The sequence below is a fragment of the Bubalus kerabau genome, unplaced genomic scaffold (genome assembly GCF_029407905.1).
Source record: "Bubalus kerabau isolate K-KA32 ecotype Philippines breed swamp buffalo unplaced genomic scaffold, PCC_UOA_SB_1v2 scaffold_25, whole genome shotgun sequence".
Lineage (NCBI taxonomy): Eukaryota > Metazoa > Chordata > Mammalia > Artiodactyla > Bovidae > Bubalus > Bubalus kerabau.
In genome coordinates, this window is record NW_026577879.1 from 4,544,516 (window position 1) to 4,616,604 (window position 72,089).

A 72,089-nucleotide genomic window follows, 5' to 3' on the forward strand; every position below is an offset into this window, starting at 1 on the left:
TCACCTGTCAGCAGCTTGATCAGGGCCTATTAGCCACTTGATTAGCACCTGTCAGCTAGTTGATCAGCACCTGTCAGCCAATTGATCAGCACCTGTCAGCCGCTTCATTAGCACCTGTCAGCCAGTTGAACAGCACCTGTCAGCCCCTTGATCATTGAGTATCAGCCGTGTGATTAGCACCTGTCAGCCAGTTGATCAGCACCTGTCAGCCTCTTGATCAGAACCTGTCAGCAGCTTGATCATCTCCTATCAGCTACTTGATTAGCACTTTTCAGCCAGTTGATCAGCACCTGCCTACCGATTGATCAGTGCCTGTCAGCTGCTTGATCATTGCATTCTCAGCTGCGCAATCAGCACCTATCAGCTGCTTGTTTAGCACTTGTCAGCCAGTTGATCAGCACCTGCCTACCGATTGATCAGTGCCTGTCAGCTGCTTGATCATTGCATTCTCATCTGCGCAATCAACGCCTATCAGCCGCTTGATTAGCACCTGTCAGCCAGTTGATTAGCACCTGTCAGCCGCTTAATCAGCACCTGTCAGCAGCTTGATCAGCATCTGTCAGCAGCTTTATCAGCACCTATCAGCTGCTTGATTAGCACCCGTCAGCATGTTGATCAACACCTGTCAGCCGCTTCATTAGCATCTGTCAGCCAGTTGATCAGCACCTGTCAGCTGCTTGATCAGCACCTGTAAGCCGCTTAAACAGCGCCTTCCAGCCGCTTGATCAGTGCCTTCTCAGCTGCGCGATCAATGCCTACTCAGCCGCGAAACAGCCCCTACACAGCCGCGTGATCATAGTCTGTCGGCCGCTTGATCAGAGAGTGTCAGACGCTTGACCAGCGCCTAAACACCCCCTCGATCAGCGCCTATTGAGCGGCGCGATCAGCACCTGTCAGCCGCTTGACAAGCTCCTATAATCCACTTCATCAACACCTAATTAGCTTCGCTATCAGTATTTACTGAGCCATGCGATCATCGCCTCAGCCGCTGATCTGTTCCTATTCAACCCCGCGATCAGTTCCTACTCAGCCATGCAATATGTGCCTGACAGCCGATTGAGAAGTACTGTCAGCCGCTTGATCAGCGATTATCAGCCGCCAGATCAGCATCTGTCAAAGACTTTATCAGCACCTTTCAGCCGCTTGATCAGCGCCTGTCAGCCGCTTGATCATTTCCTGCTCTGCTGGGTATTCAGCGCCTGGTCAACCACTTCATCAGTGCCTATCAGCCACTTGATCAGTGCCCACTCAGCTGATTGAAAAGCGCCTACGCAGCCGCGCAATAAGTGCCTCTCAGCCCCTTGACAAGCACCTGTCAGAAGCTTGATCAGGGCCTATCAGCCACTTGAATAGTACCTATCAGCCAGTTGATCAGCACCTGTCAGCCACTTGATCAGCACCTGTCAGCAGCATGATAAACGAGTGTCAGCCTCTTGATCAGCACCTAATCAGCCAAGTGATGATCATTTCTCAGCCGCACGATCATCGCCTCAGCCTCTTGATCTGTGCCTACTCAGCCCCACGACCAGCGCCTACACAGCCATTCGATCTGTGCCTGAGAGCCACTTGATCAACGACTACCAGCCGCTTGATCAGCACTGTCAACCACTTTATCATCACCTGTCAGCCGCTTGATCAGCGCCTATTAGCCGCTTTATCATCACATAATCAGCTGCATGATCAGCGCCTACTCAGCGGCTTGATCAGTACCAGTCAGCCAGTTGATCAGCACCTGTCAGCAGCTTGATCAGCGCCTATTAGCTGTTTGATTAGGACCTGTCAGCCAGTTGATCAGCACCTCTCAGGCAGTTGATCAGAACCTGTAAGCCACTGGATCAGCGCCTGTTAGCCGCTTGATCATCGCCTTACCAGCTGCACGATCAGTGCCTACTCAGCCGCTTGACCAGAACCTGTCAGCCAGTTGATCAGCACCTGTCAGCCGCTTGATCAGCACCTGTCAACCACTTTATCAGCACCTTTCAGCCGCTTGATCAGCGCCTTTCAGCTGCTTTATCATCGCCTAATCAGCTGCGCGATCAGTGCCTACTCAACCGCTTGATCAGTACCTGTCAGCCACTTTATCAGCACCTGTCGGCCACTATAACAGCACCTGTCAACTGCTTGATCAGCGACCAATTTGCTGCGTGATCAGATCCTTCTCAGCCACGTGATCAGTGGCCTTCAGCCAGTTGATCAGCACCTGTAAGCCACTGGATCATCGCTTGTTAGCCGCTTGATCATCGCTTTATCAGCTGCATGATCAGCGCATACTCAGCTGCTTGATCAGAACCTGTCAGCCAGTTGACCAGCACCTGTCAGCCGCTTGATCAGCACCTGTCAGCAGGTTTATCAGCACCTATCAGCTGCTTGATTAGCACCTGTCAGCATGTTGAGCAGCGCCTGTCAGCCGCTTGATCATTTCCTGCTCTGCTGGTCATTCAGCGCCTGGTCAACCACTTCATCAGTGCCTGTCAGCCACTTGACCAGTGCCCACTCAGCTGATTGAAAATCACCTATGCAGCCGCGCGATAAGTGCCTCTCAGCCGCTAGACAAGCACCTGTCAGAAGCTTGATCGGGGCCTGTCAGCCACTTGAATAGTACCTATCAGCCAGTTGATCAGCACCTGTCAGCCGCTTGATCAGCACCTGTCAGCAGATTTATCAGCACCTACCAGCTGCTTGATTAGCACCTGTCAGCATGTTGATCAACACCTGTCAGCCGCTTCATTAGCAACTCTCAGCCAGTTGATCAGCAACTGTCAGCCGCTGGATTAGCACCTGTCAGCCAGTTGATCAGCACCTGTAAGCCGCTTAAACAGCGCCTGCCAGCCGCTTCATCAATGCCTGTCAGCGCTTGATCAGTGCCTTCTCAGCTGCACGATCAATGCCTACTGAGCCTTGAATGAGCCCCTACACAGCCGCGTGATCATAGTCTGCCTGCCGCTTGATCAGAGACTGTCAGACGCTTGATCAGCGCATAATCACCTCCTCGATCAGCGCCTATTGAGCGGCACAATCAGCACCTGTCAGCTGCTTGACAAGCACCTATAAACCACTTGATCAACACCTAATTAGATTCACTATCAGTATTTACTGAGCCATGTGATCATCGCCTCAGCCGCATGATCTGTGCCTACTGAGCCCCGCGATCAGGGCCTAATCAGCCGTGCAATATGTGCCTGACAGCCGAATGCGAAGTAAGGTCAGCCGCTTGATCAGCGATCATCAGCCGCTAGATCAGCATCTGCCAACGGCTTTATCAGCACCTTTCAGCCGCTTGATCAGCGCCTGTCAGCCGCTTGACCAGCGATTATCAGCTGCTAGATCAACATCTGTCAACGACTTTATCAGCACCAGTCAGTTGATTGATCAGCGCCTGTCAGCCGCTTTATCATCACCTAATCAGCTGCGCGATCAGCGCCTACTCAACCGCTTCATCACTACCTGGGAGCCACTTTATCAGCACCTGTCAGCCACTATATCAGCACCTGTCAGCCGCTTGATCAGCGCCTGTTAGCCACTTTATCATCGCCTAATCAGCTTCATGATCAGCGCCTACTCAGCCGCTTGATCAGTACCAGTCAGCCAGTTGATCAGCACCTGTCAGCAGCTTGATCAGCGCCTATCAGCTGCTTCATTAGCACCTGTCAGCATGTTGATCAACACCTGTCAACTGCTTTTTTAGCAACTGTCAGCCCGTTGATCAGCAACTGTGAGCCGCTGGATTAGCATCTGTCAGCCAGTTGATCAGCACCTGTCAGCTGCTGGATCATCAACTCTAAGACGCTTAAACACCGCGTGCCAGCCGCTTCATCAGTGCCTGTCAGCTGCTTGATCATTGCCTTCTCAGCTGAGGGATCAGCGCCTACTCAGCCGCGAATCAGCCCCTACACAGTCGAGTGATCATAGTCTGTCAGCCTCTTTATCAGAGTAGGTTATCCGCTTGATCAGCACCTGTCAGCAGGTTGAAGAGTGCCTACGTAGCCGCGCGAATTGCATCTCTCAGCCAGTTGATCTGCGCCTACTGAGCCCCGCAATCAGCGCCTACTCAGCCAACCGATCAGTGCCTGTCAGCCGCTTGAGAAGTACCTGTCAGCCAGTTGATCAGCACCTCTCAGCCAGTTGATCTCCACCTGTTAGCCATTGGATCAGCACCTCTCAGGCGCTTGATCAGCACCTTTCAGCAGCTTGATCAGCGCCTATCAGCTGCTTAATTAACACTTCTCAGCCAGTTGATCAGCACCATTTAGCCACTTGATCAGCGCCTATCAGCCGCTTGATTAGCACCTGTCAGCCAGTTGATTAGCACCTGTCAGCCGCTTCATTAACAACTGTGAGCCAGTTGATCAGCACCTGTCAGCTGCTTTATCAGCACCTGTAAGCCGCTTAAACAACGCCTGCCAGCCGCTTGATCAGTGCCTTCTCAGCTGCGCGATCAATGCCTACTCAGCCGTGAATCAGACCCTACACAGCCGCGTGATCATACTCTGTCAGCCGCTTGGTCAGAGGCTGTCAGACGCTTGATCAGCGCCTAATCACCCCCTCCATCAGCGCCTATTGAGCGGCGCGATCAGCACCTGTCAGCCGCTTGACAGGCACCTATAAACCACTTGATCAACACCTAATTAGGTTCGCTATCAATATTTACTGAGCCATGCGATCATCGCCTCAGCCGCATGATCTGTGCCTACTCAGCCCCGCGATCAGTGACTACTCAGCTGTGCGATATGTACCTGACAGCCGATTGAGAAGTACTGTCGGCCACTTGATCAGCACCTGTCAGCAGCTTGATAAACGCGTTTCAGCCTCTTGATCAGCACCTAATCAGCCACGTGATGATCATTTACACAGCTGCGTGATCATCGCCTCAGCCTCTTGATCTCTGCCTACTCATCCCCACCACCAGCGACCTCTCAGCCATGCGATCTGCGTCTGACAGCCAATTGATCAACGACTATCAGACGCTTGATCAGCACCTGTAAACCACTTATCATCAACTGTCAGCCGATTGATCAGCCCCTGTTAGCCGCTTTATCATAGCCTAATCAGCTGCATAATCAGCGCCTATCAGCCACTTGATTAGCACCTGTCAGCCAGTTGATTAGCACCTGTCAGCCGCTTAATCAGCACCTGTCAGCAGCTTGATCAGCACCTATCAGAAGCTTTATCAGCGCCTATCAGATGCTTGATTAGCACGTGTCAGCTTGTTGATCAACACCTGTCAGCTGCTTCATTAGTAACTGTCAGACAGTTGATCAGCACCTGACAGCAGCTTGATAAACGCGTGTCAGCCTCTTGATCAGCACCTAATCAGCCAAGCGATTATCATTTAGTCAGCCCCGCGTTCATCGCCTCAGCCTCTTGATCTGTGCCTACTCAGCCCCAGGACCAGCACCTACTCAGCCACGCGATCTGCACTGGACAGCTACTTAATCAACGACTATCAGCCGCTTGATCAGCACCTGTCAACCACTATATCATCACATGTCATTCGCTTGATCAGCGCCTGTTAGCCGCTTTATCACCACATAATCAGCTGCATGATCAGCGCCTACTCAGCTGCTTGATCAGTACCAGTCACCCAGTTGATCAGCACCTGTCAGCACCTTGATAAGTGCCTATAAGCTGCTTGATTAGCACCTGTCAGCCAGTTGATCAGCAACTCTCAGCCAGTTGATCAGAACCTGTAAGCCACTGGATCAGCGCAAGTTAGCCGCTTGATCATAGCCTTATCAGCTGCAGGATCAGCCCTACTCAGCCGCTTGATCAGAACCTGTCAGCAAGTTGATTAGCACCTGTCAGCCGCTTGATCAGCACCTGTCAGCAGCTTTATCAGCACCTATCAGCCGCTTGATTAGCACCTCTCAACCAGTTGACCAACACCTCTCAGCCGCTTGATCAGCGCCTATCAGTGGCTTGATTAGCCCCTGTCAGCCAGTTGATCAGCAATTGTCAGCCGCTTGTTAAGCACCTGTCAGCAGCTTGATCAGCGCTTGACCACTTTCCACTCAGCCGATTGAAAAGCACCGACTCAGCCGCGCGAATTGCGTCTTTCAGCCAGTTGATCTGTGCCCACTGAGCCCCGCAGTCAGTGCCTACACAGCCGCCTGATCAGTGCTTGTCAGCCGCTTGACAAGTACCTGTCAGCCTCTTGATCAGCACCTAATCAGCCACACGATGATCATTTACTCAGCCGCGCGATCATCGCCTCAGCCTCTTCATCTGTGCCTACTCAGCCCCATGACCAGCGCCTACTCAGCCATGGGATCTGTGCCTGACAGCCACTTGATCAACGACTATCAGCCGCTTGATCATCGCCTTATCAGCTGCACGATCAGCGCCTACTCAGCCGCTTGATCAGAACCTGTCAGGCAGTTGATCAGCACCAGTCAGCCGCTTGATCATTTCCTGCTCTGCTGGTCATTCAGCTCCTGGTCATCCACTTGATCAGTGCCTGTCAGCCGCTTGAGAAGTACCTGGCAGCCACTTGACCAGCACCTAATCAGCCACGCGATCATCATTTACTCAGCCGCACGATCATCGCCTCAGCCGCTTGATCTGTGTCTACTCAGCCCCGCGATCAGTGCCTACTCAGCTGTGCGATGTGCGCCTGACAGACACTTGAGAAGTACTGTCAGCCACTTTATCAGCGACTATCAGTCGCTTGATCGGTACCTGTCAACGACTTTATCAGCACCTGTCAGCCGTTTGATTAGTGCCTGTCAGCTGCTTGACCACTGCCCACTCAGCCGATTGAAAAGCGCCAATGCAGCCGCGCGATAAGCACCAGTCAGCCGCCTGAAAATCACCTGTCAGCAGCTTGATCAGGGCCTATTAGCCACTTGATTAGCACCTGTCAGCTAGTTGATCAGCACCTGTCAGCCAAATGATCAGCACCTGTCAGCCAGTTGAACAGCACCTGTCAGCACCTTGATCATCTCCTATCAGCCGTATGATTAGCACCTCTCAGCCTCTTGATCAGAACCTGTCAGCAGCTTGATCATCGCCTATCAGCTACTTGATTAACACTTGTCAGCCAGTTGATCAGCACCTGCCAACCGATTGATCAGTGCCTGTCAGCTGCTTGATCATTGCATTCTCAGCTGCACAATCAGCACCTATCAGCTGCTTGTTTAGCACCTGTCAGCCAGTTGATCAGCACCTGTCAGCAGCTTGAGCAGCGAGTGTCAGCTGCTTGATCAGCACCTGTCAGCCAGTTGATCAGCACCTGTCAGCACCTTGATCATCGCCTATCAGCCGCTTGTTTAGCACCTGTCAGCCAGATGATCAGCACCTGTCAGCAGCTTGAGCAGCGTGTATCAGCTGCTTGATCAGCACCTGTCACCCGCTTGATCAGCACCTGTCAGCAGCATTATCAGCACCTATCAGCCGCTTGATTAGCACCTCTCAACCAGTTGACCAACACCTGTCAGCCGCTTGATCAGCGCCTATCAGTGGCTTGATTAGCCCCTGTCAGCCAGTTGATCAGCAATTGTCAGCCGCTTGTTAAGCACCTGTCAGCAGCTTGATCAGCGCTTGACCACTTTCCACTCAGCCGATTGAAAAGCACCGACTCAGCCGTGCGAATTGCGTCTTTCAGCCAGTTGATCTGTGCCCACTGAGCCCCGCAGTCAGTGCCTACACAGCCGCCTGATCAGTGCTTGTCAGCCGCTTGACAAGTACCTGTCAGCCTCTTGATCAGCACCTAATCAGCCACACGATGATCATTTACTCAGCCGCGCGATCATCGCCTCAGCCTCTTCATCTGTGCCTACTCAGCCCCATGACCAGCGCCTACTCAGCCATGCGATCTGTGCCTGACAGCCACTTGATCAACGACTATCAGCCGCTTAATCAGCACCTGTAAACCACTTATCATCAACTGTCAGCCGATTGATCAGCCCCTGTTAGCCGCTTTATCATAGCCTAATCAGCTGCATAATCAGCGCCTATCAGCCACTTGATTAGCACCTGTCAGCCAGTTGATTAGCACCTGTCAGCCGCTTAATCAGCACATGTCAGCAGCTTGATCAGCACCTATCAGCAGCTTTATCAGCGCCTATCAGATGCTTGATTAGCACGTGTCAGCTTGTTGATCAACACCTGTCAGCTGCTTCATTAGCAACTGTCAGCCAGTTGATCAGCGGCTGTCAGCCGCTTCATTAGTAACTGTCAGACAGTTGATCAGCACCTGTCAGCAGCTTGATAAACGCGTGTCAGCCTCTTGATCAGCACCTAATCGGCCAAGCGATTATCATTTAGTCAGCCCCGCGTTCATCGCCTCAGCCTCTTGATCTGTGCCTACTCAGCCCCAGGACCAGCACCTACTCAGCCACGCGATCTGCACTGGACAGCTACTTAATCAACGACTATCAGCCGCTTGATCAGCACCTGTCAACCACTATATCATCACATGTCATTCGCTTGATCAGCGCCTGTTAGCCGCTTTATCATCATATAATCAGCTGCATGATCAGCGCCTACTCAGCTGCTTGATCAGTACCAGTCACCCAGTTGATCAGCACCTGTCAGCACCTTGATAAGTGCCTATAAGCTGCTTGATTAGCACCAGGTGATCAGTTAGTCAGCCAGTTGATCAGCAACTCTCAGCCAGTTGATCAGAACCTGTAAGCCACTGGATCAGCGCAAGTTAGCCGCTTGATCATCGCCTTATCAGATGCACGATCAGCCCTACTCAGCCGCTTGATCAGAACCTGTCAGCCAGTTGATTAGCACCTGTCAGCCACTTGATCAGCACCTGTCAGCAGCTTTATCAGCACCTATCAGCTGCTTGATTAGCACCTCTCAACCAGTTGACCAACACCTCTCAGCCGCTTGATCAGCGCCTATCAGTGGCTTGATTAGCCCCTGTCAGCCAGTTGATCAGCAATTGTCAGCCGCTTGTTAAGCACCTGTCAGCAGCTTGATCAGCGCTTGACCACTTTCCACTCAGCCGATTGAAAAGCACTGACTCAGCCGCGCGAATAGCATCTTTCAGCCAGTTGATCTGTGCCTACTGAGCCCCGCAGTCAGTGCCTACACAGCCGCCTGATCAGTGCTTGTCAGCCGCTTGACAAGTACCTGTCAGCCTCTTGATCAGCACCTAATCAGCCACACGATGATCATTTACTCAGCCGCGCGATCATCGCCTCAGCCTCTTGATCTGTGCCTACTCAGCCCCATGACCAGCGCCTACTCGGCCATGCGATCTGTGCCTGACAGCCACTTGATCAACGACTATCAGCCGCTTGATCATCGCCTTATCAGCTTCACGATCATCGCCTACTCAGCCGCTTGGTCAGAACCTTTCAGGCAGGTGATCAGCACCAGTCAGCCGCTTGATCATTTCCTGCTCTGCTGGTCATTCAGCTCCTGGTCATCCACTTGATCAGTGCCTGTCAGCCGCTTGAGAATACCTGGCAGCCACTGGACCAGCACCTAATCAGCCACGCGATCATCATTTACTCAGCCGCACGATCATCGCCTCAGCCGCTTGATCTGTGTCTACTCAGCCCCGCGATCAGAGCCTACTCAGCCGTGCGAGGTGCGCCTGGCAGACACTTGAGAAGTACTGTCAGCCACTTTATCAGCGACTATCAGTAGCTTCATCAGCACCTGTCAATGACTTTATCAGCACCTGTCAGCCGCTTGATTAGTTCCTGTCAGCTGCTTGACCACTGCCCACTCAGGCGATTGAAAAGCGCCAATGCAGCCGCGCGATAAGCACCAGTCAGCCGCCTGAGAATCACCTGTCAGCCGCTTTACAAGCACCTGTAAACCGCTTGATCAACACTTACTGAGCTGAGCTATCAGTGCTTAATCAGACGCGAGATCAGTGTCTGTCAGCTGCTTGATCAGCACCTGTCAGCTGATTGAACAGTGCCTATTCAGCCGCACAAATAGCATCTCTCAGCCCGTTGATCTGCTCCTACTGAGCCCCAAGATGGGCGCCTACTCAGCCGCCCGATCAGTGACTGTCAGCCTCTTGAGAAGTACCTGTCAGCCACTTGATCAGCAACTGTCAGGCGCTAGGGCAGCCCCTAGAAGCAGCTTGATCATTAACTGTCAGCCACATTATCAGCACCTGTTAGCCGCTCTATCAGAAACTGTCATCCGCTTGATCAGCACCTGTCAGCAGCTTTATCAGCACCTATCAGCTGCTTGATTAGCCCCTGTCAGCCACTTGATCAGCAATTGTCAGCCGCTTGTTATGCACCTGTCAGCAGCTTGATCAGCGCTTGACCACTTTCCACTCAGCCGATTGAAAAGCAAAGACTCAACCGAGTGAATAGCATCTTTCAGCCAGTTGATCTGTGCCTATTGAGCCCCGCAGTCAGTGCCTACACAGCTGCCCGATCAGTGCTTGTCAGCCGCTTGACAAGTACCTGCCAGCCACTTGATCAGCAACTGTCAGCAGCTTGATGTGCGCCTATCAGCCGCTTGATTAGCACCTGTCAGCAGGTTGATCAGCACCCGTCAGCAGGTTGATCAGTGCGTATCAGCTGCTTGATTAACACCTGTCAGTCTATTGATCATCACCTGTCAACCGCTAGATCAGCACCCACTTTGCTGCATGAACAGAGCCTACTCAGCCACGCGGTCAGTGACGCTCAGCCGGTTGATCTTCTCCTGTCAGGCGCTTGATCATTTCCTGCTCTGCTGGTCATTCAGCGCCTGGTCAACCACTGGATCAGTGTCAGTCAGCCGCTTGACCACTGCCCACTCAGCAGATTGAAATGCGCCTAGGCAGCCGAGGGGTAAGCGCCTGTCAGCCGCTTTACAAGCACCTGTAAACCGCTTGATCAACACTTACTGAGCTGTGCTATCAGTGCTTAATCAGCCGCGAGATCATTGTCTGTCATCTGCTTGATCAGCACCTGTCAGCCGCTTGAACAGTGCCTATTCAGCCACGCAAATAGCATCTCTCAGCCAGTTGATCTGCTCCTACTGAGCCCCACGATCAGCGCCTACTCAGCCGCCCGATCAGTGACTGTCAGCCTCTTGAGAAGTACCTGTCAGCCACTTGATCAGCACCTGTCAGCCAATATATCAGCAACTCTCAACCGCTTGATCAGTGCCCGCTTAGCTGCGTAATCAGAGCCTACTCAGCCACAGGATCAGTGACCCTCAGCCGGCTGATCAGCGCCTGTCAGCGGCTTGATCATTTCCTGCTCTGATGGTCATTCAGCGCCTAGACAACCACTAGATCAGTGCCTGTCAGCCCCTTGACCAGTGCCCACTCAGCTGATTGATAAACGCATACGCATCCACGCGATAAGCGCCTGTCAGCCACTTAAGAAGCATCTGTCAGCCACTTGATCAGTACCTGTCAGCCAGTTGATCAGCACCTGTCAGCCACTTCATTTGCACCTGTCAGCCACTTTATCAGCAACTGTCAGGCGCTAGGGCAGCCCCTATAAGCAGCTTGATCATTAACTGTCAGCCACATTATCAGCAAGTGTTAGCCGCTGTATCAGAACCTGTCAACCGCTTGATCAGCACCTGTCAGCAGCTTTATCAGCGCCTATCAGCTGCTTGATTAGCACCTGTCAGCCAGTTGATCAGCACCTGTCAGCCAGTTGATCTGCGCGTGTAAGCCACTGGATCAGCGCTTGTTAACCGCTTGATCATCGCATTATCAGCTGCAGGATCAGCACCTACTCAGCCGTTTGATCAGAACCTGTCAGCCAGTTGATCAGCACCTGTCATCCGCTTGATCAGCACCTATCAGCAGCTTGATCAGCACCTATCAGCTGCTTGGTTAGCACCTGTCAGCATGTTGATCAACAACTGTCAGCCGCTTCATTAGCACCTGTTAGCTGCTTGATCAGCACCTGTAAGCCGCTTAAACTGCGCCTGCCAGCCGTTTGATCAGTGCCTAGTCAGCCGTGCGATATGTGCCTGACAGCCGATTGAGAATTACTGTCAGCTGCTTGATCAGCGATTATCAGCCGCTAGATCAACATCTTTCAACGATTTTATCAGCACCTGTAAGCCGCTTAAACAGCGCCTGCCAGCCGCCCCATCAGTGCCTGTCAGCTGCTTGATCATTGCCTTCTTAGCTGCGCGATCAGCGCCAACTCAGCCGCGAATCAGCCCCTACACAGCCACGTGATCATAGTCTGTCGGCCTCTTTATCAGAGTCGGTCATCCACCTGATCAGCACCTGTCAGCAGGATGAAGAGTGCCTCCTCAGCCGTGCGAATTGCATCTCTCAGCCAGTTGATCTGCGCCTACTGAGCCCTGCAATCAGCGCTCACTCAGCCGCCAAATCAGTGCCTGTCAGCTGCTTGAGAAGTACCTGTCAGCCAGTTGATCAGCACCTGTAAGCCACTGGATCAGCACCTGTCAGCCGCTTCATCAGCACCGTTCAGCATCTTGATCAGCACCTATCAGCTGCTTAATTAACACTTCTCAGCCAGTTGATCAGCACCTGTGAGCCGCTTGATCAGCGCCTATCAGCCGCTTATTTAGCACCTGTCTAGCCAGTTGATTAGCACCTGTCAGCCGCTTAATCAGCACCTGTCAGCAGCTTGATCAGCACCTGTCAGCAGCTTGATCAGCACATATCAGCTGCTTGATTTGCACCTGTCATCACCATGTTGATCAACACCTGTTAGACGCTTCATTAGCAACTGTCAGCCAGTTGATCAGCACCTGTCAGTTACTTGATCAGCACCTGTAAGCCACTTAAACAGCGCCTGCCAGCCGTTAGATCAGTGCCTTCTCAGCCCCGGAATCAGTGCCTACCCAGCCATGCGATATGTGCCTGACAGCCGATTGCGAAGTACTGTCAGCCTTTTGATCAGCGATTATCAGCCGCTAGATCAGCATCTGTCAGAGACTTTATCAGCACATTTCAGCCGCTTGATCAGCGCCTGTCAGCCGCATGATCAGCGATTATCAGCAGCTAGATCAACATCTGTCAACGACTTTATCAGCACCTGTCAGCCACTTGATCAGCGCCTGTCAGCCACTTGATCATTTCCTGCTCTGCTGGTCATTCAGTGCCTGGTCAACCACTTCATCAGTGCCTGTCAGCCACTTGACCAGTGGCCACTCAGCTGATTGAAAAGCGCCTACACAGCTGCGCGTTAAGTGCCTCTCAGCCGCTTGACAAGCACCTGTCAGAAGCTTGATCAGGGCCTATCAGCCACTTGAATAGTACCTATCAGCCAGTTGATCAGCACCTGTCAGCGCCTTGATCAGCGCCTATCAGACGCTTGATTAGCATCTGTCAGCTGCTTGATGAGCGCCTATCAGCCGCTTGATTAGCACCTGTCAGCAACTTGACCAGCACCTGTCAGCCGCTTGATCAGCGATTATCAGCCGCTAGATCAGCACCTGTCAACCACTTTATCATCACCTGTCAGCCGATTGATCAGGGCCTGTTAGCCGCTTTATCATCGCCTAAACAGCAGCCTGATCAGCGCCTACTCAGCCGCTTGATCAGTACCAGTCAGCCAGTTGATCAACAGCTGTCAGCAGCTTGATCAGCGCCTATCAACTGCTTGATTAGCACCTGTCAGCCAGTTGATCAGCACCTCTCAGCCAGTTGATCAGCACCTGTAAGCCACTGGATCAGCGCCTGTTAGCCGCTTGATCATCGCCTTATCAGGTGCACGATCAGCGCCTACTCAGCTGCTTGATCAGAACCTGTCAGCCAGTTGATCAGCACCTGTCAGCCGCTTAATCAGCACCTGTCAGCAGCTTGATCAGCGCCTATCAGCTGCTTAATTAACACTTCTCAGCCAGTTGATCAGCACCTGTTAGCCGCTTGATCATCGCCTATCAGCCGCTTGATTAGCACCTGTCAGCAAGATGATCAGCACCTGTCAGCAACTTGAGCAGCAAGTATCAACTCCTTGATCAGCACCTGTCAGCAGATTTATCAGGGCCTATCAGCCACTTGATTAGCACCTGTCAGCAAGATGATCAGCACCTGTCAGCAGCTTGAGCAGCGAGTATCAGCTGCTTGATCAGCACCTGTCAGCCAATTGATCAGCACCTGTCAGCAGATTGATCAGGGCCTATCATCCACTTGTTTAGCACCTGTCAGCCAGTTGATCAGCACCTGAGAGTCGCTTCATTAGCCCCTGTCAGCCAGTTGATCAGCACCTGTCATCCGGTTGATCAGCACCTGTCAGCAGGTTGATCAGTGCGTATCAGCTGCTTGATTAACACCTGTCAGTCTATTGATCATCACCTGTCAACCGCTAGATCAGCACCCACTTTGCTGCATGAACAGAGCCTACTCAGCCACGCGGTCAGTGACACTCAGCCGGTTGATCTTCTCCTGTCAGGCGCTTGATCATTTCCTGCTCTGCTGGTCATTCAGCGCCTGGTCAACCACTGGATCAGTGTCAGTCAGCCGCTTGACCACTGCCCACTCAGCAGATTGAAAAGCGCCTACGCAGCCGAGTGATAAGTGCCTGTCAGCCGCTTTACAAGCACCTGTAAACCGCTTGATCAACACTTACTGAGCTGGGCTATCAGTGCTTAATCAGACGCGAGATCAGTGTCTGTCAGCTGCTTGATCAGCACCTGTCAGCCGGTTGAACAGTGCCTATTCAGCCGCGCAAATAGCATCTCTCAGCCAGTTGATCTGCTGCTACTGAGCCCCATGATCAGCGCCTACTCAGCCGCCCTATCAGTGACTGTCAGCCTCTTGAGAAGTACCTGACAGCCACTTGATCAGCACCTGTCAGGCGCTTTATCAGCACCTGTCAGCCAATATATCAGCAACTCTCAACAGCTTGATCAGTGCCCGCTTAGCTGTGTAATCAGAGCCTACTCCGCCACAGGATCAGTGACCCTCAGCGGGCTGATCAGCGCCTGTCAGCGGCTTGATCATTTCCTGCTCTGATGGTCATTCAGCGCCTGGTCCACCACTAGATCAGTGCCTGTCAGCCCCTTGACCAGTGCCCACTCAGCTGTTTGATAAACGCATACGCATCCACGCGATAAGCACCTGTCAGCGACTAGAGAAGCATCTGTCAGCAACTTGATCAGTACCTGTCAGCAGTTGATCAGCACCTGTCAGCCACTTCATTTGCACCTGTCAGCCACTTTATCAGCAACTGTCAGGCGCTAGGGCAGCCCCTATAAGCAGCTTGATCATTAACTGTCAGCCACATTATCAGCACGTGTTAGCCGCTGTATCAGAACCTGTCAACCGCTTGATCAGCACCTGTCAGCAGCTTTATCAGCACCTATCAGCTGCTTGATTAGCCCCTGTCAGCCACTTGATCAGCAATAGTCAGCCGCTTGTTATGCACCTGTCAGCAGCTTGATCAGCGCTTGACCACTTTCCACTCAGCCGATTGAAAATCAAAGACTCAACCGCGTGAATATCATCTTTCAGCCAGTTGATCTGTGCCTACTGAGCCCCGCAGTCAGTGCCTACACAGCTGCCCGATCAGTGCTTGTCAGCCGCTTGACAAGTACCTGTCAGCCACTTGATCAGCACCTGTCAGCAGCTTGATGTGCACCTATCAGCCGCTTGATTAGCACCTGTCAGCCGCTTGGTCCGCGCCTATCAGTGGCTTGATTAGCCCCTGTCAGCCAGTTGATCAGCAATTGTCAGCCGCTTGTTAAGCACCTGTCAGCAGCTTGATCAGCGCTTGACCACTTTCCACTCAGCCAATTGAAAAGCACCGATTCAGCCGCGCGAATAGCATCTTTCAGCCAGTTGATCTGTGCCTACTGAGCCCCGCAGTCAGTGCCTACACAGCCGCCTGATCAGTGCTTGTCAGCCGCTTGACAAGTACCTGTCAGCCTCTTGATCAGCACCTAATCAGCCACACGATGATCATTTACTCAGCCGCGCGATCATCGCCTCAGCCTCTTGATCTGTGCCTACTCAGCCCCATGACCAGCGCCTACTCAGCCATGCGATCTGTGCCTGACAGCCACTTGATCAACGACTATCAGCCGCTTGATCATCGCCTTATCAGCTTCACGATCAGCGCCTACTCAGCCGCTTGGTCAGAACCTTTCAGGCAGTTGATCAGCACCAGTCAGCCGCTTGATCATTTCCTGCTCTGCTGGTCATTCAGCTCCTGGTCATCCACTTGATCAGTGCCTGTCAGCCGCTTGAGAAGTACCTGGCAGCCACTTGACCAGCACCTAATCAGCCACGCGATCATCATTTACTCAGCCGCACGATCATCGCCTCAGCCGCTTGATCTGTGTCTACTCAGCCCCGCGATCAGCGCCTACTCAGCCGTGCGAGGTGCGCCTGACAGACACTTGAGAAGTACTGTCATCCACTATATCAGTGACTATCAGTCGCTTGATCAGCACCTGTCAACGACTTTATCAGCACCTGTCAGCCGCTTGATTAGTTCCTGTCAGCTGCTTGACCACTGCCCACTCAGCCGATTGAAAAGCGCCAATGCAGCCGCGCGATAAGCACCAGTCAGCCGCCTGAAAATCACCTGTCAGCAGCTTGATCAGGGCCTATTAGCCACTTGATTAGCACCTGTCAGCTAGTTGATCAGCACCTGTCAGTCAATTGATCAGCACCTGTCAGCCGCATCATTAGCACCTGTCAGCCAGTTGAACAGCACCTGTCAGCCCCTTGATCATCGCCTATCAGCCGTGTGATTAGCACCTGTCAGCCAGTTGATCAGCAACTGTCAGCAGCTTGATCATCTCCTATCAGCTACTTGATTAGCACTTTTCAGCCAGATGATCAGCACCTACCTACCGATTGATCAGTGCCTGTCAGCTGCTTGATCATTGCATTCTCAGCTGCGCAATCAGCACCTATCAGCTGCTTGTTTAGCACATGTGAGCCAGTTGATCAGGACCAGTCAGCACCTTGATCATCGCTTATCAGCCTCTTGATTAGCACCTGTCAGCAAGATGATCAGCACCTGTCAGCAACTTGAGCAGCAAGTATCAACTCCTTGATCAGCACCTGTCAGCAGATTGATCAGGGCCTATCAGCCACTTGATTAGCACCTGTCAGCCAGATGATCAGCACCTGTCAGCAGCTTGAGCAGCGAGTATCAGCTGCTTGATCAGCACCTGTCAGCCAATTGATCAGCACCTGTCAGCAGATTGATCAGGGCCTATCAGCCACTTGTTTAGCACCTGTCAGCCAGTTGATCAGCACCTGAGAGTCGCTTCATTAGCACCTGTCAGCCAGTTGATCAGCACCTGTCAGCAGGTTGATCAGCACCCGTCAGCAGGTTGATCAGTGCGTATCAGCTGCTTGATTAACACCTGTCAGTCTATTGATCATCACCTGTCAACCGCTAGATCAGCACCCACTTTGCTGCATGAACAGAGCCTACTCAGCCACGCGGTCAGTGACGCTCAGCCGGTTGATCTTCTCCTGTCAGGCGCTTGATCATTTCCTGCTCTGCTGGTCATTCAGCGCCTGGTCAACCACTGGATCAGTGTCAGTCAGCCGCTTGACCACTGCCCACTCAGCAGATTGAAAAGCGCCTACGCAGCCGAGCGATAAGCGCCTGTCAGCAGCTTTACAAGCACCTGTAAACCGCTTGATCAACACTTACTGAGCTGCGCTATCAGTGCTTAATCAGACGCGAGATCAGTGTCTGTCAGCTGCTTGATCAGCACCTGTCAGCCGGTTGAACAGTGCCTATTCAGCCGCGCAAATAGCATCTCTCAGCCAGTTGATCTGCTGCTACTGAGCCCCATGATCAGCGCCTACTCAGCCGCCCTATCAGTGACTGTCAGCCTCTTGAGAAGTACCTGACAGCCACTTGATCAGCACCTGTCAGGCGCTTTATCAGCACCTGTCAGCCAATATATCAGCAACTCTCAACAGCTTGATCAGTGCCCGCTTAGCTGTGTAATCAGAGCCTACTCCGCCACAGGATCAGTGACCCTCAGCGGGCTGATCAGCGCCTGTCAGCGGCTTGATCATTTCCTGCTCTGATGGTCATTCAGCGCCTGGTCCACCACTAGATCAGTGCCTGTCAGCCCCTTGACCAGTGCCCACTCAGCTGTTTGATAAACGCATACGCATCCACGCGATAAGCACCTGTCAGCGACTAGAGAAGCATCTGTCAGCAACTTGATCAGTACCTGTCAGCAGTTGATCAGCACCTGTCAGCCACTTCATTTGCACCTGTCAGCCACTTTATCAGCAACTGTCAGGCGCTAGGGCAGCCCCTATAAGCAGCTTGATCATTAACTGTCAGCCACATTATCAGCACGTGTTAGCCGCTGTATCAGAACCTGTCAACCGCTTGATCAGCACCTGTCAGCAGCTTTATCAGCACCTATCAGCTGCTTGATTAGCCCCTGTCAGCCACTTGATAAGCAATAGTCAGCCGCTTGTTATGCACCTGTCAGCAGCTTGATCAGCGCTTGACCACTTTCCACTCAGCCGATTGAAAAGCAGACTCAACCGCGTGAAGAGCATCTTTCACCAGTTGATCTGTGCCTACTGAGCCCCGCAGTCAGTGCCTACACAGCTGCCCGATCAGTGCTTGTCAGCCGCTTGACAAGTACCTGTCAGCCACTTGATCAGCACCTGTCAGCAGCTTGATGTGCACCTATCAGCCGCTTGATTAGCACCTGTCAGCCGCTTGGTCAGCGCCTATCAGTGGCTTGATTAGCCCCTGTCAGCCAGTTGATCAGCAATTGTCAGCCGCTTGTTAAGCACCTGTCAGCAGCTTGATCAGCGCTTGACCACTTTCCACTCAGCCAATTGAAAAGCACCGATTCAGCCGCGCGAATAGCATCTTTCAGCCAGTTGATCTGTGCCTACTGAGCCCCGCAGTCAGTGCCTACACAGCCGCCTGATCAGTGCTTGTCAGCCGCTTGACAAGTACCTGTCAGCCTCTTGATCAGCACCTAATCAGCCACACGATGATCATTTACTCAGCCGCGCGATCATCGCCTCAGCCTCTTGATCTGTGCCTACTCAGCCCCATGACCAGCGCCTACTCAGCCATGCGATCTGTGCCTGACAGCCACTTGATCAACGACTATCAGCCGCTTGATCATCGCCTTATCAGCTTCACGATCAGCGCCTACTCAGCCGCTTGGTCAGAACCTTTCAGGCAGTTGATCAGCACCAGTCAGCCGCTTGATCATTTCCTGCTCTGCTGGTCATTCAGCTCCTGGTCATCCACTTGATCAGTGCCTGTCAGCCGCTTGAGAAGTACCTGGCAGCCACTTGACCAGCACCTAATCAGCCACGCGATCATCATTTACTCAGCCGCACGATCATCGCCTCAGCCGCTTGATCTGTGTCTACTCAGCCCCGCGATCAGCGCCTACTCAGCCGTGCGAGGTGCGCCTGACAGACACTTGAGAAGTACTGTCATCCACTTTATCAGTGACTATCAGCGCTTGATCAGCACCTGTCAACGACTTTATCAGCACCTGTCAGCCGCTTGATTAGTTCCTGTCAGCTGCTTGACCACTGCCCACTCAGCCGATTGAAAAGCGCCAATGCAGCCGCGTGATAAGCACCAGTCAGCCGCCTGAAAATCACCTGTCAGCAGCTTGATCAGGGCCTATTAGCCACTTGATTAGCACCTGTCAGCTAGTTGATCAGCACCTGTCAGTCAATTGATCAGCACCTGTCAGCCGCATCATTAGCACCTGTCAGCCAGTTGAACAGCACCTGTCAGCCCCTTGATCATCGCCTATCAGCCGTGTGATTAGCACCTGTCAGCCAGTTGATCAGCAACTGTCAGCAGCTTGATCATCTCCTATCAGCTACTTGATTAGCACTTTTCAGCCAGATGATCAGCACCTACCTACCGATTGATCAGTGCCTGTCAGCTGCTTGATCATTGCATTCTCAGCTGCGCAATCAGCACCTATCAGCTGCTTGTTTAGCACATGTCAGCCAGTTGATCAAGACCTGTCAGCACCTTGATCATCGCTTATCAGCCTCTTGATTAGCACCTGTCAGCAAGATGATCAGCACCTGTCAGCAACTTGAGCAGCAAATATCAACTCCTTGATCAGCACCTGTCAGCAGATTGATCAGGGCCTATCAGCCACTTGATTAGCACCTGTCAGCCAGATGATCAGCACCTGTCAGCAGCTTGAGCAGCGAGTATCAGCTGCTTGATCAGCACCTGTCAGCCAATTGATCAGCACCTGTCAGCAGATTGATCAGGGCCTATCAGCCACTTGTTTAGCACCTGTCAGCCAGTTGATCAGCACCTGAGAGTCGCTTCATTAGCACCTGTCAGCCAGTTGATCAGCACCTGTCAGCAGGTTGATCAGCACCCGTCAGCAGGTTGATCAGTGCGTATCAGCTGCTTGATTAACACCTGTCAGTCTATTGATCATCACCTGTCAACCGCTAGATCAGCACCCACTTTGCTGCATGAACAGAGCCTACTCAGCCACGCGGTCAGTGACGCTCAGCCGGTTGATCTTCTCCTGTCAGGCGCTTGATCATTTCCTGCTCTGCTGGTCATTCAGCGCCTGGTCAACCACTGGATCAGTGTCAGTCAGCCGCTTGACCACTGCCCACTCAGCAGATTGAAAAGCGCCTACGCAGCCGAGCGATAAGCGCCTGTCAGCAGCTTTACAAGCACCTGTAAACCGCTTGATCAACACTTACTGAGCTGCGCTATCAGTGCTTAATCAGACGCGAGATCAGTGTCTGTCAGCTGCTTGATCAGCACCTGTCAGCCGGTTGAACAGTGCCTATTCAGCTGCGCAAATAGCATCTCTCAGCCAGTTGATCTGCTCCTACTGAGCCCCATGTTCAGCGACTACTCAGACGCCCTATCAGTGACTGTCAGCCTCTTGAGAAGTACCTGACAGCCACTTGATCAGCACCTGTCAGGCGCTTTATCAGCACCTGTCAGCCAATATATCAGCAACTCTCAACAGCTTGATCAGTGCCCGCTTAGCTGTGTAATCAGAGCCTACTCCGCCACAGGATCAGTGACCCTCAGCGGGCTGATCAGCGCCTGTCAGCGGCTTGATCATTTCCTGCTCTGATGGTCATTCAGCGCCTGGTCCACCACTAGATCAGTGCCTGTCAGCCCCTTGACCAGTGCCCACTCAGCTGTTTGATAAACGCATACGCATCCACGCGATAAGCACCTGTCAGCGACTAGAGAAGCATCTGTCAGCAACTTGATCAGTACCTGTCACCAGTTGATCAGCACCTGTCAGCCACTTCATTTGCACCTGTCAGCCACTTTATCAGCAACTGTCAGGCGCTAGGGCAGCACCTATAAGAAGCTTGATCATTAACTGTCAGCCACATTATCAGCACGTGTTAGCCGCTGTATCAGAACCTGTCAACCGCTTGATCAGCACCTGTCAGCAGCTTTATCAGCACCTATCAGCTGCTTGATTAGCCCCTGTCAGCCACTTGATCAGCAATTGTCAGCCGCTTGTTATGCACCTGTCAGCAGCTTGATCAGCGCTTGACCACTTTCCACTCAGCCGATTGAAAAGCAGACTCAACCGCGTGAAGAGCATCTTTCACCAGTTGATCTGTGCCTACTGAGCCCCGCAGTCAGTGCCTACACAGCTGCCCGATCAGTGCTTGTCAGCCGCTTGACAAGTACCTGTCAGCCACTTGATCAGCACCTGTCAGCAACTTGATGTGCACCTATCAGCCGCTTGATTAGCACCTGTCAGCCGCTTGGTCAGCGCCTATCAGTGGCTTGATTAGCCCCTGTCAGCCAGTTGATCAGCAATTGTCAGCCGCTTGTTAAGCACCTGTCAGCAGCTTGATCAGCGCTTGACCACTTTCCACTCAGCCAATTGAAAAGAACCGATTCAGCCGCGCGAATAGCATCTTTCAGCCACTTGATCTGTGCCTACTGAGCCCCGCAGTCAGTGCCTACACAGCCGCCTGATCAGTGCTTGTCAGCCGCTTGACAAGTACCTGTCAGCCTCTTGATCAGCACCTAATCAGCCACACGATGATCATTTACTCAGCCGCGCGATCATCGCCTCAGCCTCTTGATCTGTGCCTACTCAGCCCCATGACCAGCGCCTACTCAGCCATGCGATCTGTGCCTGACAGCCACTTGATCAACGACTATCAGCCGCTTGATCATCGCCTTATCAGCTTCACGATCAGCGCCTACTCAGCCGCTTGGTCAGAACCTTTCAGGCAGTTGATCAGCACCAGTCAGCCGCTTGATCATTTCCTGCTCTGCTGGTCATTCAGCTCCTGGTCATCCACTTGATCAGTGCCTGTCAGCCGCTTGAGAAGTACCTGGCAGCCACTTGACCAGCACCTAATCAGCCACGCGATCATCATTTACTCAGCCGCACGATCATCGCCTCAGCCGCTTGATCTGTGTCTACTCAGCCCCGCGATCAGCGCCTACTCAGCCGTGCGAGGTGCGCCTGACAGACACTTGAGAAGTACTGTCAGCCACTTTATCAGCGACTATCAGTCGCTTGATCAGCACCTGTCAACGACTTTATCAACACCTGTCAGCCGCTTGATTAGTGCCTGTCAGCTGCTTGACCACTGCCCACTCAGCCGATTGAAAAGCGCCAATGCAGCCGCGCGCGATAAGCACCAGTCAGCCGCCTGAAAATCACCTGTCAGCAGCTTGATCAGGGCCTATTAGCCACTTGATTAGCACCTGTCAGCTAGTTGATCAGCACCTGTCAGCCAATTGATCAGCACCTGTCAGCCGCTTCATTAGCACCTGTCAGCCAGTTGAACAGCACCTGTCAGCCCCTTGATCATTGCCTATCAGCCATGTGATTAGCACCTGTCAGCCAGTTGATCAGCACCTGTCAGCCTCTTGATCAGAACCTGTCAGCAGCTTGATCATCGCCTATCAGCTACTTGATTAGCACTTGTCAGCCAGTTGATCAGCACCTGCCTACCGATTGATCAGTGCCTGTCAGCTGCTTGATCATTGTATTCTCAGCTGCGCAATCAGCACCTATCAGCTGCTTGTTTAGCAACTGTCATCCAGTTGATCAGCACCTGTCAGCACCTTGATCATCGCCTATAAGCCGCTTGATTAGCAGCTGTCAGCCAGATGATCAGCACCTGTCAGCAGCTTGATCATCGCCTATCAGCCGCTTGATTAGCACCTGTCAGCCAGTTGATCAGCACCTGTCATCCGGTTGATCAGCACCTGTCAGCAGGTTGATCAGTGCGTATCAGCTGCTTGATTAACACCTGTCAGTCTATTGATCATCACCTGTCAACCGCTAGATCAGCACCCACTTTGCTGCATGAACAGAGCCTACTCAGCCACGCGGTCAGTGACGCTCAGCCGGTTGATCTTCTCCTGTCAGGCACTTGATCATTTCCTGCTCTGATAGTCATTCAGCGCCTTGTCAACCACTGGATCAGTGTCAGTCAGCCGCTTGACCACTGCCCACTCAGCAGATTGAAAAGCGCCTACGCAGCCGAGCGATAAGCGCCTGTCAGCCGCTTTACAAGCACCTGTAAACCGCTTGATCAACACTTACTGAGCTGCGCTATCAGTGCTTAATCAGCTGCGAGATCAGTGTCTGTCAGCTGCTTGATCAGCACCTGTCAGCCGGTTGAAGAGTGCCTATTCAGCCGCGCAAATTGCATCTCTCAGCCACTTGATCTGCTCCTACTGAGCCCCATGATCAGCGCCTACTCAGCCGCCCGATCAGTGACTGTCAGCCTCTTGAGAAGTACCTGTCAGCCACTTGATCAGCACTTGTCAGCCGCTTGATAAACGCATGTCAGCAGCTTGATCAGTACCTGTCAGCCACTTGATCAGCACCTGTCAGCCAATATATCAGCAACTCTCAACAGCTTGATCAGTGCCCGCTTAGCTGCGTAATCAGAGCTTACTCCGCCACAGGATCAATGACCCTCAGCGGGCTGATCAGCGCCTGTCAGCGGCTTGATCATTTCCTGCTCTGATGGTCATTCAGCGCCTGGTCCACCACTAGATCAGTGCCTGTCAGCCCCTTGACCAGTGCCCACTCAGCTGATTGATAAACGCATACGCATCCACGCGATAAGCGCCTGCCAGCTACTTGAGAAGCATCTCTCAGCAACTTGATCAGTACCTGTCAGCCAGTTGATCAGCACCTGTCAGCCACTTCATTTGCACCTGTCAGCCACTTTATCAGCAACTGTCAGGCGCTAGGGCAGCCCCTATAAGCAGCTTGATCATTAACTGTCAGCCACATTATCAGCACGTGTTAGCCGCTGTATCAGAACCTGTCAACCGCTTGATCAGCACCTGTCAGCAGCTTTATCAGCACCTATCAGCTGCTTGATTAGCCCCTGTCAGCCACTTGATCAGCAATTCTCAGCCGCTTGTTATGCACCTGTCAGCAGCTTGATCAGCGCTTGACCACTTTCCACTCAGCCGATTGAAAAGCAAAGACTCAACCGCGTGAATATCATCTTTCAGCCAGTTGATCTGTGCCTACTGAGCCCCGCAGTCAGTGCCTACGCAGCTGCCCGATCAGTGCTTGTCAGCCGCTTGACAAATACCTGTCAGCCACTTGATCAGCACCTGTAAGCAGCTTGATGTGCGCCTATCAGCCGCTTGGTTAGCACCTGTCAGCCAGTTGACCAGCACCTGTCAGCCGCTTGGTCAGCGCCTATCAGTGGCTCGATTAGCCCCTGTCAGCCAGTTGATCAGCAATTGTCAGCCGCTTGTTAAGCACCTGTCAGCAGCTTGATCAGCGCTTGACCACTTTCCACTCAGCCGATTGAAAAGCACCGACTCAGCCGCGCGAATAGCATCTTTCAGCCAGTTGATCTGTGCCTACTGAGCCCCGCAGTCAGTGCCTACACAGCCGCCTGATCAGTGCTTGTCAGCCGCTTGACAAGTACCTGTCAGCCTCTTGATCAGAACCTAATCAGCCACACGATGATCATTTACTCAGCCGCGCGATCATCGCCTCAGCCTCTTGATCTGTGCCTACTCAGCCCCATGACCAGCGCCTACTCAGCCATGCGATCTGTGCCTGACAGCCACTTGATCAACGACTATCAGCCGCTTGATCATCGCCTTATCAGCTTCACGATCAGCACCTACTCAGCCGCTTGGTCAGAACCTGTCAGGCAGTTGATCAGCACCAGTCAGCCGCTTGATCATTTCTTGCTCTGCTGGTCATTCAGCTCCTGGTCATCCACTTGATCAGTGCCTGTCAGCCGCTTGAGAAGTACCTGGCAGCCACTTGACCAGCTCCTAATCAGCCACGCGATCATCATTTACTCAGCCACACGATCATCGCCTCAGCCGCTTGATCTGTGTCTACTCAGCCCCGCGATCAGTGCCTACTCAGCTGTGCGAGGTGCGCCTGACAGACACTTGAGAAGTACTGTCAGCCACTTTATCAGCGACTATCAGTCGCTTGATCAGCACCTGTCAACGACTTTATCATCACCTGTCAGCCGCTTGATTAGTGCCTGTCAGCTGCTTGACCACTGCCCACTCAGCCGATTGAAAAGCGCCAATGCAGCCGCGTGATAAGCACCAGTCAGCCGCCTGAAAATCACCTGTCAGCAGCTTGATCAGGGCCTATTAGCCACTTGATTAGCACCTGTCAGCTAGTTGATCAGCACCTGTCAGCCAATTGATCAGCACCTGTCAGCCGCTTCATTAGCACCTGTCAGCCAGTTGAACAGCACCTGTCAGCCCCTTGATCATCGCCTATCAGCCGTGTGATTAGCACCTGTCAGCCAGTTGATCAGCACCTGTCAGCCTCTTGATCAGAACCTGTCAGCAGCTTGATCATCGCCTATCAGCTACTTGATTAGCACTTGTCAGCCAGTTGATCAGCACCTGCCTACCGATTGATCAGTGCCTGTCAGCTGCTTGATCAATGCATTCTCAGCTGCGCCATTAGCACCTATCAGCTGCTTGTTTAGCACCTGTCAGCCAGTTGATCAGCACCTGTCAGCACCTTGATCATCGCCTATCAGCCGCTTGATTAGCACCTGTCAGCCAGATGATCAGCACGTGTCAGCAGCTTGAGCAGCGAGTATCAGCTGCTTGATCAGCACCTGTCAGCCAGTTGATCAGCACCTGTCAGCCAATTGATCAGCACCTGTCAGCCGCTTCATTAGCACCTGTCAGCCAGTTGAACAGCACCTGTCAGCCCCTTGATCATCGCCTATCAGCCGTGTGATTAGCACCTGTCAGCCAGTTGATCAGCACCTGTCAGCCTCTTGATCAGAACCTGTGAGCAGCTTGATCATCGCCTATCAGCTACTTGATTAGCACTTGTCAGCCAGTTTATCAGCACCTGCCTACCGATTGATCAGTGCCTGTCAGCTGCTTGATCATTGCATTCTCAGCTGCGCAATCAGCACCTATCAGCTGCTTGTTTAGCACCTGTCAGCATGTTGATCAACACCTGTCAGCCGCTTCATTAGCAACTGTCAGCCAGTTGATCAGCAACTGTCAGCCGCTTGATTACCACCTGTCAGCTAGTTGATCAGCACCTGTCAGCTGCTTGATCAGCACCTGTAAGCCGCTTAAACAGCGCCTGCCAGCCACTTCATCAGTGCCTGTCAGCTGCTTGATCATTGCCTTCTCAGCTGCGGGATCAGCGCCTACTCAGCCGCGAATCAGCCCCCACACAGCCGCGTGATCATAATCTGTCAGCCTCTTTATCAGAGTCGTTCATCCGCTTGATCAGCACCTGTCAGCAGGTTGAAGAGTGCCTACTCAGCCGCGTGAATTGCATCTCTCAGCCAGTTGATCTGCTCCTACTGAGCACCGCAATCAGCGCCTACTCAGCCGCCCAATAAGTGCCTGTCAGCCGCTTGAGAATTACCTGTCAGCCAGTTGATCAGCACCTCTCAGCCAGCTGATCACCACCTGTAAGCCACTGGATCAGCACCTTTCAGCCGCTTGATCAGCACCTATCAGAAGCTTGATTAGCGCCTATCAGCTGCTTAATTAACACTTCTCAGGCAATTGATCAGCTCCTGTTAGCCGCTTGATCAGCACCTATCAGCCAGTAAATCATCACCTGTAAGCCACTGAATCAGCACTTGTCAGCGGCTTGATCAGAACCTTTCAGCAGCTTGATCAGCGCCTATCAGCTGCTTAATTAACACTTCTCAGCCAGTTGATCAGCACCTGTTAGCCGCTTGATCAGCGCCTATCAGCCGCTTGATTAGCACCTGTCAGCCAGTTGATTAGCACCTGTCAGCCGCTTAATCAGCTCCTGTCAGCAGCTTGATCAGCACCTGTCAGCGGCTTGATCAGCACCTATCAGCTGCTTGATTAACACCTGTCAGCATGTTAATCAACACCTGTCAGCCGCTTAATTAGCAACTGTCAGCCAGTTGATCAGCACCTGTCAGCTGCTTGATCAGCACCTCTAAGCCGCTTAAACAAGGCTTGCCAGCCGCTTGATCAGTGCCTTCTCAGCTGCGCGTTCAATGCCTACTCAGCCGCGAAACAGCCCCTACACAGCCGCGTGATCATAGTCTATCGGTCGCTTGATCAGAGAGTGTCAGACGCTTGACAAGCGCCTAATCACCCCCTCGATCAGCGCCTATTGAGCGGCGCGATCAGCACCTGTCAGCCGCTTGACAAGCTCCTATAATCCACTTGATCAACACCAAATTATCTTCGCTATCAGTATTTACTGAGCCATGCGTTCATCGCCTCAGCCGCATGATGTGTGCCTACTCAACCCCTCGATCAGTGCCTAGTCAGCCGTGCGATATGTGCCTGACAGCCGATTGAGTTTTACTGTCAGCTGCTTGATCAGCGATTATCAGCCGCTAGATCAACATCTGTCAACGACTTCTTCAGCACATGTCAGCCGCGTGATCAGCACCTGTGAGCCGCTTTATCATCACCTAAGCAGCTGCGTGATCAGCGCCTGCTCAACCGCTTGATCAGTACCTGTCAGCCACTTTATCAGCACCTGTCAGCCACTCTATCAGCACCTGTCAACTGCTTGATCAGCGACCACTTTGCTGCGTGATCAGGTCCTACTCAGCCACATGATCAGTGACCCTCAGCCTGTTGTTCAGCGCCTGTCAGCTGCTTGATCATTTCCTGCTCTGCTGGTCATTCTCCGCCTGGTCAACCACTTCATCAGTGCCTGTCAGCCACTTGACCAGTGCCCACTCAGCTGATGGAAAAGCGCCTACGCAGCCGCGCGATAAGTGCCTCTCAGCCGCTTGACAAGCACCTGTCCGAAGCTTGATCAGGGCCTATCAGCCACTTGAATAGTACCTATCAGCCAGTTGATCAGCACATGTCAGCCCCTACATCAGAGCCTATCATCCGCTTGATCAGCACCTGTCAGGCGCTTGATGAGCGCCTATCAGCCACTTGATTATCCCCTGTCAGCCAGTTGACCAGCACCTGGCAGCCTCTTGATCCGCGCCTATCAGTGGCTTGATTAGCCCCTATCAGCCAGTTGATCAGCAATTGTCAGCCGCTTGTTAAGCACCTGTCAGCAGCTTGATCAGCGCTTGACCACTTTCCGCTCAGCCGATTGAAAAGCACCGACTCAGCCACGCGAATAGCATCTTTCAGCCACTTGATCTGTGCCTACTGAGCCCCGCAGTCAGTGCCTACACAGCCGCCCGATCAGTGCTTGTCAGCCGCTTGACAACTACCTGTCAGCCACTTGATCAGCACCTGTCAGCAGCTTGATAAACGCATGTCAGCCTATTGATCAACACCTAATCAGCCACAGGATGATCATTTACTCAGCCGCGCGATCATCGCCTTAGCCTCTTGATCTGTGCCTACTCAGCCCCACGACAAGCGCGTACTCAGCCATGCTATCTGCACCTGACAGCCACGTGATCAACGACTATCAGCCCCTTGATCGGCACCTGTCAACCACTTTATCATCACCTTTCAGCCGCTTGATCAGCGCCTGTTAGCCGCTTTATCATCGCCTAATCAGCTGCATGATCAGCACCTACTCAGCCGCTTGATCAGTACCAGTCAGCCAGTTGATCAGCACCTGTCAGCAGCTTGATCAGCGCCTATCAGCTGATTGATTAGCACCTGTCAGCATGTTGATCAACACCTGTCAACCGCTTTTTTAGCAACTGTCAGCCAGTTGATCAGCCAATGTCAGCCGCTGGATAAGCACCTGTCAGCCAGTTGATCAGCACCTGTCAGCTGCTTGATCAGCACCTGTAAGCCGCTTAAACTCCGCCAGCCAGCCGCTTCATCAGTGCCCGTCAGCTGCTTGATCATTGCCTTCTCAGCTGCACGATCAGCGCCTACTCAGCCGCTCGATCAGTGCCTGTCAGCCGCTTGAGAAGTACCTGTCAGCCAGTTGATCAGCACCTCTCAGCTTTTTGATCACCACCTGTAAGCCACTGGATCACCACCTGTCAGCCGTTTGATCAGCATCTTTCAGCAGCTTGATCAGCGCCTATCAGCTGCTTAATTAACACTTCTCAGCCAGTTGATCAGCAGTTGTTAGCCGCTTAATCAGCGCCTATCAGCAGCTTGAGTAGCACCTGTCAGCCAGTTGATTAGCACCTGTCAGCCGCTTAATCAGCACTTGTCAGCAGCTTGATCAGCACCTGTCAGCAGCTTTATCACTACCTATCAGCTGCTTGATTAGCGACTGGAAACATGTTGATCAACACCTGTCAGCCGCTTCATTAGCAACTGTCAGCCAGTTGATCAGCACCTGTCAGCTTCTTGAACAGCACCTGTAAGCCCCTTAAACAGCGCCTGCCAGCCGCTTGATCACTGCCTTCTCAGCTGCGCAATCAATGCCTACTCAGCCGCGTGATCATAGTCTGTCAGCCGCTTGATCAGAGACTGTCAGACCCTTGATCAGCGCCTAATCACCCCCTCCATCAGCGCCTATTGAACGACGTGATCAGCACCTGTCAGCCGCTTGACAAGCACCTATAAACCACTTGATCAACACCTAATTAGATTCACTATCAGTATTTACTGAGCCATGCGATCAACGCCTCAGCCGCATGAACTGTGCCTACTCAGCCCTGCGATCAGTGCCTACTCAGCCGTGCGATATGTGCCTGACAGCCAATTGAGAAGTACTGTCAGCCGCTTGATCAGCGATTATCAGCCGCTAGATCAGCATCTGTCAACGACTTTATCAGCACCTTTCAGCCGCTAGATCAGCGCCTATCAGCCGCTTGATCAGCGATTATCAGCCGCTAGATCAACATCTGTCAACGACTTTATCAGCACCTGTCAGCCGCTTGATCAGCGCCTGTCAGCCGCTTTATCATCGCCTAATCAGCTGCGTGATCAGCGCCTTCTAAACCGCTTGACCAGTACCTGTCAGCCCCTTTATCAGCACCTGTCAGCCACTCTATCAGCACCTGTCAACTGCTTGATCAGCGACCACATTGCTGCCTGATCAGATCCTACTCAGCCATGTGATCCGTGACCCTCAGCCTGTTGATCAGAACCTGTCAGCCGCTTGATCATTTCCTGCTCTGCTGGTCATTCAGCGCCTGGTCAACCACTTCATCAGTGCCGGTCAGCCACTTGACCAGTGCCCACTCAGCTGATTGAAAAGCACCTACGCGGCGCGATAGGTGCCTCTCAGCCGCTTGACAAGCACCTGTCTGAAGATTGATCAGGGCCTATCAGCCACTTGAATAGTACCTATCAGCCAGTTGATCAGCATCTGTCAGCCCCTTAATCAGCGCCTATCAGCCGCTTGATCAGCACCTGTCAGCCGCTTGATGAGCGCCTATCAGCCACTTGATTAGCACCTGTCAGCCAGTTGACCAGCACCTGTCAGCCGCTTGATCAGCTCCTATCAGTGGCTTAATTAGCCCCTGTCAGCCAGTTGATCAGCAATTGTCAGCCGCTTGTTAAACGCCTGTCAGCAGCTTCATCAGCGCTTGACCACTTTCCTCTCAGCCGATTGAAAATCACCGACTCAGCCACGCGAATAGCATCTTTCAGCCAGTTGATCTGTGCCTTCTGAGCCCTGCAGTCAGTGCCTACACAGCCTCCCGATCAGTGCTTGTCAGCCGCTTGACAAATACCTGTCAGCCTCTTGATCAGCACCTGTCAGCAGCTTGATAAACGCGTGTCAGCCTCTTGATCAGCACATAATCAGCCACGAGATGATCATTTACTCAACTGCGCAATCATCGCCTCAGCCTCTTGATCTGTGCCTACTGAGCCCCACGAGCAGCGCCTACTCCGCCATGCGATCTGCGCCTTACAGCCATTTGATCAACGACTATCAGCCTCTTGATCAGCACCTGTCAAACACTTTATCATCACCTGTCAGCCGCTTGATCAGTACCAGTCAGCCAGTTGATCAGCACCTGTCATCAGCTTGATCAGCGCCTATAAGCTGCTTGATTAGCTCCTGACAGCCAGTTGAACAGCACCTCTCAGCCAGTTGATCAGCACCTGTAAGCCACTGGATCATCGCCTGTTAGCTGTTTGATCATCGCCTTATCAGCTGCACAATCAGCGCCTACTCAACCACTTGATCATAACCTGTCAGCCAGTTGATCAGCACCTGCCAGCCGCTTGATCAGCACCTGTCAGCAGCTTTATCAGCACCTAACAGCTGCTTGATTAGCACCTGTCACCATGTTGATCAACACCTGTCAGCCGGTTCATTAGCAACTGTCAGCCAGTTGATCAGCGGCTGTCAGCTGCTTCATTAGCAACTGTCAGCCAGTTGATCAGCACCTGTCAGTTGCTTGATTAGCACCTGTAAGCCGCTTAAACAGCGCCTGCCAGCCGCTTGATAAGTGCCTTCTCAGCTGCGCGATCAATGCCTACTCAGCCTCGAATCAGTCCCTACACAGCCGCGTGATCATAGTCTGTCAGCCGCTTGATCAGAGGCTGTCAGACGCTTGATCAGCGCCTAATCACCCCCTCAATCAGCGCCTATTGAGCAGCGCGATCAGCACCTGTCAGCCACTTGACAAGCACCTATAAACCACTTGATCAACATGTAATTAGCTTGGCTATCAGTATTTACTGAGCCATGTGATCATCGCCTCAGCCCCATGATCTGTGCCTACTCAGCCCCGCGATCAGCGCCTACTCAGGCGCCCGATCAGCACCTTTCAGCCGCTTGATCAGCACCTATCAGCAGCTTGATCAGCGCCTATTAGCTGCTTAATTAACACTTCTAAGCCAGTTTATCAGCACCTGTTTGCCGCTTGATCAGCACCTATCAGACAGTTGATCATCACCTCTTAGCCAATGAATCAGCACCTTTCAGCAGCTTGATCAGCGCCTATCAGCTGCTTAATTAACACTTCTCAGCCAGTTGATCAGCACCTGTTAGCCGCTTGATTAGCAGCTATCGGCCGCTTGATTAGAGCCTGTCATCCAGTTGATGAGCACCTGTCAGCTGCTTAATCAGACCTGTCAGCCGCTTGATCAGCGCCTGTTAGCCGCTTTATCATTACCTAATCAGCTGCATGACTAGCGCCTACTCAGCCGCTTGATCAGAACCTGTCAGCCAGTTCATCGGCACCTGTCAGCCACTTGATCAGCACCTGTCAGCAGCTTGATAAACGCGTGTCAGCCTCTTGATCAGCACCTAATCAGCCACGCGATGATCATTTACTTAGATCTGTGATCATTGCTTCAGCCTCTTGATCTGTGCCTACTCAGCCCCACGACCAGCGCCTACTCAGCAATGCGATCTGCGCCTGACAGCCACTTGATCAATGACTCTCAGCCGCTTGATCAGCACCTGTCAACCAGTTTATCATCACCTGTCAGCCGCTTGATCAGCGCTGTTAGCCGCTTTATCATCGCCTAATCAGCTGCATGATTAGTGCCTACTCAGCCGCTTGATCAATACCAGTCAGCCAGTTGATCAGCACCTGTCAGCAGCTTGTTCAGCGCCTATCAGTTGCTTGATTAGCACCTGTCAGCCAGTTAATCAGCACCTGACAGCCAGTTGATCAGCACCTATAAGCCACTGGATCATCGCCTGTTAGCCGCTTGATCACCACCTTATCAGCTGCCCGATCAGCGCCTACTCAGCCGCTTGATCAGAACCTGTCAGCCAGTTGATCGGCACCTGTCAGCCACTTGATCAGCACCTGTCAGCATGTTGATCAACACCTGTCAGCCGCTTCATTAGCAACTGTCAGCCTGTTGATCAGCACCTGTCAGCAACTTGATAAACGCGTGTCAGCCTCTTGATCAGCACTTAATCAGCCACGCGATGATCATTTACTCAGCCGCGTGATCATCCCCTCAGCCTCTTGATCTCTGCCTACTCAGCCATGCGATCTGCGCCTGACAGCTATTTGATCCACGACTATCAGCCGTTGATCAACACCTGTCAACCACTTTATCATCACCTGTAAGCCGCTTGATCAGCGCCTGTTAGCCGCTTTGTCATCGCCTAATCAGCTGCCTGATCAGCGCCTACTCAGCCGCTTGATCAGGACCAGTCAGCCAGTTGATCAGCACCTGTCAGCAGCTTGATCAGCGCCTATCAGCTGCTTCATTAGCACCTGTCAGCATGATGATCAACACCTGTCAACCGCTTTTTTAGCAACTGTCAGCCCGTTGATAAGCACCTGTGAGCCGCTGGATTAGCATCTGTCAGCCAGTTGATCAGCACCTGTCAACAGCTTAATCAGTGCCTATCAGCTGCTTGGTTAGCACCTGCCAGCCAGTTGATCAGCACGTCTCAGCCAGTTAATCATCACCTGTAAGCCACTGGATCAGCGCCTGTTAGCCGCTTGATCATCGCCTTATCAGCTGCACAATCAGCGCCTACTCAGCTGCTTGATTAGAACCTGTCAGCCGCTTGATCAGCACCTGTCAGCAGCTTTATCAGCACCTATCAGCTGCTTGATTAGCACCTGTCAGCATGTTGATCAACACCTGTCAGCCGCTTGATTAGCACCTGTCAGCCAGTTGATCAGCACCTGTCAGCTGCTTGATCAGCACCTGAAAGCCACTTAAACAGCGCCTGTCAGCCACTTCATCAGTGCCTGTCAGCTGCTTGATCATTGCCTTCTCAGCTGCGCGATCAGCGCCTACTCAGCCACGAATAAGCCCATACACAGCCGCGTGATCATAGTCTGTCAGCCTCTTTATCAGAGTAGATGATCCGATTGATCAGCACCTGTCAGCAGGTTGAAGAATGCCTACTCAGCTGCGCGAAATGCATCTCTCAGCCAGATGATCTGCGCCTACTGAGGCCCGCAATCAGCACCTACTCTGCCGCCCGATCAGTGCCTGTCAACCGCTTGAGAAGTACCTTTCAGCCAGTTGATCAGCACCTGTTATCCACTGGATCAGCACCTGTAAGCTGCTTGATTAGCACCTGTCAGCCAGGTGATCAGCAACTCTCAGCCAGTTGATCAGAACCTGTAAGACACTGGATCAGCGCAAGTTAGCTGCTTGATCATCGCCTTATCAGCTGCACGATCAGCACCTACTCAGCCGCTTGATCAGAACCTGTCAGCCAGTTGATCAGCACCTGTCAGCCCCTTATTCAGCACCTGTCAGCAGCTTTATCAGCACCTATCAGCTGCTTGATTAGCACCTGTCAGCCTGTTGATCAACACCTGTCAGCCGCTTCATTAGCAACTCTCAGCCAGTTCATCAGCCACTGTCAGCCGCTGGATTAGCACCTGTCAGCCAGTTGATCAACACCTGTCAGCTGCTTGATCAGCACCTGTAAGCCGCTTAAACAGCGCCTGCCAGCCGCTTAATCAATGCCTGTCAGCGCTTGATCAGTGCCTTCTCAGCTGTGCGATCAATGCCTACTGAGCCTCGAATCAGCCCCTACACAGCCACGTGATCATAGTCTGTCTGCCGCTTGATCAGAGACTGTCAGACGCTTGTTCAGCGCATAATCACCCCTCGATCAGCGCCTATTGAGCGGCGCAATCAGCACCTGTCAGCTGCTTGACAAGCACCTATAAACCACTTGATCAACACCTAATTAGCTTCGCTATCAGTACTTACTGAGCCATGCGATCATCGTCTCAGCCGCATGATCTGTGCCTACTGAGCCCCGCGATCAGTGCCTACTCAGCCGTGCGATATGTGCCTGACAGCCGAATGGGAAGTACTGTCAGCCGCTTGATCAGCGATCATCAGACGCTAGATCAGCATCTGCCAACGACTTTATCAGCACCTTTCAGCCGCTTGATTAATGCCTGTTAGCCGCTTGATCAGCGATTATCAGCCGCTAGATCAACATCTGTCAACGACATTATCAGCACCTGTCAGCCGCATGATCAGCGCCTGTCAGCCTCTTTATCATCGCCTAATCAGCTGCGTGATCAACGCCTACTCAACCGCATGATCAGTACCTGTCATCCACATTATCAGCACCTGTCAGCCACTCTATCAGCACCTGTCAACTGCTTGATAGCGACCAATTTTCTGCGTGATCAGATCCTACTCAGCCACGTGATGTGCGACCCTCAGCTGGCTGATCAGCGCCTGTCAGCTGCTTGATCAGTTCCTGCTCTGATAGTCATTCAGCACCTGGTCGACCACTAGATCAGTGCCTGTCAGCCCCTTGACCAGTGCCCACTCAGCTGATTGAAAAGTGCCTGCGCAGCCGCGCGATAAGTGCCTCTCAGCCGCTTGACAAGCACCTGTCAGGAGTTTGATCAGGGCCTATCAGCCACTTGATCAGCACCTGCCAGCTGCTTGATGATTGCCTATCAGCCAATTGATCAGGACCTGCCAGCCGCTTCATTAGCACCTGTCAGCCAGTTGATCAGCACCTGTCAGCCTCTTGATCAGAACCTGTCAGCAGCTTGATCATCGCCTATCAGCTACTTGATTAGCACTTGTCAGCCAGTTGATCAGCACCTGCCTAAAGATTGATCAGTGCCTGTCAGCTGCTTGATCATTGCATTCTCAGCTGCGCAATCAGCACCTATCAGCTGCCTGATTAGCACCTGTCAGCATGTTGATCAACACCTGGAAGCCGCTTCATTAGCAATTGTCAGCCAGTTGATCAGCAACTGTCAGCCGCTTGATCAGCACCTGTAAGCCGATTAAACAGCACCTGCCAGCCGCTTCATCAGTGCCTGTCAGCTGCTGGATCATTGCCTTCTCAGCTGCGCGATCAGCGCCTACTCAGCCGCGAATCAGCCCCTCCACAGCCACGTGATCATAGTCTGTCAGCCTCTTTATCAGAGTCAGTCATCCGCTTGATCAGCAACTGTCTGCAGGTTGAAGAGTGCCTACTCAGCCGCGCGAATTGCATCTCTCACCCAGTTGATCTGCGCCTACTGAGCCCCGCAATGAATGCCTACTCAGCCGCCCGGTCCGTGCCTGTCAGCCGCTTGAGAAGTACCTGTCAGCCAGTTGATCAGCACCTCTAAGCCAGTTGATCAGCACCTGTAAGCCACTGGATCAGCACCTGTCAGCCGCTTGATCAGCGACTTTCAGCAGCTTGATGAGCACCTATCAGCTGCTTAATTAACACTTCTCAGCCAGTTGATCAGCACCTGTTAGCCGCTTGATCAGCGCCTATCAGCCGCTTGATTAGCACCTGTCAGCCAGTTGATTAGCCCCTGTCAGCCGCTTAATCAGCACCTGTCAGCAGCTTGATCAGGGCCTATCAGCCACTTGATCAGTACCTGTCAGCCAGTTGATCAGCACCTGTCAGCCACTTCATTTGCACCTGTCAGCCACTTTATCAGCAACTGTCAGGCGCTAGGGCAGCCCCTATAAGCAGCTTGATCATGAACTGTCAGCCACATTATCAGCACCTGTTAGCCGCTGTATCAGAACCTGTCAACCGCTTGAGCAGCACCTGTCAGCAGCTTTATCAGCACCTATCAGCTTCTTGATTAGCCCCTGTCAGCCACTTAATCAGCAATTGTCAGCCGCTTGTTATGCACCTGTCAGCAGCTTGATCAGCGCTTGACCACTTTCCACTCAGCCGATTGAAAAGCAAAGACTCAACCGCGTGAATAGCATCTTTCAGCCAGTTGATCTGTGCCTACTGAGCCCTGCAGTCAGTGCCTACACAGCCGCCCGATCAGTGCTTGTCAGCCGCTTGACAAGTACCTGTCAGCCACTTGATCAGCACCTGTCAGCAGCTTGATGTGCGCCTATCAGCAGCTTGATTAGCACCTGTCAGCCAGTTGACCAGCACCTGTGGGCCGCTTGACCAACGCATATCAGTGGCTTGATTAGCCCCTGTCAGCCAGTTGATCAGCAATTGTCAGCCGCTTGTTAAGCACCTGTCAGCAGCTTGATCTGCGCTTGACCACTTTCCACTCAGCCGATTGAAAAGCACCGACTCAGCCGCACGAATAGCATCTTTCGGCCAGTTGATCTCTGCCTACTGAGCCCCGCAGTCAGCGCCTACTCAGCTGCCCGATCAGTGTCTGTCAGCCGCTTGAGAAGTACTCTCAGCCAGTTGATCAGCACCTGTCAGCCCCTTAATCAGCGCCTATCAGCCGCTTGATCAGCACCTGTCAGCCACTTGATCAGCACCTGTCAGCAGCTTGATTAACGCGTGTCAGCCTCTTGATCAGCACCTAATCTGCCAAGCGATGATCATTTACTCAGCCCCGCGTTCATCGCCTCAACCTCTTGATCTGTGCCTACTCAGCCCCACGACCAGCGCCTACTTAGCCACGTGATCTACGCCTGACAGCTACTTAATCAACGACTATCAGTCGCTTGATCAGCACCTGTCAACCACTTTATCATCACCTGTCAGCCGCTTGATCAGCGCCTGTTAGCCGCTTTATCATCACATAATCAGCTGCATGATCAGCGCCCAATCAGCTGCTTGATCAATTCCAGTCAGCCAGTTGATCAGCACCTGTCTGCACCATGATCAGCGCCTGTAAGCTGCTTGATTAGCACCTGTCAGCCAGTTGATCAGCAACTCTCAGCCAGTTGATCAGAACCTGTAAGACACTGGATCAGCGCAAGTTAGCTGCTTGATCATCGCCTTATCAGCTGCACGATCAGCACCTACTCAGCCGCTTGATCAGAACCTGTCAGCCAGTTGATCAGCACCTGTCAGCCCCTTATTCAGCACCTGTCAGCAGCTTTATCAGCACCTATCAGCTGCTTGATTAGCACCTGTCAGCATGTTGATCAACACCTGTCAGCCGCTTCATTAGCAATTCTCAGCCAGTTCATCAGCCACTGTCAGCCGCTGGATTAGCACCTGTCAGCCAGTTGATCAACACCTGTCAGCTGCTTGATCAGCACCTGTAAGCCGCTTAAACAGCGCCTGCCAGCCGCTTAATCAATGCCTGTCATCGCTTGATCAGTGCCTTCTCAGCTGTGCGATCAATGCCTACTGAGCCTCAAATCAGCCCCTACACAGCCACGTGATCATAGTCTGTCTGCCGCTTGATCAGAGACTGTCAGATGCTTGTTCAGCGCATAATCACCCCCTCGATCAGCGCCTACTGAGCGGCGCAATCAGCACCTGTCAGCTGCTTGACAAGCACCTATAAACCACTTGATCAACACCTAATTAGCTTCGCTATCAGTATTTACTGAGCCATGCGATCATCGTCTCAGCCGCATGATCTGTGACTACTGAGCCCCACGATCAGTGCCTACTCAGCCGTGCGATATGTGCCTGACAGCCGAATGGGAAGTACTGTCAGCCGCTTGATCAGCGATCATCAGACGCTAGATCAGCATCTGCCAACGACTTTATCAGCACCTTTCAGCCGCTTGATTAATGCCTGTTAGCCGCTTGATCAGCGATTATCAGCCGCTAGATCAACATCTGTCAACGACATTATCAGCACCTGTCAGCCGCATGATCAGCGCCTGTCAGCCTCTTTATCATCGCCTAATCAGCTGCGTGATCAGCGCCTACTCAACCGCATGATCAGTACCTGTCAGCCACATTATCAGCACCTGTCAGCCACTCTATCAGCACCTGTCAACTGCTTGATAGCGACCAATTTTCTGCGTGATCAGATCCTACTCAGCCACGTGATGCGCAACCCTCAGCTGGCTGCTCAGCGCCTGTCAGCTGCTTGATCAGTTCCTGCTCTGATAGTCATTCAGAGCCTGGTCGACCACTAGATCAGTGCCTGTCAGCCCCTTGACCAGTGCCCACTCAGCTGATTGAAAAGCGCCAATGCAGCCGCACGATAAGCACCAGTCAGCCGCCTGAAAATCGCCTGTCAGCAGCTTGATCATGGCCTATAGGCCACTTGATTAGCACCTGTCAGCTAGTTGATCAGGACCTGTCAGCCAATTGATCAGCACCTGCCAGCCGCTTCATTAGCACCTGTCAGCCAGTTGATCAGCACCTGTCAGCCTCTTGATCAGAACCTGTCAGCATCTTGATCATCGCCTATCAGCTACTTGATTAGCACTTGTCAGCCAGTTGATCAGCACCTGCCTACCGATTGATCAGTGCCTGTCAGCTGCTTGATCATTCCATTCTCAGCTGCGCAATCAGCACCTATCAGCTGCTTGTTTAGCACCTGTCAGCCAGTTGATCAGCACCTGTCAGCAGCTTGAGCAGCGAGTATCAGCTGCTTCATCAGCACCTGTCACCCAGTTGATCAGCACCTGTCAGCAGATTGATCAGGGCCTACCAGCCACTTGATTAGCACCTGTCAGTCAATTGATCAGCACCTGAGAGTCGCTTCATTAGCACCTGTCAGCCAGTTGATCAGCACCTGTCATCCGCTTGATCAGCACCTGTCAGCAGGTTGATCAGTGCGTATCAGCTGCTTGATTAACACCTGTCAGTCTATTGATCATCACCTGCCAAACGCTAGATCAGCGCCCACTTTGCTGCATGAACAGAGCCTACTCAGCCACGCGGTCAGTGACGCTCAGCCGGTTGATCTTCTCCTGTCAGGCGCTTGATCATTTCCTGCTCTGCTGGTCATTCAGCGCCTGGTCAACCACTTGATCAGTGTCAGTCAGCCGCTTGACCACTGCCCACTCAGCAGATTGAAAAGCGCCTACGCGGCCGAGCGATAAGCGCCTGTCAGCCGCTTTACAAGCACCTGTAAACCGCTTGATCAACACTTACTGAGCTGCGCTATCAGTGCTTAATCAGCTGCGAGATCAGTGTCTGTCAGCTGCTTGATCAGCACCTGTCAGCCTTTTGTACAGTGCCTATTCAGCTGCACAAATAGCATCTCTCAGCCAGTTGATCTGCTCTAACTGAGCCCCATGATCAGCGCCTACTCAGCCGCCCGATCAGTGACTGTCAGCCTCTTGAGAATTACTTGTCAGCCACTTGATCAGCACCTGTCAGCCGCTTGATAAACGCGTGTCAGCAGCTTGATCAGTACCTGTCAGCCACATTATCAGCACCTGTCAGCCAATATATCAGCAACTCTCAACAGCTTGATCAGTGCCCGCTTAGCTGCGTAATCATAGCCTACTCAGCCACAGGATCAGACACCCTCAGGCGGCTGATCAGCGCCTGTCAGCGGCTTGATCATTTCCTGCTCTGATGGTCATTCAGCGCCTGGACAACCACTAGATCAGTGCCTGTCAGCCCCTTGACCAGTGCCCACTCAGCTGATTGATAAACGCATACGCATCCACGCGATAAGCGCCTGTCAGCCACTTGAGAAGCATCTGTCAGCAACTTGATCAGGGCCTATCAGCCACTTGATCAGTACCTGTCAGCCAGTTGATCAGCACCTGTCAGCCACTTCATTTGCACCTTTCAGCCACTTTATCAGCAACTGTCAGGCGCTAGGGCAGCCCCTATAACAGCTTGATCATTAACTGTCAGCCACATTATCAGCACTTGTTAGCCGCTGTATCAGAACCTGCCAACCGCTTGATCAGCACCTGTCAGCCGCTTAATCAGCACCTGTCAGCAGCTTGATCAGGGCCTATCAGCCACTTGAACAGTACCTGTCAGCCAGTTGATCAGCACCTGTCAGCCACTTCATTTGCACCTGTCAGCCACTTTATCAGCAACTGTCAGGCGCTAGGGCAGCCCCTATAAGCAGCTTGATCATGAACTGTCAGCCACATTATCAGCACCTGTTAGCCGCTGTATCAGAACCTGTCAACCGCTTGATCAGCACCTGTCAGCAGCTTTATCAGCACCTATCAGCTGCCTGATTAGCACCTGTCAGCATGTTGATCAACACCTGGAAGCCGCTTCATTAGCAATTGTCAGCCAGTTGATCAGCAACTGTCAGCCGCTTGATCAGCACCTGTCAGCAGTTTTATCAGCACCTATCAGCTGCCTGATTAGCACCTGTCAGCATGTTGATCAACACCTGGAAGCCGCTTCATTAGCAATTGTCAGCCAGTTGATCAGCACCTGTCAGCAGCTTTATCAGCACCTATCAGCTGCCTGATTAGCACCTGTCAGCATGTTGATCAACACCTGGAAGCCGCTTCATTAGCAATTGTCAGCCAGTTGATCAGCAACTGTCAGCCGCTTGATCAGCACCTGTAAGCCGCTTCATCAGTGCCTGTCAGCTGCTGGATCATTGCCTTCTCAGCTGCGCGATCAGCGCCTACTCAGCCGCGAATCAGGCCCTCCACAGCCACGTGATCATAGTCTGTCAGCCTCTTTATCAGAGTCAGTCATCCGCTTGATCGGCAACTGTCTGCAGGTTGAAGAGTGCCTACTCAGCCACGCGAATTGCATCTCTCACCCAGTTGATCTGCGCCTACTGAGCCCCACAATGAATGCCTACTCAGCCGCCCGGTCCGTGCCTGTCAGCCGCTTGAGAAGTACCTGTCAGCCAGTTGATCAGCACCTCTAAGCCAGTTGATCAGCACCTGTCAACCGCTTGATCAGCACCTGTCAGCAGCTTTATCAGCACCTATCAGCTGCTTGATTAGCACCTGTCAGCATGTTGATCAACACCTGTCAGCCGCTTCATTAGCAACAGTCAGCCAGTTGTTCAGCACCTGTAAGCCGCTTAAACAGTGCTGCCAGCCGCTTGATCAGTGCCTTCTCAGCTGCGCCATCAATGCCTACTTAGCCGAGAAACAGCCCCTGCACTGCCGGGTGATCATAGTCTGTCGGCCGCTTGATCAGAGACTGTCAGACGCTTGATCAGCGCCTAATCACCCCCTCGATCAGCGCCTATTCAGCAGCGTGATCAGCACCTGTCAGCCGCTTGACAAGCTCCTATACACCACTTGATCAACACCTAATTAGCTTCGCTATCAGTATTTACTGAGCCATGCGATGCTCGTCTCAGCCGCATGATCTGTGCCTACTCAACCCCGCGATCACTGCCTACTCAGCCGTGCGATATGTGCCTGACAGCCGATTGAGAATTACTGTCAGCCGCTTGATCAGCGATGATCAGCCGCCAGATCAGCATCTGTCAAAGATTTAACAGCACCTGTCAGCCCCTTGATCAGCGATTATTAGCCGCTAGATCAACATCTGTCAACGACTTTATCAGCACCTGTCAGCCACTTCATCAGCGCCTGTCAGCCGCTTTATCATCGCCTAATCAGCTGCGCGATCAGCGCCTACTCAACGGCTTGATCAGTACCTGTCAGCCACTTTATCAGCACCTGTCAGCCACTCTATCAGCACCTGTCAACTGCTTGATCAGCGACCACTTTGCTGAGTGATCAGTTCGTACTCAGCCACGTGATCCGTGACCCTCAGCCGGTTGATCAGCGCCTGTCAGCCGCTTGATCATTTCCTGCTCTGCTGGTCATTCAGCGCCTGGTCAACCACTTCATCAGTGCCTGTCAGCCACTTGACCAGTGCCCAATCAGCTGATTGAAAAGCGCCTACACAGCCGCGCGATAAGTGCCTCTCAGCCGCTTGACCAGCACCTGTCAGAAGTTTGATCAGGGCCTATCAGCCACTTGATCAGCACCTGCCAGCTGCTTGATGAGTGCCTATCAGCCGCTTGATTAGCACCTGTCAGCCAGTTGATCAGCACCTGTCAGCCCCTTGATCAGCGCCTATCAGCCGCTTGATCAGCACCTGTCAGCCGCTTGATGAGTGCCTATCAGCCGCTTGATTAGCACCTGTCAGCCAGTTGACCAGCACCTGTCAGCCGCTTGATAAGCGCCTATCAGTGGCTTGATTAGCCCCTGTCAGCCAGTTGATCAGCAATTGTTAGATGCTTGTTAAACACCTGTCAGCAGCTTGATCTGCGCCTGTCAGCAGCTTTATCAGCACCTGTCAGCCGCTTAATCAGCACCTGTCAGCATGTTGATCAAAACCTTTCAGCCGCTTCATTAGCCACTGTCAGCCAGTTGATCAGCGGCTGTCAGCCGCTTCATTAGCCACTGTCAGCCAGTTGATCAGCACCTGTCAGCTGCTTGATCAGCACCTGAAAGCCGCTTAAACTGCACCTGACAGCCTCTTGATCATTGCCTTCTCAGCTGCGGGATCAATGCCTACTCATCTGCGAATCAGCCCCTAAACAGCCGCGTGATCATAGTCTGTAAGCCGCTTGATCAGAGACTGTCAGACACTTGATCAGCGCCTAATCACCCCCTCGATCAGCACATATTCAGCGGCGTGATCAGCACCTGTCAGCCGCTTGACAAGCTCCTATACACCACTTGATCAACACCTAATTAGCTTCGCTATCAGTATTTACTGAGCCATGCGATCATCACCTCAGCCGCATGATCTGTGCCTACTCAGCCCCGCGATCAATGTCTACTCAGCCATGCGATATGTGCCTGAAAGCCGATTGAGAAGTACTGTCAGTCGCTTGATCAGCGATTATCAGCCGCTAGATCAGCATCTATTAACGACTTTATCAGCACCTTTCAGCCGCTTGATCAGCGCCTGTCAGCTGCTTGATCAGCGATTATCAGCCGCTAGATCAAGATCTGTCAACGACTTGATCAGCACCTGTCAGCCACTTGATCAGCGCCTGTCAGCCACTTTATCATTGCCTAATCAGCTGCGCGATCAGCGCCTACTCAGCCGCTTGATCAGAATCTGTCAGCCAGTTGATCAGCACCTGTCAGCCGCTTGATCAGCACCTGTCAGCAGCTTTATCAGCACCTATCAGCTGCTTGATTAGCACCTGTCAGCATGTTGATCAACACCTGTCAGCCGCTTCATTAGCACCTCTCAGCCAGTTGATCAGCACCTGTCAGCTGCTTGATCAGCACATATAACCGGCTTCATCAGTGCCCGTCAGCTGCTTGATCATTGCCTTCTCAGCTGGGCTATCAGCGCCTACTCAGCCGCGAATCAGCCCCTACACAGACGCGTGATCATAGTCTGCCAGCCGCTTGAGCAGAGACTGTCAGGCGCTTGATCAGCGCCTAATCACCCCCTCCATCAGCGCCTACTGAGCAGGGCGATCAGCACCTGTCAGGCGCTTGACAAGAACTTATACACCACTTGATCAACACCTTATTAGCTTCACTCTCAGTATTTCCTGAGCCATGCGATCATGGCCTCAGCTGCATGATCTGTGCCTACTCAGCCCCGCGATCAGTGCCTACTCAGCCGTGCGATATGTGCCTGACATCCGATTGAGAAGTACTGTCACTCGCTTGATCAGTGATAATCAGCCGCTAGATCAGCGATCATCAACCGCTAGATCAGCATCTGTCAACTACTTTATCAGCACCTTTCAGACGCTTGATCAGCGCCTATCAGCTGCTTAATTAACACTTCTCAGCCAGTTGATCAGCACCTGAGAGGCGCTTGATCAGCGCCTATCAGCTGCTTGATTAGCACCTGTCAGCCAGTTGATTAGCACCTGTCAGCCGCTTAATCAGCACCTGTCAGCAGCTTGATCAGCATCTGTCAGCAGCTTTATCAGCACCTATCAGCTGCTTGATTAGCACCTGTCAGCATGTTGATCAACACCTGTCAGCCGCTTCATCAGCAACTGTCAGCCAGTTGATCAGCACCTGTCAGCTGCTTGATCAGCACCTGTAAGCCGCTTAAACAGTGCTGCCAGCCGCTTGATCAGTGCCTTCTCAGCTGCGCCATCAATGCCTACTTAGCCGAGAAACAGCCCCTACACTGCCGGGTGATCATAGTCTGTCGGCCGCTTGATCAGAGACTGTCAGACGCTTGATCAGCGCCTAATCACCCCCTCGATCAGCGCCTATTCAGCAGCGTGATCAGCACCTGTCAGCCGCTTGACAAGCTCCTATACACCACTTGATCAACACCTAATTAGCTTTGCTATCAGTATTTACTGAGCCATGCGATGCTCGCCTCAGCCGCATGATCTGTGCCTACTCAACCCCGCGATCACTGCCTACTCAGCCGTGCGATATGTGCCTGACAGCCGATTGAGAATTACTGTCAGCCGCTTGATCAGCGATTATCAGCCGCCAGATCAGCATCTGTCAAAGATTTAACAGCACCTGTCAGCCCCTTGATCAGCGATTATTAGCCGCTAGATCAACATCTGTCAACGACTTTATCAGCACCTGTCAGCCACTTCATCAGCACCTGTCAGCCGCTTTATCATCGCCTAATCAGCTGCGCGATCAGCGCCTACTCAAAGGCTTGATCAGTACCTGTCAGCCACTTTATCAGCACCTGTCAGCCACTCTATCAGCACCTGTCAACTGCTTGATCAGCGACCACTTTGCTGCGTGATCAGTTCCTACTCAGCCACGTGATCCGTGACCCTCAGCCGGTTGATCAGCGCCTGTCAGCCGCTTGATCATTTCCTGCTCTGCTGGTCATTCAGCGCCTGGTCAACCACTTCATCAGTGCCTGTCAGCCACTTGACCAGTGCCCAATCAGCTGATTGAAAAGCGCCTACACAGCCGCGCGATAAGTGCCTCTCAGCCGCTTGACCAGCACCTGTCAGAAGTTTGATCAGGGCCTATCAGCCACTTGATCAGCACCTGCCAGCTGCTTGATGAGTGCCTATCAGCCGCTTGATTAGCACCTGTCAGCCAGTTGATCAGCATCTCTCAGCCCCTTGATCAGCGACTATCAGCCGCTTGATCAGCACCTGTCAGCCGCTTGATGAGTGCCTATCAGCCGCTTGATTAGCACCTGTCATCCAGTTGACCAGCACCTGTCAGCCGCTTGATAAGCGCCTATCAGTGGCTTGATTAGCCCCTGTCAGCCAGTTGATCAGCAATTGTTAGATGCTTGTTAAACACCTGTCAGCAGCTTGATCAGCACCTGTCAGCAGCTTTATCAGCACCTGTCAGCCGCTTAATCAGCACCTGTCAGCATGTTGATCAAAACCTTTCAGCCGCTTCATTAGCCACTGTCAGCCAGTTGATCAGCGGCTGTCAGCCGCTTCATTAGCCACTGTCAGCCAGTTGATCAGCACCTGTCAGCTGCTTGATCAGCACCTGAAAGCCGCTTAAACTGCACCTGACAGCCTCTTGATCATTGCCTTCTCAGCTGCGGGATCAATGCCTACTCATCTGCGAATCAGCCCCTAAACAGCCGCGTGATCATAGTCTGTAAGCCGCTTGATCAGAGACTGTCAGACACTTGATCAGCGCCTAATCACCCCCTCGATCAGCGCATATTCAGCGGCGTGATCAGCACCTGTCAGCCGCTTGACAAGCTCCTATACACCACTTGATCAACACCTAATTAGCTTTGCTATCAGTATTTACTGAGCCATGCGATCATCGCCTCAGCCGCATGATCTGTGCCTACTCAGCCCCGCGATCAATGTCTACTCAGCCATGCGATATGTGCCTGAAAGCCGATTGAGAAGTACTGTCAGTCGCTTGATCAGCGATTATCAGCCGCTAGATCAGCATCTATTAACGACTTTATCAGCACCTTTCAGCCGCTTGATCAGCGCCTGTCAGCTGCTTGATCAGCGATTATCAGCCGCTAGATCAAGATCTGTCAACGACTTGATCAGCACCTGTCAGCCACTTGATCAGCGCCTGTCAGCCACTTTATCATTGCCTAATCAGCAGCGCGATCAGCGCCTACTCAGCCGCTTGATCAGAATCTGTCAGCCAGTTGATCAGCACCTGTCAGCCGCTTGATCAGCACCTGTCAGCAGCTTTATCAGCACCTATCAGCTGCTTGATTAGCACCTGTCAGCATGTTGATCAACACCTGTCAGCCGCTTCATTAGCACCTCTCAGCCAGTTGATCAGCACCTGTCAGCTGCTTGATCAGCACATATAACCGGCTTCATCAGTGCCCGTCAGCTGCTTGATCATTGCCTTCTCAGCTGGGCTATCAGCGCCTACTCAGCCGCGAATCAGCCCCTACACAGACGCATGATCATAGACTGCCAGCCGCTTGAGCAGAGACTGTCAGGCGCTTGATCAGCGCCTAATCACCCCCTCCATCAGCGCCTATTGAGCAGGGCGATCAGCACCTGTCAGGCGCTTGACAAGAACTTATACACCACTTGATCAACACCTTATTAGCTTCACTCTCAGTATTTCCTGAGCCATGCGATCATGGCCTCAGCTGCATGATCTGTGCCTACTCAGCCCCGCGATCAGTGCCTACTCAGCCGTGCGATATGTGCCTGACATCCGATTGAGAAGTACTGTCACTCGCTTGATCAGTGATAATCAGCCGCTAGATCAGCGATCATCAACCGCTAGATCAGCATCTGTCAACTACTTTATCAGCACCTTTCAGACGCTTGATCAGCGCCTATCAGCTGCTTAATTAACACTTCTCAGCCAGTTGATCAGCAGCTGAGTGCCGCTTGATCAGCGCCTATCAGCTGCTTGATTAGCACCTGTCAGCCAGTTGATTAGCACCTGTCAGCCGCTTAATCAGCACCTGTCAGCAGCTTGATCAGCATCTGTCAGCAGCTTTATCAGCACCTATCAGCTGCTTGATTAGCACCTGTCAGCATGTTGATCAACACCTGTCAGCCGCTTCATTAGCAACTGTCAGCCAGTTGATCAGCACCTGTCAGCTGCTTGATCAGTGCCTTCTCAGCTGCGCCATCAATGCCTACTTAGCCGAGAAACAGCCCCTACACTGCCGGGTGATCATAGTCTGTCGGCCGCTTGATCAGAGACTGTCAGACGCTTGATCAGGGCCTAATCACCCCCTCGATCAGCGCCTATTCAGCAGCGTGATCAGCACCTGTCAGCCGCTTGACAAGCTCCTATACACCACTTGATCAACACCTAATTAGCTTCGCTATCAGTATTTACTGAGCCATGCGATGCTCGCCTCAGCCGCATGATCTGTGCCTACTCAACCCCGCGATCACTGCCTACTCAGCCGTGCGATATGTGCCTGACAGCCGATTGAGAATTACTGTCAGCCGCTTGATCAGCGATTATCATCCGCCAGATGAGCATCTGTCAAAGATTTAACAGCACCTGTCAGCCCCTTGATCAGCGATTATTAGCCGCTAGATCAACATCTGTCAACGACTTTATCAGCACCTGTCAGCCACTTCATCAGCGCCTGTCAGCCGCTTTATCATCGCCTAATCAGCTGCGCGATCAGCGCCTACTCAAAGGCTTGATCAGTACCTGTCAGCCACTTTATCAGCACCTGTCAGCCACTCTATCAGCACCTGTCAACTGCTTGATCAGCGACCACTTTGCTGCGTGATCAGTTCCTACTCAGCCACGTGATCCGTGACCCTCAGCCGGTTGATCAGCGCCTGTCAGCTGCTTGATCATTTCCTGCTCTGCTGGTCATTCAGCGCCTGGTCAACCACTTCATCAGTGCCTGTCAGCCACTTGACCAGTGCCCAATCAGCTGATTGAAAAGCGCCTACACAGCCGCGCGATAAGTGCCTCTCAGCCGCTTGACAAGCACCTGTCAGAAGTTTGATCAGGGCCTATCAGCCACTTGATCAGCACCTGCCAGCTGCTTGATGAGTGCCTATCAGCCGCTTGATTAGCACCTGTCAGCCAGTTGATCAGCACCTGTCAGCCCCTTGATCAGCGCCTATCAGCCGCTTGATCAGCACCTGTCAGCCGCTTGATGAGTGCCTATCAGCCGCTTGATTAGAACCTGTCAGCCAGTTGACCAGCACCTGTCAGCCGCTGGATAAGCGCCTATCAGTGGCTTGATTAGCCCCTGTCAGCCAGTTGATCAGCAATTGTTAGATGCTTGTTAAACACCTGTCAGCAGCTTGATCAGCACCTGTCAGCAGCTTTATCAGCACCTGTCAGCCGCTTAATCAGCACCTGTCAGCATGTTGATCAAAACCTTTCAGCCGCTTCATTAGCAACTGTCAGCCAGTTGATCAGCGGCTGTCAGCCGCTTCATTAGCAACTGTCAGCCAGTTGATCAGCACCTGTCAGCTGCTTGATCAGCACCTGAAAGCCGCTTAAACAGCACCTGACAGCCTCTTGATCATTGCCTTCTCAGCTGCGGGATCAATGCCTACTCATCTGCGAATCAGCCCCTAAACAGCCGCGTGATCATAGTCTGTAAGCCGCTTGATCAGAGACTGTCAGACACTTGATCAGCGCCTAATCACCCCCTCGATCAGCGCATATTCAGCGGCGTGATCAGCACCTGTCAGCCGCTTGACAAGCTCCTATACACCACTTGATCAACACCTAATTAGCTTCGCTATCAGTATTTACTGAGCCATGCGATCATCGCCTCAGCCGCATGATCTGTGCCTACTCAGCCCCGCGATCAATGTCTACTCAGCCATGCGATATGTGCCTGAAAGCCGATTGAGAAGTACTGTCAGTCGCTTGATCAGCGATTATCAGCCGCTAGATCAGCATCTATTAACGACTTTATCAGCACCTTTCAGCCGCTTGATCAGCGCCTGTCAGCTGCTTGATCAGCGATTATCAGCCGCTAGATCAAGATCTGTCAACGACTTGATCAGCACCTGTCAGCCACTTGATCAGCGCCTGTCAGCCACTTTATCATTGCCTAATCAGCAGCGCGATCAGCGCCTACTCAGCCGCTTGATCAGAATCTGTCAGCCAGTTGATCAGCACCTGTCAGCCGCTTGATCAGCACCTGTCAGCAGCTTTATCAGCACCTATCAGCTGCTTGATTAGCACCTGTCAGCATGTTGATCAACACCTGTCAGCCGCTTCATTAGCACCTCTCAGCCAGTTGATCAGCACCTGTCAGCTGCTTGATAAGCACATATAACCGGCTTCATCAGTGCCCGTCAGCTGCTTGATCATTGCCTTCTCAGCTGGGCTATCAGCGCCTACTCAGCCGCGAATCAGCCCCTACACAGACGCGTGATCATAGTCTGCCAGCCGCTTGAGCAGAGACTGTCAGGCGCTTGATCAGCGCCTAATCACCCCCTCCATCAGCGCCTATTGAGCAGGGCGATCAGCACCTGTCAGGCGCTTGACAAGAACTTATACACCACTTGATCAACACCTTATTAGCTTCACTCTCAGTATTTCGTGAGCCATGCGATCATGGCCTCAGCTGCATGATCAGTGCCTACTCAGCCCCGCGATCAGTGCCTACTCAGCCGTGCGATATGTGCCTGACATCCGATTGAGAAGTACTGTCACTCGCTTGATCAGTGATAATCAACCGCTAGATCAGCGATCATCAACCGCTAGATCAGCATCTGTCAACTACTTTATCAGCACCTTTCAGACGCTTGATCAGCGCCTATCAGCTGCTTAATTAACACTTCTCAGCCAGTTGATCAGCACCTGAGAGCCGCTTGATCAGCGCCTATCAGCTGCTTGATTAGCACCTGTCAGCCAGTTGATTAGCACCTGTCAGCCGCTTAATCAGCACCTGTCAGCAGCTTGATCAGCATCTGTCAGCAGCTTTATCAGCACCTATCAGCTGCTTGATTAGCACCTGTCAGCATGTTGATCAACACCTGTCAGCCGCTTCATTAGCAACTGTCAGCCAGTTGATCAGCACCTGTCAGCTGCTTGATCAGCACCTGTAAGCCGCTTAAACAGTGCTGCCAGCCGCTTGGTCAGTGCCTTCTCAGCTGCGCCATCAATGCCTACTTAGCCGAGAAACAGCCCCTACACTGCCGGGTGATCATAGTCTGTCGGCCGCTTGATCAGAGACTGTCAGACGCTTGATCAGCGCCTAATCACCCCCTCGATCAGCGCCTATTCAGCAGCGTGATCAGCACCTGTCAGCCGCTTGACAAGCTCCTATACACCACTTGATCAACACCTAATTAGCTTCGCTATCAGTATTTACTGAGCCATGCGATGCTCGCCTCAGCCGCATGATCTGTGCCTACTCAACCCCGCGATCACTGCCTACTCAGCCGTGCGATATGTGCCTGACAGCCAATTGAGAATTACTGTCAGCCGCTTGGTCAGCGATTATCAGCCGCCAGATCAGCATCTGTCAAAGATTTAACAGCACCTGTCAGCCCCTTGATCAGCGATTATTAGCCGCTAGATCAACATCTGTCAACGACTTTATCAGCACCTGTCAGCCACTTCATCAGCGCCTTATCATCGCCTAATCAGCTGCGCGATCAGCGCCTACTCAACGGCTTGATCAGTACCTGTCAGCCACTTTATCAGCACCTGTCAGCCACTCTATCAGCACCTGTCAACTGCTTGATCAGCGACCACTTTGCTGCGTGATCAGTTCCTACTCAGCCACAGCACCTGTCAGCAGCTTGATCAGCATCTGTCAGCAGCTTTATCAGCACCTATCAGCTGCTTGATTAGCACCAGTCAGCATGTTGATCAACACCTGTCAGCCGCTTCATTAGCAACTGTCAGCCAGTTGTTCAGCACCTGTAAGCCGCTTAAACAGTGCTGCCAGCCGCTTGATCAGTGCCTTCTCAGCTGCGCCATCAATGCCTACTTAGCCGAGAAACAGCCCCTGCACTGCCGGTGATCATAGTCTGTCGGCCGCTTGATCAGAGACTGTCAGACGCTTGATCAGCGCCTAATCACCCCCTCGATCAGCGCCTATTCAGCAGCGTGATCAGCACCTGTCAGCCGCTTGACAAGCTCCTATACACCACTTGATCAACACCTAATTAGCTTCGCTATCAGTATTTACTGAGCCATGCGATGCTCGTCTCAGCCGCATGATCTGTGCCTACTCAACCCCGCGATCACTGCCTACTCAGCCGTGCGATATGTGCCTGACAGCCGATTGAGAATTACTGTCAGCCGCTTGATCAGCGATTATCAGCCGCCAGATCAGCATCTGTCAAAGATTTAACAGCACCTGTCAGCCCCTTGATCAGCGATTATTAGCCGCTAGATCAACATCTGTCAACGACTTTATCAGCACCTGTCAGCCACTTCATCAGCACCTGTCAGCCGCTTTATCATCGCCTAATCAGCTGCGCGATCAGCGCCTACTCAACGGCTTGATCAGTACCTGTCAGCCACTTTATCAGCACCTGTCAGCCACTCTATCAGCACCTGTCAACTGCTTGATCAGCGACCACTTTGCTGAGTGATCAGTTCGTACTCAGCCACGTGATCCGTGACCCTCAGCCGGTTGATCAGCGCCTGTCAGCCGCTTGATCATTTCCTGCTCTGCTGGTCATTCAGCGCCTGGTCAACCACTTCATCAGTGCCTGTCAGCCACTTGACCAGTGCCCAATCAGCTGATTGAAAAGTGCCTACACAGCCGCGCGATAAGTGCCTCTCAGCCGCTTGACCAGCACCTGTCAGAAGTTTGATCAGGGCCTATCAGCCACTTGATCAGCACCTGCCAGCTGCTTGATGAGTGCCTATCAGCCGCTTGATTAGCACCTGTCAGCCAGTTGATCAGCACCTGTCAGCCCCTTGATCAGCGCCTATCAGCCGCTTGATCAGCACCTGTCAGCCGCTTGATGAGTGCCTATCAGCCGCTTGATTAGCACCTGTCAGCCAGTTGACCAGCACCTGTCAGCCGCTTGATAAGCGCCTATCAGTGGCTTGATTAGCCCCTGTCAGCCAGTTGATCAGCAATTGTTAGATGCTTGTTAAACACCTGTCAGCAGCTTGATCTGCGCCTGTCAGCAGCTTTATCAGCACCTGTCAGCCGCTTAATCAGCACCTGTCAGCATGTTGATCAAAACCTTTCAGCCGCTTCATTAGCCACTGTCAGCCAGTTGATCAGCGGCTGTCAGCCGCTTCATTAGCCACTGTCAGCCAGTTGATCAGCACCTGTCAGCTGCTTGATCAGCACCTGAAAGCCGCTTAAACTGCACCTGACAGCCTCTTGATCATTGCCTTCTCAGCTGCGGGATCAATGCCTACTCATCTGCGAATCAGCCCCTAAACAGCCGCGTGATCATAGTCTGTAAGCCGCTTGATCAGAGACTGTCAGACACTTGATCAGCGCCTAATCACCCCCTCGATCAGCACATATTCAGCGGCGTGATCAGCACCTATCAGCCGCTTGACAAGCTCCTATACACCACTTGATCAACACCTAATTAGCTTCGCTATCAGTATTTACTGAGCCATGCGATCATCGCCTCAGCCGCATGATCTGTGCCTACTCAGCCCCGCGATCAATGTCTACTCAGCCATGCGATATGTGCCTGAAAGCCGATTGAGAAGTACTGTCAGTCGCTTGATCAGCGATTATCAGCCGCTAGATCAGCATCTATTAACGACTTTATCAGCACCTTTCAGCCGCTTGATCAGCGCCTGTCAGCTGCTTGATCAGCGATTATCAGCCGCTAGATCAAGATCTGTCAACGACTTGATCAGCACCTGTCAGCCACTTGATCAGCGCCTGTCAGCCACTTTATCATTGCCTAATCAGCTGCGCGATCAGCGCCTACTCAGCCGCTTGATCAGAATCTGTCAGCCAGTTGATCAGCACCTGTCAGCCGCTTGAGCAGCACCTGTCAGCAGCTTTATCAGCACCTATCAGCTGCTTGATTAGCACCTGTCAGCATGTTGATCAACACCTGTCAGCCGCTTCATTAGCACCTCTCAGCCAGTTGATCAGCACCTGTCAGCTGCTTGATCAGCACATATAACCGGCTTCATCAGTGCCCGTCAGCTGCTTGATCATTGCCTTCTCAGCTGGGCTATCAGCGCCTACTCAGCCGCGAATCAGCCCCTACACAGACGCGTGATCATAGTCTGCCAGCCGCTTGAGCAGAGACTGTCAGGCGCTTGATCAGCGCCTAATCACCCCCTCCATCAGCGCCTACTGAGCAGGGCGATCAGCACCTGTCAGGCGCTTGACAAGAACTTATACACCACTTGATCAACACCTTATTAGCTTCACTCTCAGTATTTCCTGAGCCATGCGATCATGGCCTCAGCTGCATGATCTGTGCCTACTCAGCCCCGCGATCAGTGCCTACTCAGCCGTGCGATATGTGCCTGACAGCCGATTGAGAAGTACTGTCACTCGCTTGATCAGTGATAATCAGCCGCTAGATCAGCGATCATCAACCGCTAGATCAGCATCTGTCAACTACTTTATCAGCACCTTTCAGACGCTTGATCAGCGCCTATCAGCTGCTTAATTAACACTTCTCAGCCAGTTGATCAGCACCTGAGAGGCGCTTGATCAGCGCCTATCAGCTGCTTGATTAGCACCTGTCAGCCAGTTGATTAGCACCTGTCAGCCGCTTAATCAGCACCTGTCAGCAGCTTGATCAGCATCTGTCAGCAGCTTTATCAGCACCTATCAGCTGCTTGATTAGCACCTGTCAGCATGTTGATCAACACCTGTCAGCCGCTTCATCAGCAACTGTCAGCCAGTTGATCAGCACCTGTCAGCTGCTTGATCAGCACCTGTAAGCCGCTTAAACAGTGCTGCCAGCCGCTTGATCAGTGCCTTCTCAGCTGCGCCATCAATGCCTACTTAGCCGAGAAACAGCCCCTACACTGCCGGGTGATCATAGTCTGTCGGCCGCTTGATCAGAGACTGTCAGACGCTTGATCAGCGCCTAATCACCCCCTCGATCAGCGCCTATTCAGCAGCGTGATCAGCACCTGTCAGCCGCTTGACAAGCTCCTATACACCACTTGATCAACACCTAATTAGCTTTGCTATCAGTATTTACTGAGCCATGCGATGCTCGCCTCAGCCGCATGATCTGTGCCTACTCAACCCCGCGATCACTGCCTACTCAGCCGTGCGATATGTGCCTGACAGCCGATTGAGAATTACTGTCAGCCGCTTGATCAGCGATTATCAGCCGCCAGATCAGCATCTGTCAAAGATTTAACAGCACCTGTCAGCCCCTTGATCAGCGATTATTAGCCGCTAGATCAACATCTGTCAACGACTTTATCAGCACCTGTCAGCCACTTCATCAGCACCTGTCAGCCGCTTTATCATCGCCTAATCAGCTGCGCGATCAGCGCCTACTCAAAGGCTTGATCAGTACCTGTCAGCCACTTTATCAGCACCTGTCAGCCACTCTATCAGCACCTGTCAACTGCTTGATCAGCGACCACTTTGCTGCGTGATCAGTTCCTACTCAGCCACGTGATCCATGACCCTCAGCCGGTTGATCAGCGCCTGTCAGCCGCTTGATCATTTCCTGCTCTGCTGGTCATTCAGCGCCTGGTCAACCACTTCATCAGTGCCTGTCAGCCACTTGACCAGTGCCCAATCAGCTGATTGAAAAGCGCCTACACAGCCGCGCGATAAGTGCCTCTCAGCCGCTTGACCAGCACCTGTCAGAAGTTTGATCAGGGCCTATCAGCCACTTGATCAGCACCTGCCAGCTGCTTGATGAGTGCCTATCAGCCGCTTGATTAGCACCTGTCAGCCAGTTGATCAGCACCTGTCAGCCCCTTGATCAGCGCCTATCAGCCGCTTGATCAGCACCTGTCAGCCGCTTGATGAGTGCCTAACAGCCGCTTGATTAGCACCTGTCATCCAGTTGACCAGCACCTGTCAGCCGCTTGATAAGCGCCTATCAGTGGCTTGATTAGCCCCTGTCAGCCAGTTGATCAGCAATTGTTAGATGCTTGTTAAACACCTGTCAGCAGCTTGATCAGCACCTGTCAGCAGCTTTATCAGCACCTGTCAGCCGCTTAATCAGCACCTGTCAGCATGTTGATCAAAACCTTTCAGCCGCTTCATTAGCCACTGTCAGCCAGTTGATCAGCGGCTGTCAGCCGCTTCATTAGCCACTGTCAGCCAGTTGATCAGCACCTGTCAGCTGCTTGATCAGCACCTGAAAGCCGCTTAAACTGCACCTGACAGCCTCTTGATCATTGCCTTCTCAGCTGCGGGATCAATGCCTACTCATCTGCGAATCAGCCCCTAAACAGCCGCGTGATCATAGTCTGTAAGCCGCTTGATCAGAGACTGTCAGACACTTGATCAGCGCCTAATCACCCCCTCGATCAGCACATATTCAGCGGCGTGATCAGCACCTGTCAGCCGCTTGACAAGCTCCTATACACCACTTGATCAACACCTAATTAGCTTCGCTATCAGTATTTACTGAGCCATGCGATCATCGCCTCAGCCGCATGATCTGTGCCTACTCAGCCCCGCGATCAATGTCTACTCAGCCGTGCGATATGTGCCTGAAAGCCGATTGAGAAGTACTGTCAGTCGCTTGATCAGCGATTATCAGCCGCTAGATCAGCATCTATTAACGACTTTATCAGCACCTTTCAGCCGCTTGATCAGCGCCTGTCAGCTGCTTGATCAGCGATTATCAGCCGCTAGATCAAGATCTGTCAACGACTTGATCAGCACCTGTCAGCCACTTGATCAGCGCCTGTCAGCCACTTTATCATTGCCTAATCAGCTGCGCGATCAGCGCCTACTCAGCCGCTTGATCAGAATCTGTCAGCCAGTTGATCAGCACCTGTCAGCCGCTTGAGCAGCACCTGTCAGCAGCTTTATCAGCACCTATCAGCTGCTTGATTAGCACCTGTCAGCATGTTGATCAACACCTGTCAGCCGCTTCATTAGCACCTCTCAGCCAGTTGATCAGCACCTGTCAGCTGCTTGATCAGCACATATAACCGGCTTCATCAGTGCCCGTCAGCTGCTTGATCATTGCCTTCTCAGCTGGGCTATCAGCGCCTACTCAGCCGCGAATCAGCCCCTACACAGACGCGTGATCATAGTCTGCCAGCCGCTTGAGCAGAGACTGTCAGGCGCTTGATCAGCGCCTAATCACCCCCTCCATCAGCGCCTACTGAGCAGGGCGATCAGCACCTGTCAGGCGCTTGACAAGAACTTATACACCACTTGATCAACACCTTATTAGCTTCACTCTCAGTATTTCCTGAGCCATGCGATCATGGCCTCAGCTGCATGATCTGTGCCTACTCAGCCCCGCGATCAGTGCCTACTCAGCCGTGCGATATGTGCCTGACAGCCGATTGAGAAGTACTGTCACTCGCTTGATCAGTGATAATCAGCCGCTAGATCAGCGATCATCAACCGCTAGATCAGCATCTGTCAACTACTTTATCAGCACCTTTCAGACGCTTGATCAGCGCCTATCAGCTGCTTAATTAACACTTCTCAGCCAGTTGATCAGCACCTGAGAGGCGCTTGATCAGCGCCTATCAGCTGCTTGATTAGCACCTGTCAGCCAGTTGATTAGCACCTGTCAGCCGCTTAATCAGCACCTGTCAGCAGCTTGATCAGCATCTGTCAGCAGCTTTATCAGCACCTATCAGCTGCTTGATTAGCACCTGTCAGCATGTTGATCAACACCTGTCAGCCGCTTCATCAGCAACTGTCAGCCAGTTGATCAGCACCTGTCAGCTGCTTGATCAGCACCTGTAAGCCGCTTAAACAGTGCTGCAAGCCGCTTGATCAGTGCCTTCTCAGCTGCGCCATCAATGCCTACTTAGCCGAGAAACAGCCCCTACACTGCCGGGTGATCATAGTCTGTCGGCCGCTTGATCAGAGACTGTCAGACGCTTGATCAGCGCCTAATCACCCCCTCGATCAGCGCCTATTCAGCAGCGTGATCAGCACCTGTCAGCCGCTTGACAAGCTCCTATACACCACTTGATCAACACCTAATTAGCTTTGCTATCAGTATTTACTGAGCCATGCGATGCTCGCCTCAGCCGCATGATCTGTGCCTACTCAACCCCGCGATCACTGCCTACTCAGCCGTGCGATATGTGCCTGACAGCCGATTGAGAATTACTGTCAGCCGCTTGATCAGCGATTATCAGCCGCCAGATCAGCATCTGTCAAAGATTTAACAGCACCTGTCAGCCCCTTGATCAGCGATTATTAGCCGCTAGATCAACATCTGTCAACGACTTTATCAGCACCTGTCAGCCACTTCATCAGCACCTGTCAGCCGCTTTATCATCGCCTAATCAGCTGCGCGATCAGCGCCTACTCAAAGGCTTGATCAGTACCTGTCAGCCACTTTATCAGCACCTGTCAGCCACTCTATCAGCACCTGTCAACTGCTTGATCAGCGACCACTTTGCTGCGTGATCAGTTCCTACTCAGCCACGTGATCCATGACCCTCAGCCGGTTGATCAGCGCCTGTCAGCCGCTTGATCATTTCCTGCTCTGCTGGTCATTCAGCGCCTGGTCAACCACTTCATCAGTGCCTGTCAGCCACTTGACCAGTGCCCAATCAGCTGATTGAAAAGCGCCTACACAGCCGCGCGATAAGTGCCTCTCAGCCGCTTGACCAGCACCTGTCAGAAGTTTGATCAGGGCCTATCAGCCACTTGATCAGCACCTGCCAGCTGCTTGATGAGTGCCTATCAGCCGCTTGATTAGCACCTGTCAGCCAGTTGATCAGCACCTGTCAGCCCCTTGATCAGCGCCTATCAGCCGCTTGATCAGCACCTGTCAGCCGCTTGATGAGTGCCTAACAGCCGCTTGATTAGCACCTGTCATCCAGTTGACCAGCACCTGTCAGCCGCTTGATAAGCGCCTATCAGTGGCTTGATTAGCCCCTGTCAGCCAGTTGATCAGCAATTGTTAGATGCTTGTTAAACACCTGTCAGCAGCTTGATCAGCACCTGTCAGCAGCTTTATCAGCACCTGTCAGCCGCTTAATCAGCACCTGTCAGCATGTTGATCAAAACCTTTCAGCCGCTTCATTAGCCACTGTCAGCCAGTTGATCAGCGGCTGTCAGCCGCTTCATTAGCCACTGTCAGCCAGTTGATCAGCACCTGTCAGCTGCTTGATCAGCACCTGAAAGCCGCTTAAACTGCACCTGACAGCCTCTTGATCATTGCCTTCTCAGCTGCGGGATCAATGCCTACTCATCTGCGAATCAGCCCCTAAACAGCCGCGTGATCATAGTCTGTAAGCCGCTTGATCAGAGACTGTCAGACACTTGATCAGCGCCTAATCACCCCCTCGATCAGCACATATTCAGCGGCGTGATCAGCACCTGTCAGCCGCTTGACAAGCTCCTATACACCACTTGATCAACACCTAATTAGCTTCGCTATCAGTATTTACTGAGCCATGCGATCATCGCCTCAGCCGCATGATCTGTGCCTACTCAGCCCCGCGATCAATGTCTACTCAGCCGTGCGATATGTGCCTGAAAGCCGATTGAGAAGTACTGTCAGTCGCTTGATCAGCGATTATCAGCCGCTAGATCAGCATCTATTAACGACTTTATCAGCACCTTTCAGCCGCTTGATCAGCGCCTGTCAGCTGCTTGATCAGCGATTATCAGCCGCTAGATCAAGATCTGTCAACGACTTGATCAGCACCTGTCAGCCACTTGATCAGCGCCTGTCAGCCACTTTATCATTGCCTAATCAGCTGCGCGATCAGCGCCTACTCAGCCGCTTGATCAGAATCTGTCAGCCAGTTGATCAGCACCTGTCAGCCGCTTGAGCAGCACCTGTCAGCAGCTTTATCAGCACCTATCAGCTGCTTGATTAGCACCTGTCAGCATGTTGATCAACACCTGTCAGCCGCTTCATTAGCACCTCTCAGCCAGTTGATCAGCACCTGTCAGCTGCTTGATCAGCACATATAACCGGCTTCATCAGTGCCCGTCAGCTGCTTGATCATTGCCTTCTCAGCTGGGCTATCAGCGCCTACTCAGCCGCGAATCAGCCCCTACACAGACGCGTGATCATAGTCTGCCAGCCGCTTGAGCAGAGACTGTCAGGCGCTTGATCAGCGCCTAATCACCCCCTCCATCAGCGCCTACTGAGCAGGGCGATCAGCACCTGTCAGGCGCTTGACAAGAACTTATACACCACTTGATCAACACCTTATTAGCTTCACTCTCAGTATTTCCTGAGCCATGCGATCATGGCCTCAGCTGCATGATCTGTGCCTACTCAGCCCCGCGATCAGTGCCTACTCAGCCGTGCGATATGTGCCTGACAGCCGATTGAGAAGTACTGTCACTCGCTTGATCAGTGATAATCAGCCGCTAGATCAGCGATCATCAACCGCTAGATCAGCATCTGTCAACTACTTTATCAGCACCTTTCAGACGCTTGATCAGCGCCTATCAGCTGCTTAATTAACACTTCTCAGCCAGTTGATCAGCACCTGAGAGGCGCTTGATCAGCGCCTATCAGCTGCTTGATTAGCACCTGTCAGCCAGTTGATTAGCACCTGTCAGCCGCTTAATCAGCACCTGTCAGCAGCTTGATCAGCATCTGTCAGCAGCTTTATCAGCACCTATCAGCTGCTTGATTAGCACCTGTCAGCATGTTGATCAACACCTGTCAGCCGCTTCATCAGCAACTGTCAGCCAGTTGATCAGCACCTGTCAGCTGCTTGATCAGCACCTGTAAGCCGCTTAAACAGTGCTGCCAGCCGCTTGATCAGTGCCTTCTCAGCTGCGCCATCAATGCCTACTTAGCCGAGAAACAGCCCCTACACTGCCGGGTGATCATAGTCTGTCGGCCGCTTGATCAGAGACTGTCAGACGCTTGATCAGCGCCTAATCACCCCCTCGATCAGCGCCTATTCAGCAGCGTGATCAGCACCTGTCAGCCGCTTGACAAGCTCCTATACACCACTTGATCAACACCTAATTAGCTTTGCTATCAGTATTTACTGAGCCATGCGATGCTCGCCTCAGCCGCATGATCTGTGCCTACTCAACCCCGCGATCACTGCCTACTCAGCCGTGCGATATGTGCCTGACAGCCGATTGAGAATTACTGTCAGCCGCTTGATCAGCGATTATCAGCCGCCAGATCAGCATCTGTCAAAGATTTAACAGCACCTGTCAGCCCCTTGATCAGCGATTATTAGCCGCTAGATCAACATCTGTCAACGACTTTATCAGCACCTGTCAGCCACTTCATCAGCACCTGTCAGCCGCTTTATCATCGCCTAATCAGCTGCGCGATCAGCGCCTACTCAAAGGCTTGATCAGTACCTGTCAGCCACTTTATCAGCACCTGTCAGCCACTCTATCAGCACCTGTCAACTGCTTGATCAGCGACCACTTTGCTGCGTGATCAGTTCCTACTCAGCCACGTGATCCATGACCCTCAGCCGGTTGATCAGCGCCTGTCAGCCGCTTGATCATTTCCTGCTCTGCTGGTCATTCAGCGCCTGGTCAACCACTTCATCAGTGCCTGTCAGCCACTTGACCAGTGCCCAATCAGCTGATTGAAAAGCGCCTACACAGCCGCGCGATAAGTGCCTCTCAGCCGCTTGACCAGCACCTGTCAGAAGTTTGATCAGGGCCTATCAGCCACTTGATCAGCACCTGCCAGCTGCTTGATGAGTGCCTATCAGCCGCTTGATTAGCACCTGTCAGCCAGTTGATCAGCACCTGTCAGCCCCTTGATCAGCGCCTATCAGCCGCTTGATCAGCACCTGTCAGCCGCTTGATGAGTGCCTAACAGCCGCTTGATTAGCACCTGTCATCCAGTTGACCAGCACCTGTCAGCCGCTTGATAAGCGCCTATCAGTGGCTTGATTAGCCCCTGTCAGCCAGTTGATCAGCAATTGTTAGATGCTTGTTAAACACCTGTCAGCAGCTTGATCAGCACCTGTCAGCAGCTTTATCAGCACCTGTCAGCCGCTTAATCAGCACCTGTCAGCATGTTGATCAAAACCTTTCAGCCGCTTCATTAGCCACTGTCAGCCAGTTGATCAGCGGCTGTCAGCCGCTTCATTAGCCACTGTCAGCCAGTTGATCAGCACCTGTCAGCTGCTTGATCAGCACCTGAAAGCCGCTTAAACTGCACCTGACAGCCTCTTGATCATTGCCTTCTCAGCTGCGGGATCAATGCCTACTCATCTGCGAATCAGCCCCTAAACAGCCGCGTGATCATAGTCTGTAAGCCGCTTGATCAGAGACTGTCAGACACTTGATCAGCGCCTAATCACCCCCTCGATCAGCACATATTCAGCGGCGTGATCAGCACCTGTCAGCCGCTTGACAAGCTCCTATACACCACTTGATCAACACCTAATTAGCTTCGCTATCAGTATTTACTGAGCCATGCGATCATCGCCTCAGCCGCATGATCTGTGCCTACTCAGCCCCGCGATCAATGTCTACTCAGCCATGCGATATGTGCCTGAAAGCCGATTGAGAAGTACTGTCAGTCGCTTGATCAGCGATTATCAGCCGCTAGATCAGCATCTATTAACGACTTTATCAGCACCTTTCAGCCGCTTGATCAGCGCCTGTCAGCTGCTTGATCAGCGATTATCAGCCGCTAGATCAAGATCTGTCAACGACTTGATCAGCACCTGTCAGCCACTTGATCAGCGCCTGTCAGCCACTTTATCATTGCCTAATCAGCTGCGCGATCAGCGCCTACTCAGCCGCTTGATCAGAATCTGTCAGCCAGTTGATCAGCACCTGTCAGCCGCTTGAGCAGCACCTGTCAGCAGCTTTATCAGCACCTATCAGCTGCTTGATTAGCACCTGTCAGCATGTTGATCAACACCTGTCAGCCGCTTCATTAGCACCTCTCAGCCAGTTGATCAGCACCTGTCAGCTGCTTGATCAGCACATATAACCGGCTTCATCAGTGCCCGTCAGCTGCTTGATCATTGCCTTCTCAGCTGGGCTATCAGCGCCTACTCAGCCGCAAATCAGCCCCTACACAGACGCGTGATCATAGTCTGCCAGCCGCTTGAGCAGAGACTGTCAGGCGCTTGATCAGCGCCTAATCACCCCCTCCATCAGCGCCTATTGAGCAGGGCGATCAGCACCTGTCAGGCGCTTGACAAGAACTTATACACCACTAGATCAACACCTTATTAGCTTCACTCTCAGTATTTCCTGAGCCATGCGATCATGGCCTCAGCTGCATGATCTGTGCCTACTCAGCCCCGCGATCAGTGCCTACTCAGCCGTGCGATATGTGCCTGACAGCCGATTGAGAAGTACTGTCACTCGCTTGATCAGTGATAATCAGCCGCTAGATCAGCGATCATCAACCGCTAGATCAGCATCTGTCAACTACTTTATCAGCACCTTTCAGACGCTTGATCAGCGCCTATCAGCTTCTTAATTAACACTTCTCAGCCAGTTGATCAGCACCTGAGAGCCGCTTGATCAGCGCCTATCAGTTGCTTGATTAGCACCTGTCAGCCAGTTGATTAGCACCTGTCAGCCGCTTAATCAGCACCTGTCAGCAGCTTGATCAGCATCTGTCAGCAGCTTTATCAGCACCTATCAGCTGCTTGATTAGCACCTGTCAGCATGTTGATCAACACCTGTCAGCCGCTTCATTAGCAACTGTCAGCCAGTTGATCAGCACCTGTCAGCTGCTTGATCAGCACCTGTAAGCCGCTTAAACAGTGCTGCAAGCCGCTTGATCAGTGCCTTCTCAGCTGCGCCATCAATGCCTACTTAGCCGAGAAACAGCCCCTACACTGCCGGGTGATCATAGTCTGTCGGCCGCTTGATCAGAGACTGTCAGACGCTTGATCAGCGCCTAATCACCCCCTCGATCAGCGCCTATTCAGCAGCGTGATCAGCACCTGTCAGCCACTTGACAAGCTCCTATACACCACTTGATCAACACCTAATTAGCTTCGCTATCAGTATTTACTGAGCCATGCGATGCTCGCCTCAGCCGCATGATCTGTGCCTACTCAACCCCGCGATCACTGCCTACTCAGCCGTGCGATATGTGCCTGACAGCCGACTGAGAATTACTGTCAGCCGCTTGATCAGCGATTATCAGCCGCCAGATCAGCATCTGTCAAAGATTTAACAGCACCTGTCAGCCCCTTGATCAGCGATTATTAGCCGCTAGATCAACATCTGTCAACGACTTTATCAGCACCTGTCAGCCACTTCATCAGCACCTGTAAGCCGCTTAAACAGCGCCTGCCAGCTGCTTCATCAGTGCCTGTCAGGTGCTTGATCATTGCCTTCTCAGCTGCGCGATCAGAACCTACTCAGCCGCGAATCAGCCCCTACAGAGCCGCGTGATCATAGTCTGTCAGCCTCTTTATCAGAGTCGGTCATCCGCTTGATCAGCACCTGTCAGCAAGTTGAAGAGTGCCTACTCAGCTGCGCAAATTGCATCTCCCAGCCAGTTCATCTGCACCTACTGAGCCCAGCAATCAACGCCTACTCAGCCGCCCGATCCGTGCCTGTCAGCCGCTTGAGAAGTACCTGTCATTCAGTTGATCAGCACCTCTCAGCCAGTTGATCACCACCTGTAAGCCACTGGATCAGGACCTGTCAGCCGCTTGATCAGCGCGTATCAGCTACTTAATTAACACTTCTCAGCCAGTTGATCAGCACCTGTTAGCCGCTTGATCATCACCTATCAGCCAGTTGATCATCACTTGTAAACCATTGAATCAGCACCTGTCAGCGTCTTGATCTACACCTTTCAGCAGCTTGATCAGCGCCTATCAGCTGCTTAATTAACACTTCTCAGCCAGTTGTTCAGCACCTGTTAGCCTCTTGATCAGGGCCTATCAGCCGCTTGATTAGCACCTGTCAGCCAGTTGATGAGCACCTGTCAGCCGCTAATCAGCACCTGTCAGCAGCTTGATCAGCACCTGTCAGCATCTTTATCAGCACCTATCAGCTGCTTGATTAGCACCTGTCAGCATGTTGATTAACACCTGTCAGCCGCTTCATTAGCAACTGTCAGCCAGTTGATCAGCACCTGTCAGCTGCTTGATCAGCACCTGTAAGCCGCTTAAACAGCGCCTTCCAGCCGTTTGATCAGTGCCTTCTCAGCTGCGCGATCAATGCCTACTCAGCCGCGAAACAGCCCCTACACAGCCGCGTGATCATAGTCTGTCGGCCGCTTGATCAGAGAGTGTCAGACGCTTGACCAGCGCCTAAACACCCCCTCGATCAGCGCCTATTGAGCAGCGCGATCAGCACCTGTCAGCCGCTTGACAAGCTCCTATAATCCACTTGATCAACACCTAATTAGCTTCGCTATCAGTATTTACTGAGCCATGCGATCATCGCCTCAGCCGGTGATCTGTTCCTATTCAACCCCGCGCTCAGTGCCTACTCAGCCATGCAATATGTGCCTGACAGCCGATTGAGAATTACTGTCAGCCGCTTGATCAGCGATTATCAGCCGCTAGATAAACATCTGTCAACGACTTTATCAGCACCTGTCAGCCGCTTGATCAGCGCATATCAGCTGCTTTATCATCGCCTAATCAGCAACGCGATCAGCGCCTATTCAACGGCTTGATCAGTACCTGTCAGCCACTCTATCAGCACCTGTCAGCCACTCTATCAGCAACTGTCAACTGCTTGATCAGCGACCACTTTGCTACGTGATCAGATCCTACTCGGCCACGTGATACGTGACCCTCAGCCGGTTGATCAGCACCTGTAAGCCGCTTGATCATTTCCTGCTCTGCTGGTCATTCAGCGCCTGGTCAACCACTTCATCAGTGCCTGTCAGCCACTTGACCAGTGCCCACTCAGCTGATTGAAAATCGCCTACGCAGCCACGGGATAAGTGCCTCTCAGCCACTTGACAAGCACCTCTCAGAAGCTTGATCAGGGCCTATCAGCCACTTGAATAGTACCTATCAGCCAGTTGATCAGCACCTGTCAGCCGCTTGATAAACGCGTGTCAGCAGCTTGATCAGTACCTGTCAGCCACTTTATCAGCACCTGTCAGCCAATATATCAGCAACTCTTAACAGCTTGATCAGTGCCCGCTTAGCTGCGTAATCAGAGCCTACTCAGCCACAGGATCAGTGACCCTCAGGCGACTGATCTGCGCCTCTCAGCGGCTTGATCATTTCCTGCTCTGATGGTCATTCAGCGCCTGGTCAAACACTAGATCAGTGCCTGTCAGCCCCTTGACCAGTGCCCACTCAGATGATTGATAAACGCATACGCATCCACGCGTAAGCGCCTGTCAGCCACTTGAGAAGCATCTGTCAGCAACATGATCAGGGCCTATCAGCCACTTGATCAGTACCTGTCAGCCAGTTGACCAGCACCTGTCAGCCACTTCATTTGCACCTGTCAGCCACTTTATCAGCAACTGTCAGGTGCCAGGGCAGCGCCTATAAGCAGCTTGATCATTAAATGTCAGCCACATTATCAGCACCTTTTAGCCGCTGTATCAGAACCTGCCAACCGCTTGATCAGCACCTGTCAGCAGATTTATCAGCACCTATCAGCTGCTTGATTAGCACCTGTCAGCATGTTGATCAACACCTGTCAGCCGCTTCATTAGGAACTGTCAGCCAGTTGATCAGCAACTGTCAGCCACTTGATTAGCACCTGTCAGCCAGTTGATCAGCACCTGTCAGCCTCTTGATCAGCACCTGTAAGCCGATTAAACAGCACCTGCCAGCCGCTTCATCAGCGCCTGTCAGCTGCTGGATCATTGCCTTCTCAGCTGCGCGATCAGCGCCTACTCAGCCGCGAATCAGCCCCTCCACAGCCACGTGATCATAGTCTGTCAGCCTCTTTATCAGAGTCAGTCATCCGCTTGATCAGCAACTGTCTGGAGGTTGAAGAGTGCCTACTCAGCCGCGCGAATTGCATCTCTCACCCAGTTGATCTGCGCCTACTGAGCCCCGCAATGAACGCCTACTCAGCCGCCCGGTCCGTGCCTGTCAGCCGCTTGAGAAGTACCTGTCAGCCAGTTGATCAGCACCTCTAAGCCAGTTGATCAGCACCTGTAAGCCACTGGATCAGCACCTGTCAGCCGCTTGATCAGCAACTTTCAGCAGCTTGATCAGCACCTATCAGCTGCTTAATTAACACTTCTAAGCCAGTTGATCAGCACCTGTTAGCCGCTTGATCAGCGCCTATCAGCCGCTTGATTAGCCCCTGTCAGCCAGTTGATTAGCACCTGTCAGCCGCTTAATCAGCACCTGTCAGCAGCTTGATCAGGGCCTATCAGCCACTTGATCAGTACCTGTCAGCCAGTTGATCAGCACCTGTCAGCCACTTCATTTGCACCTGTCAGGCACTTTATCAGCAACTGTCAGGCGCTAGGGCAGCCCCTATAAGCAGCTTGATCATTAACTGTCAGCCACATTATCAGCACCTGTTAGCCGCTGTTTCAGAACCTGTCAACCGCTTGATCAGCACCTGTCAGCAGCTTTATCAGCACCTATCAGCTGCTTGATTAGCCCCTGTCAGCCACTGGATCAGCAATTGTCAGCCGCTTGTTATGCACCTGTCAGCAGCTTGATCAGCGCTTGACCACTTTCCACTCAGCCGATTGAAAAGCAAAGACTCAACCGCGTGAAGACCATCTTTCAGCCAGTTTATCTGGGCCTACTGAGCCCCGCAGTCAGTGCCTACACAGCTGCCCGATCAGTGCTTGTCAGCCGCTTGACAAGTAACTGTCAGCCACTTGATCAGCACCTGTCAGCAGCTTGATGTGCGCCTATCAGCCGCTTGATTAGCACCTGTCAGCCAGTTAACAAGCACCTGTCAGCCGCTTGATCAGCACCTATCAGTGGCTTGATTAGTCCCTGTCAGGCAGTTGATCAGCACCAGTCAGCCGCTTGATCATTTCCTGCTCTGCTGGTCATTCAGCTCCTGGTCATCCACTTGATCAGTGCCTGTCAGCCGCTTGAGAAGTACCTGGCAGCCACTTGACCAGCACCTAATCAGCCACGCGATCATCATTTACTCAGCCGCACGATCATCAACTCAGCCGCTTGATCTGTGTCTACTCAGCCCCGCGATCAGCGCCTACTCAGCCGTGCGATGTGCGCCTGACAGACACTTGAGAAGTACTGTCAGCCACTTTATCAGCGACTATCAGTCGCTTGATCAGCACCTGTCAACGACTTTATCAGCACCTGTCAGCCGCTTGATTAGTGCCTGTCAGGTGCTTGACCACTGCCCACTCAGCCCATTGAAAAGCGCCAATGCAGCCGCGCGATAAGCACCAGTCAGCCGCCTGAAAATCACCTGTCAGCAGCTTGATCAGGGCTTATTAGCCACTTGATTAGCACCTGTCAGCTAGTTGATCAGCACCTGTCAGCCAATTGATCAGCACCTGTCAGCCGCTTCATTAGCACCTGTCAGCCAGTTGAACAGCACCTCTCAGCCTCTTGATCAGAAACTGTCAGCAGCTTGACAATCGCCTATCAGCTACTTGATTAGCACTTGTCTGCCAGTTGATCAGCACCTGCCTACCGATTGATCAGTGCCTGTCAGCTTCTTGATCATTGCATTCTCAGCTGTGCAATCAGCACCTATCAGCTGCTTGTTTAGCACCTGTCAGCCAGTTGATCAGCACCTGTCAGCACCTTGATCATCGCCTATCAGCCGCTTGATTAGCACCTGATAGCCAGATGATCAGCACCTGTCATCAGCTTGAGCAGCGAGTATCAGCTGCTTGATCAGCACCGTCAGCCAGTTGATCAGCACCTGTCAGCAGATTGATCAGGGCCTATCAGCCACTTGATTAGCACCTGTCAGCCAGTGATCAGCACCTGAGAGTCGCTTCATTAGCACCTGTGAGCCAGTTGATCAGCACCTGTCAGCAGGTTGATCAGTGCGTTATCAGCTGCTTGATTAACACCTGTCAGTCTATTGATCATCACCTGCCACCCGCTAGATCAGCACACACTTTGTTGCATGAACAGAGCCTACTCAGGCACACGGTCAGTGACGCTCAGCCGGTTGATCTTCTCCTGTCAGGCGCTTGATCATTTCCTGCTATGCTGGTCATTCAGCGCCTGGTCAACCACTTGATCAGTGTCAGTCAGCCGCTTGACCACTGCCCACTCAGCAGACTTAAAAGCGCCTACGCAGCCGAACGATAAGCGCCTGTCAGCCACTTGAGAAGCATCTGTCAGCAACCTGATCAGGGCCTATCAGCCACTTGATCAGTACCTGTCAGCCAGTTGATCAGCACCTGTCAGCCACTTCAATTGCACCTCTCAGCCAATTTATCAGCAACTGTCAGGCGCTAGGGCAGCCCCTATAAGCAGCTTGATCATTACCTCTCAGCCACTTTATCAGCACCTGTTAGCCGCTAAATCAGGACCTGTCAACCGCTTGATCAGCACCTGTCAGCAGCTTTATCAGCACCTATCAGCTGCTTGATTAGCACCTGTCAGCATGTTGATCAGCACCTGTCAGCAGCTTTATCAGCACCTATCAGCTGCTTGATTAGCACCTGTCAGCCAGTTGATCAGCACCTGTCAGCTGCTTGATCAGCACCTGTAAGCCACTTAAACAGCGCCTGCCAGCCTCTTCATCAGTGCCTGTCAGCTGCTTGATCATTGCTTTCTCAGCTGCGCGATCAGCGCCTACTCGGCAGTGAATGAGCCCCTACACAAACGCGTGATCATATTCTGTCAGGCTCTTTATCAGAGTCGGTCATTCGCTTGATCAGCACCTTTCAGCAGGTTGAAGAGTGCCTACTCATCCACGCGAATTGCATCTCTCAGAGAGTTGATCTGCTCCTACTGAGCCCCGCAATCAGCGCCTACTCAGCCGCTCGATCAGTGCCTGTCAGCAGCTTGAGAAGTACCTGTCAGCCAGTTGATCAGCACCTGTCAGCAGCTTGGTAAACGCGTGTCAGCCTCTTGACCAGCAGCTAATCAGACACGCGATGATCATTTACTCAGCCGCGCGATCATCCCCTCAGACTCTTGATCTGTGCCTACTCAGCCATGTGATCTGCGCCTGACAGCCACTTGATCAATGACTCTCAGCCGCTTGATCAGCAACTGTCAACCATTTATCATAACCTGTAAGCCGCTTGATCAGCGCCGGTTAGCCGCTTTGTCATCGCCTAATCTGCTGCCTGATCAGCGCCTACTCAGCCGCTTGATCAGTACCAGTCAGCCAGTTGATCAGCACCTGTCAGCAGCTTGATCAGCGCCTATCAGCTGCTTGGTTAGCACCTGTCAGCCAGTTGATCAGCACATCTCAGCCAGTTGATCATCACCTGTAAGCCAATGGATCAGCGCCTGTTAGCCGCTTGATCATTGCCTTATAAGCTGCACGATCAGCGCCTACTCAGCCGCGTGATCAGTACCTGTCAGCCGCTTGATCAGCACCTGTCAGCAGCTTGATCAGCACGTATCAGATGCTTGATTAGCACCTGTCAGCATGTTGACCAACACCTGACAGCCGCTTCATTAGCAACTGTCAGCCAGTTGATCAGCACCTGTCAGCCACTTCATTTGCACCTGTCAGCCATTTTATCAGCAACTGTCAGGAGTTAGGGCAGCCCCTATAAGCAGCTTGATCATTAACTGTCAGCCACATTGTCAGCACCTGTTAGCCGCTGTATCAGAACCTGTCAACCGCTTGATCAGCACCTGTCAGCAGCTTTATCAGCACCTATCAGCTGCTTGATTAGCCCCTGTCAGCCGCTTGATCAGCAATTGTCAGCCGCTTGTTATGCACCTGTCAGCAGCTTGATCAGCGCTTGACCACTTTCCACTCAGCCGATTGAAAAGCAAAGACTCAACCGCGTGAAGAGCATCTTTCAGCCAGTTGATCTGTGCCTACTGAGCCCCGCAGTCAGTGCCTACACAGCCGCCCGATCAGTGCTTGTCAGCCGCTTGACAAGTACCTGTCAGCCACTTGATCAGCACCTGTCAGCAGCTTGATGTGCACCTATCAGCCGCTTGATTAGCACCTGTCAGCCAGTTGACCAGCACCTGTCAGCCGCTTGATCAGCGCCTATCAGTGGCTTGATTAGCCCCTGTCAGCCAGTTGATCAGCAATTGTCAGCCACTTGTTAGGCACCTGTCAGCAGCTTGATCAGCGCTTGACCACTTTCCACTCAGCCGATTGAAAAGCACTGACTCAGCCGCGTGAATAGCATCTTTCAGCCAGTTGATCTGTGCCTACTGAGCCCCGCAGTCAGTGCCTACACAGCAGCCCGATCAGTGCTTGTCAGTCGCTTCACAAGTACCTATCAGCCTCTTGATCAGCACCTAATCGGCCACACGATGATCATTTACTCAGCCGCACGATCATCGCCTCAGCCGCTTGATCTGTGTCTACTCAGCCCCGCGATCAGCGCCTACTCAGCCGTGCGAGGTGCGCCTGACAGACACTTGAGAAGTACTGTCAGCCACTTTATCAGCGACTATCAGTCGCTTGATCAGTACCTGTCAAAGACTTTATCAGCACCTGTCAGCCGCTTGATTAGTGCCTGTCAGCTGCTTGACCACTGCCCACTCAGCCCATTGAAAAGCGCCAATGCAGCTGCGCGATAAGCACCAGTCAGCCGCCTGAAATTCACCTGTCAGCAGATTGATCAGGGCCTATTAGCCACTTGATTAGCACCTGTCAGCTAGTTGATCAGCACCTGTCAGCCGCTTCATTAGCACCTGTCAGCCAGTTGAACAGCAGCTGTCAGCCCCTTGATCATCTCCTATCAGCTGTGTGATTAGCACCTATCAGCTAGTTGATCAGCACCTGTCAGCCAGTTGATCTGCACATGTCAGCCTCTTGATCAGAACCTGTCAGCAGCTTGATCATCGCCTATCAGCTACTTGATTAGCATTGTCAGCCAGTTGATCAGCACCTGCCTACCGATTGATCAGTGCCTGTCAGCTGCTTGATCATTGCATTCTCAGCTGCGCAATCAGCACCTATCAGCTGCTTGTTTAGCACCTGTCAGCCAGTTGATCAGCACCTGTCAGCACCTTGATCATCGCCTATCAGCCGCTTGATTAGCACCTGTCAGCCAGATGATCAGCACCTGTCAGCAGCTTGAGCAGCGAGTATCAGCTGCTTGATCAGCACCTGTCAGCCAGTTGATCAGCACCTGTCAGCAGATTGATCAGGGCCTATCAGCCACTTGATTAGCACCTGTCAGCCAGTTGATCAGCACCTGAGAGTCGCTTCATTAGCACCTGTCATCCGGTTGATCAGCACCTATCAGCAGGTTGATCAGTGCGTATCAGCTGCTTGATTAACACCTGTCAGTCTATTGATCATCACCTGTCAACCGCTAGATCAGCACCCACTTTGCTGCATGAACAGAGCCTACTCAGCCACGCGGTCAGTGACGCTCAGCCGGTTGATCTTCTCCTGTCAGGCGCTTGATCATTTCCTGCTCTGCTGGTCATTCAGCGCCTGGTCACCCACTG